The sequence below is a fragment of the Passer domesticus genome, chromosome 9 (assembly GCF_036417665.1).
Source record: "Passer domesticus isolate bPasDom1 chromosome 9, bPasDom1.hap1, whole genome shotgun sequence".
Lineage (NCBI taxonomy): Eukaryota > Metazoa > Chordata > Aves > Passeriformes > Passeridae > Passer > Passer domesticus.
In genome coordinates this window covers 29,078,424-29,144,286 of record NC_087482.1, presented here as the reverse complement: position 1 = coordinate 29,144,286, position 65,863 = coordinate 29,078,424, and the positions used below count along the sequence as shown (strand labels likewise).

Genomic DNA, 65,863 nt, shown 5'->3' with positions numbered 1-65,863 from the left:
AAGGTATTTAGCACAGACCTCTTTCCTGCCGGTAGAAATGTCAAGAGCTAACAGGGTTTTCTCACAGACCTGCAAATCTCAGGGGCCCTGTGCTGACCGTTCTCACCTTCACTTCCGGCAGCGAACCCATGGACTAGAAAGAAAAGATGGCGCTACGTGCTGCTGTAGGAGGTGCCACTTGAGGCCCGATGTCGATGGCGGGAGCGGCTGCTCCTGCGGGACGTCCCCGACGGTGTCCCCCTGCGCCTTGGACTCTCAGCACGCGCTGCTGTCCTCCTGCTGCTGTCCTGGCCACTCCTGGACTGCACAGGTGGATCTGAGGCCCGGCGCTGCAGGCGGGAGCGGCGGTGTCTGGGGGACATCCCTGACAATGCCTCCCTTTGCCTGGGCCTCTCAGCCCTCGGCCCTGTCCTGCTGCTGCTGTCACGCCGACAACTGGACCGGACACGTTGACTCTGGGCCCGACCCTGCTTCCGGGAGCGGCGGCGTCTGGGAGATGTCCGTGGAGCCATCTCCCTTAGCCCGGATCTCTCAGCTCTCGCTCCTATCCTGCTGCTGCTGCTGTCACGCCTGGACCGGACACGTGGACTCTGGGCCCGACCCTGCTGCCGGCAGCGGCTGTGTCTGGGGGATGTCTGTGGAAGAGTCACCTTTTGCCTGGGTCTCTCACCCCTCAGCCGTGTCCTGCTGCTGCTGCTGTCACGCCGACTCCTGGACCGGACACGTGGACTCTGAGCTCCCACTTGCTGCCGGGAGCGGCTGTGTGTGGAGGATGTCTGTGGAGGTGTCGCCCTTTGCCGCGGCCTCTCAGCCCTTGATGTTGTCCTGCTGCTCCTGTCACAGCGACTCCTCGATCGGACGGGCTGATTTGGGTCCTGACCTTGCGGGCCAGAGCTGTTTCGCCTGCGGTCAGGCCCAGCACGTCTGGAATGGAGCCTGTCCTCAGGGTCCGGGGAGCTGCTGTATGTTGGCCTTGATCTGCTGGGGCTGCTGGTGTCCAGCAAGGAAGATGGCAGTGACTGCTGTGATGCTGGCTGTTGCTGGCTGTTTTGGCTGCTGGTCTCTGGAGATGGAGACGGGGAAGCCAGCCCCGATGGCACCGGCGTGCCGGAGCTGGGCCTGATGTCCTGGGATTCTGAGGAGCCATGAGCAGATTCCTGTCCTGACTGTCTGGCCAGGCTGGGGCCACTGAGCTCTGGCTCATCCCTGGAGGCTGTAAGGGCAAGCAGGAATGTCAAAGGCCCCCCAGGCCCAAGGCAGGCCAGGCCAGAGCAGTACCCCTATGCCTTCAGGAGCACATGGGCTCTGCCAAGGCCAGCCTGGGCACTGCCCCCAGCCCAGGGACACCGGGGGCTTTGACTCATACACGTTCCAAGACCAGCACAGCTGTCACACTCCCATATGTATGTCTTTTTTCTCAGGCCAGAGCAGCGCCTGTGGGTGCCCTCAGCAGCACAGGAGGAGCACAGGAGCAATTGCCAGGGCCTGGGGAGGCAAAGAGGCTTATGGCACTGAGGACAAAGTGTCCCAGCATGTGGTTGTCTGGCTAAGCTCTTGCAAGTTCTTGCCTCTTTGAGCCCTTGCCGAGATATGGTTTCCCTGCAGAGCCCCGGGTGCAGCTTCCCAACTTACCCCTCATGCTCTGCCTCCTCCCTGCCTCCAGGGTAAAGGCATTCCCTGGCATTGCACATGCTGTGCCTCTCTCCTAGATAAGCAAAGGCATCGTTGTCCTCCCATGTTGGCTGTCTGATGCAGAAAGGAAAACCTGATGAGTTTCTGCTGCCCTCTCCTCATGGAGGTCCAGGGTGTCCCTGCTTTTCCTCCAGCGCTTTTCCAAGTTGTGTGTGAAGCTGAAGCCCAGAGTCATGGGACAGGGCAGGGCCAGGACTGCTGGGGCACGGCCTGGCACAACACAGCATTTGCAGCCTCCTGTCTTGTGAGCCAGGCAGAAGGACACCAACCTGAAGGGGACTCTGATCCCCATGAAGAACATTTCAACAGCGAATTCCCCGCTGTCTCTGCAGAGGGGGCACTGGAAGAATAAAGCACCAGCGCGCATGGCCTGTCCCTGCAGGGCAAACACATGCAGTGTGAGCCAGGCCCTGGTGCTGCTGAGCACCTGCTGTGCCCCAGGACTGAGGGGAGGGATCCGACCTGGATGCAGTCCCTGTGGAACCAGGCTCTTTTACACGTTGGGCACACCATGGTTTCAAAGGTCTTTCTATCCTCCACAGGCTCCATGCAGATGAGGCAATCGGTGCCCGGCTCTGGAGTCGCCTGCACCTCCTGCTCTGGACGGTGCTCGGGGCAGTAGGAGCTGGGGGAAAAATAGATGAGCACAGTGAGAAGTGCTGGATCCCTGGCCAGTGGTGGCCAGAAGCGGAGAGGAGGTACCTGTATGGAGTGATGTACTGATTGACGCAGCCACCCTCCTTGGCGCAGGGCAGGTGGAACCATCTCTCGCAGTCCTCCTTGCAGCACATGATGGTTGCCCCGCTCTGGCCACAGACGCAGCAGCGCTGGAAAGAGCCAAGCAGCCCCATCAGCAGCAGCCTCGGGGCCTCCCCTGGCAGCCCCGCGGCTCCGGGCAGGGCGCAGGATGCGGCCACTGCTGGGTCCCAGCCCACAGAGCCGCCTGGGGGAGGAGGGAGGAGGCTCCTGTGCCAGAGCCTCTGTGCCAGAGCTGCTGGGAGCCAGACTTTGTCCCAGTACCGGCTGTTGGGCCGGCCTTGCTTTGCTGCAGCCTGGGCTAAGCTATGGCAAACCTCGCCTGGCACAAATCTCCCTGCTCTTGTCAGGCTCTCACCTTCTGTGCCGCCCGCCACACTGCAATTTGGATATCTCGAGGCAGAAAGCCCATGAGTCCAACAGGATGGTCCTCTTGGCGAAAAAGCAGAGTGGCGAAAAACTGCAGCAAAGGGGAGGAGCTGATGAGGAGAGAGTGGCAGGAACTGCCCATTGCAGTGGTGGAGGGAGCACCCGCAGCCACGCACCAGGCAAAAGACGTGGGCACAGAGCCTGCACTTCTCCACTTTGTCACCACAGGCGTCCGGGTCAGCCTCCACACGGCGACACAGCATGCATGCTGCAGGGGACAGAGCCAGTGGCAGCTGGCATGAGCACCTCTGCGGGGCTCTTAGCCTGCAGCAGCATCGGCCCCAAGGGCTGCTCTGTCCCTGCCTGCCTGCCTGCCTGCCTGAGGGGCAGGGCTGGAGGCCTTGCAGAGCAGGGGCCATTGCGGGCACGGCTGTCCCAGGAGCTGCCCCCTGGCCCAGCTGGGACCCACACAGGGAGGAGGGAGGCTTCCAGCCCCGGCATGGCTGAGCAGCTCCTGCCTCCCCCTGCCTCTGCTCCGGGCCCCACACTGCCTGCCACAGGAGTCCCTGGGCCAGGCTGTGCTAGGCCTGCTTTGCCCTCACCTGGCTCCCTGTCACCAGGGCCTTCCTGCTTCCTGTCAGACATGGCACGTGTCAGGTGTCAGTCGCTGTCCAGGAGTGCCAAGGTCTGCTCTAGCTTTTGGTCCTCTCTGTCTGCTGGAGAAAGCAGAGTGTGTGGGGAGTTGGCAGAACAGGCCCAGAGCCACGAGGGCACTACTCCCTGCTCAGCCCTGCGTGAGCCCTCCTCCTGTCCGCCTTCTCCTCCTGACAATCACGTCAAGGAACACCGCAGTTCTCCTCTGGATGTTCCTCATCTGATTCTGGGAAGGGAGAGGCAGGTGAGCCTGCAGCACAGGCCCAGAGCCCCAAGGTGTGGGGCCCCTGTGGTTCCTGGGCAGCCACGTCCATGCCCTACCTTCTCCTGCCGTTGTCAGGTCACACTGACACACGGCCTGAGCGCGGCCTACCCATTTGGGGCCGTGCTCGCACGGGTCACAATGGCTACTCTGACATCAGCATCGTGCACTCACAATTGGGGCAGCCATGGCCTCAGGTCCCTGGCAACCACTTGTGGCAGCCCCCTTGGGAACCGAGGCTCTGAGATGGCTCCGAGCCTTTGGTCAGCAGGGAACCAGGGCAGGGACTCCTGCAGCAAGTGCAGGGTCAAATGCCAGGCCCTGGGGCAGCCATCGAGGGTGGGACTGTAGGCAGGAAGCTGCTGTTCAGACACTGCCACTGCAGGGCTCTGGCCCTGGCCATGGGAAATGTCTGCTCCTGCCCCTAGCAGTCAGTTGCCCACAGAGCATGTGCAGAGTCTCCGGCACTGCAGAGATTCGAACCCTCCTCTAGGTGATCCAACTTTTTCCTGCACCTGTCTGGAGAAGACTAAGATGAACATGATTTGATGCTGCTGCTGATCACCACTGGGAACAGGAGCTAAACCTGGAGACCACCACAGCTGCCTCCACACCTCACTTATCCCGTCATCCATCAATTAACAACTTTGACATTGCTTATAAATGGAAAAGTTATCATTAACCTCTTTAGAAGCGTCAGTGTTTATACTGGCTCAGTGGAAACACAGAAAACTCCATGAGAATTTTCAGTGCACATCTGACAGGAGAGCTTGCAACAGTCCTCGACTCGGAAGTCAAATGCAGGAGGATGCCTTTCCTCCAGTAAAGGAAGACTCCCAGTTTGGTCCATGCTTTCCTTCTAGCAAAAATATTTTTAAAAAATCAAGAAGAGAAGCACAAACAATTCTTGTCGATTTTTCTCATTCATGTCTCTGCAAACATGCTCCTGGAAATCCAGGTCCGTGACTTCTAGAACAATCAGCGGCATCCCGGGGAAACAGGGCAAGGGTTGACAAGCAGGGACACCCTGCACCTGCCTGATGCTGGGGCAGCAGGAGTTCATGCACTTTCCCGTCTCCATGGGAGAGCCACCTTGGGCGGAAGGCGATGCCTTCAGTGATCTAGGAGGGAGGCAGAGCCGGTGCAATGCCAGGGAATGCCTTTAGCCAGTGAAAGAGACGCTCCAAAGTTTCCCTCATTTTGCCTCACGACCGTCGCCAGAACGGAGACCGGGACCGCTGAAGACCCTGACTGGAGGTCTGGCCTGGCTGAGGTGGATGCTTGCCAAGGGATTGTTTGCAGCTGGGTCTGCACTGCAGCCATAGTTTCCTGCTTCCAGCAGGGCCTGCCAAGGAGCGACTCGCCCCCTATGCTTGCGCCTGCTTGGCAGCAATGGCCCATGAATTTCCCCACCTGTCAGCCAAATGAACTTTCAGGGGTAACTTTGGTGGTCCCCCATGGAAAACCTTTCATCTGTTTCACTATCACTGTGACAAAGGGAGATTGAAGCCCCCTCCCAAGGACTGAGACTGACACCCCTATTATCCTAAATGTGGCGGGAGGGGCTGGCCTGGTCAAAGCAAGATGCTTGCCCAGGTGTGGTTGTTGGCCCAAGAAAACAATGGCTCTCGTTCACTTCTGAGAACATGGACTTTCTGCACCCGTTCTCAGTACCCGTTCTCCCTCAACGATTTCAATAGACTTAGGCTTTATTGTATCTGTTTCTCCTCGGCAATTTCAAGACCTGTTTCTCCCCCTTGGCAAAGGACTATAATAGATCCCTGAGTTAACCAGGACATTGAGATCCTCCCTGACCGGAAAAGGCAAATTTCCCATTGACTGCACCACCAGGCTTTTGTCTCTACATTTGGTAGTTATACCTCCTTTCTCTGTCCCTCTCTCTCTCTTTATCTTTTATCTCTTTTCTAATCCCTATATTGCATTTGCTGTGGTCATTCAATAAAAGGTGAATTTGTTTTGACCAATACTGAAATCCCCTCCGTGTTGTTTTTGCACTCTGAGATCAGTTAATGAACCATCACGACCCCCCACTCGCTCCAGCGGATCCTGACACCCAGGAGGGAGGGAGGAGGCAGAGGGTAGAGTTGGGAAGCTGCATCCAGGGCTCTGCAGGGACCCTGGCAAGGGCTCCAAGTAGAAGGAGCCAGAAGAGCTTGGCCGGACAATCCCGAGCCATGGGCACTTTGTCCTCAGCGCCAGGAACCTGTTGGCTTCTCTAGGCCCTGGGCACTGCTCCGGTGCAGCTCCTGCGAGTTACACACAGACACAGAGCTGCCTGCTCTGTCTCAACCCTCTTCAGTACTGGACTCCAGGACACAGTAACACGTTGTCTTCAGTACACGATCCAATTATTAAAAGTCCTGCAGAGAAGCAGCTCACATTCAAAGCATACAGGCAAAAACCCCCAAACCCTGGTGCAAACCTTGAATTGACTCTAGAACCGTGTTCCTCCTCAGAAACACCGGCTAACGCTTTAGGCCAATGCTTTTTCCTGCTAGATCTTTGAAAGGATTTCAAAAGTTTTGTTGTTTGGCAACTTCTTCAAGCAACAAACAGGAAACATTTCTGATTTCTAAAAGAAGATTTATTGGTTTGTTTTCACTTTCCTTTTGGAATCCTTACGCTTCACCTGGCATTCCAGAAAATCATGAAAATCCAACATAATAGTAGGGGAATTTCCTAAATTCACTGTTTGTCGCAAAGACTTCCTTTGCATACACACGAAGAACGGGTCCTGTACCATAAGGAGAGGCGGTGCTTTCCCTGACTGGACATCACAAGATGACGTTATACACTCCACTATGCTGAAACATTTCTGTTGCCTGGTAATTACAAAGCCTCAAGCTCTTCTAGAGGCTTTCCCTGGTGCAACTTCATGAGGTCCCTCTCTGCTCAACTCTCGAGCCTGTCCAGCTCTCACGGAAGGGCAGCACAGCCTTGTGGAGCATCAGCCCCTGCTCCCGATTCTGTCCCATCAGCAAACGTGCTGAGGGAGCGCTCCGTACCTTCTGCCAGGTCACTGGGGAATAAGGCAAACAAGGCTGGCCCCAGCACGGCCCCCTGAGCTCACAGCTACCTGAGTTTGCAGCTCCACTGCGCACTTCTCTACCCCACTGTCCCTGAGCTGCCTCAGGAGTGCCACAAGGGAGGCAGGGACAAAGGCTTGCTGAAGTCCTGGCTGACAAGGGCCACCACTCAGCACTAGGACACTGCATCCTCCCCCAGCACTGAGGCCTGCTGAGGACTGAGCTCTCCGTTTCAACACACCCTGTAAATCAGACAGGCGGGGAGATTGCAGGCCGGTAACTGCATGAACACAGCAGTACCTTGCATCAGAGTTACCTAATCAGTCTCAAGAAAGGCACAGCCTTTGAGCCTGTCTTAAGACTATATATTCTACAAAATATAACAAGCAATTGTTCTGGAGGCCTGTGCAGGTTTTGGGGACTGTGTGTTTTCCCTTTTGTTGTTGTTTGCTTTGTTTCTAAATAACAAATTCACTGGATTCAGAAGAGAAAGCCCCAGATTCTTGAGGACCAAGAACCACAGGCACATACAAGCCAAACTCAACATTCCGGATGGTAACACCCGAAAGAAAGGCAGGAAAAAGTTCAAGATGCTACACGTACCTGAAAGGATCCAAACTGTCTAGGTAACCTGTCAAGTGACTAAGTTTTTGATAAGCTCTAAAAGTCCAGATTCCTATTAGCCAAATATCTGAAAGAAAAGTAAGCCAGAAATCTGCTTGACCTCTATTTTACCAGGACTTGCTCATGGGATTCTACCACTATTTTGGCCACAAGTAAGGGTGGCAAATTTTGCTTGAAAACATTCATAACTAGTCCAGGAAAGGTTCAGAAGGGAAAGAAATCCAAAAGGGGGTGAAGAAATTCTGTCCTACCTCTAAGGCGTTCATGATCGTCGGAGAAGAAGCAAACTCTAGCACTTTCTGTGTGTGGTAAAGAAAGAAACCCAGACAAGTACAAAGGGATTTTAGCATCCTAAATTGTACTTTGAAATTCCATGCGCATGACTTGAAACTGTAGTGCTTCAGAGACATTGTATACATTGAAAAACTTTATTCCCTAGTACCCAAATAGAGCTTTTGATTTTACAAAAGCCACTTTGAAAGTGAAAACTGACTGTGTCTTTGGCTTTTGGCCAAACTCCGTTTGGAGTTGGTCAAACCCAAATGACCCGGAAAATTTCTTGTGCTCTACTTCTCCTTTTCCACATTCAACTTCACAGCAAACAGGCTGCTGGGCGTTTTGACTCTGTGCAGCACAAATGGTTTTCCAAGATGACTTTCAGCGGCGTGCAATGTCAGTTTCCCACTTGCTGAGGGCTGCTGTTAATATTGCCACAGCATTCAGCTACTACCGCCAAGGAGACAACAAAGAGCAATGGAACTTGCATTTCTCAGTCCTTTTCAATTTCTGACATCTGGGGCTCCTCTTCACCCTCAGAACTGCTGTCTTGGACACGTCGATCCTCTTGCCACGTGACTTGTACCGGTTTTGTTGTTCCAAGTACGTAAGGCTCTGCGATAACAGCAGCAATAGAGAAAAAAAGCCAAAACCAGATTATTCCTCTGCTGGGCAGGAAAGATTCCTCCTTTCAAGAGAAATACACTGGAAAAGACAGATTTCAGAAGGACAGAATCGTCTCCTGCCAGAGTTTGTGAGCTGTATCTGTGCTTCAGGATTTTCCACTTAGTTCTCGGCATCCCTTATGTATTTTTCAACATTTATCATTGCATTCAGAAGACACTGAATACCTTCTGAATTCAGTACAAGTGTGGAGGGCTTCTTGCTTTGTGCTGTTGCATTGTGTTTTTTTAGGATTTTGGGTAAGTTCACAACATTTCTTTCTCTCCTGCACGAGTGGGACTCGATTTAATGTTGTTACATCTTCATTTCATAAAGCCTCATTTTATCTAGGATTGGGACACCCCAATGATGATGTGTCCTTCACTTTCCCTTTTCTAAAGGTCCAAGAATAGAATTCAGTAACAAACAGAATGCTCATGGTCCTTGAAGTCAGCTCCAGGATTGTGCTCCTCCCTCTACATTAACACACATTTCCTTTAAAATCTTGTCAGGTTCTAGGAAACTTAATATGACTGGTATGTTACCATTTTCCCTCTTTGAGGAATTCAGGGCATGACAACAAGCTTTTCTACCACTCTGCAAAGTACCCAATGCCTTCTCAAAGCATGCCTTCCTGAATTCCTGAAACACAAGCATCAGGTACCTCTCATGAATCTGCCTCAGCCTTGGCAAGCTGAAATGAAGCTCAAAATGCTGCTGCCTAATTCCTGACTTCTGCTGCTGAAAATCCCCTGGATCCTGACCTTCATTACACTCTATTGCCCTACAGTGCCTGCCAGAAGCTGTTCCTTAGCAATGGCACTGTTCAAAGGGTTCTGCTCTTACCTTCTTTGATGCCCAACTCGTCTGTGACTCCAGAGAAGGAAAACTTGAAAGCACTCCACTCCTGAGCTGCGTCCTTCTCAGGCAAAGGTCCCAAATGGTCATCTGGGCCAGAGTCCTGTGTGTCCTCTTTGTCCCAGGGTATTTCCACACTCTTTTCTGCTTTGTTCTTTGAAAGTCTAATCAAGTCTTTCAAATCAGCAGCAACATTGGAATTGTTTTCTTCAGACACTTGAGACAGTGTCTCACTCTCTTCTTTCTTCTTTCTTTTGGTCTTCCTGAAAGGAGATTGCTCAAATCTTGCAACCCAGCACATGTCCTTTCCAAAGACAGCTTCTGCAAGAGCCTCCTTGCTCTGAACGTCTCCCTAACCGGATCCAAGCCCATTAAGGAGTGGTTCACTTTCAAGGCTAAGCAGTGGGGAAACATCTGAGGCTGGAGTCTAAAGGCAGGAGCAAGAGTCCTTTTCCATTAGCCACATCGTTAAGGGACTTGTCACTGAATACAGGGTTACACAGAAATCAAGGTATTTAGCACAGACCTCTTTCCTGCCGGTAGAAATGTCAAGAGCTAACAGGGTTTTCTCACAGACCTGCAAATCTCAGGGGCCCTGTGCTGACCGTTCTCACCTTCACTTCCGGCAGCGAACCCATGGACTAGAAAGAAAAGATGGCGCTACGTGCTGCTGTAGGAGGTGCCACTTGAGGCCCGATGTCGATGGCGGGAGCGGCTGCTCCTGCGGGACGTCCCCGACGGTGTCCCCCTGCGCCTTGGACTCTCAGCACGCGCTGCTGTCCTCCTGCTGCTGTCCTGGCCACTCCTGGACTGCACAGGTGGATCTGAGGCCCGGCGCTGCAGGCGGGAGCGGCGGTGTCTGGGGGACATCCCTGACAATGCCTCCCTTTGCCTGGGCCTCTCAGCCCTCGGCCCTGTCCTGCTGCTGCTGTCACGCCGACAACTGGACCGGACACGTTGACTCTGGGCCCGACCCTGCTTCCGGGAGCGGCGGCGTCTGGGAGATGTCCGTGGAGCCATCTCCCTTAGCCCGGATCTCTCAGCTCTCGCTCCTATCCTGCTGCTGCTGCTGTCACGCCTGGACCGGACACGTGGACTCTGGGCCCGACCCTGCTGCCGGCAGTGGCTGTGTCTGGGGGATGTCTGTGGAAGAGTCACCTTTTGCCTGGGTCTCTCACCCCTCAGCCGTGTCCTGCTGCTGCTGCTGTCACGCCGACTCCTGGACCGGACACGTGGACTCTGAGCTCCCACTTGCTGCTGGGAGTGGCTGTGTCTGGAGGATGTCTGTGGAGGTGTCGCCCTTTGCCGCGGCCTCTCAGCCCTTGATGTTGTCCTGCTGCTCCTGTCACAGCGACTCCTCGATCGGACGGGCTGATTTGGGTCCTGACCTTGCGGGCCAGAGCTGTTTCGCCTGCGGTCAGGCCCAGCACGTCTGGAATGGAGCCTGTCCTCAGGGTCCGGGGAGCTGCTGTATGTTGGCCTTGATCTGCTGGGGCTGCTGGTGTCCAGCAAGGAAGATGGCAGTGACTGCTGTGATGCTGGCTGTTGCTGGCTGTTTTGGCTGCTGGTCTCTGGAGATGGAGACGGGGAAGCCAGCCCCGATGGCACCGGCGTGCCGGAGCTGGGCCTGATGTCCTGGGATTCTGAGGAGCCATGAGCAGATTCCTGTCCTGACTGTCTGGCCAGGCTGGGGCCACTGAGCTCTGGCTCATCCCTGGAGGCTGTAAGGGCAAGCAGGAATGTCAAAGGCCCCCCAGGCCCAAGGCAGGCCAGGCCAGAGCAGTACCCCTATGCCTTCAGGAGCACATGGGCTCTGCCAAGGCCAGCCTGGGCACTGCCCCCAGCCCAGGGACACCGGGGGCTTTGACTCATACACGTTCCAAGACCAGCACAGCTGTCACACTCCCATATGTATGTCTTTTTTCTCAGGCCAGAGCAGCGCCTGTGGGTGCCCTCAGCAGCACAGGAGGAGCACAGGAGCAATTGCCAGGGCCTGGGGAGGCAAAGAGGCTTATGGCACTGAGGACAAAGTGTCCCAGCATGTGGTTGTCTGGCTAAGCTCTTGCAAGTTCTTGCCTCTTTGAGCCCTTGCCGAGATATGGTTTCCCTGCAGAGCCCCGGGTGCAGCTTCCCAACTTACCCCTCATGCTCTGCCTCCTCCCTGCCTCCAGGGTAAAGGCATTCCCTGGCATTGCACATGCTGTGCCTCTCTCCTAGATAAGCAAAGGCATCGTTGTCCTCCCATGTTGGCTGTCTGATGCAGAAAGGAAAACCTGATGAGTTTCTGCTGCCCTCTCCTCATGGAGGTCCAGGGTGTCCCTGCTTTTCCTCCAGCGCTTTTCCAAGTTGTGTGTGAAGCTGAAGCCCAGAGTCATGGGACAGGGCAGGGCCAGGACTGCTGGGGCACGGCCTGGCACAACACAGCATTTGCAGCCTCCTGTCTTGTGAGCCAGGCAGAAGGACACCAACCTGAAGGGGACTCTGATCCCCATGAAGAACATTTCAACAGCGAATTCCCCGCTGTCTCTGCAGAGGGGGCACTGGAAGAATAAAGCACCAGCGCGCATGGCCTGTCCCTGCAGGGCAAACACATGCAGTGTGAGCCAGGCCCTGGTGCTGCTGAGCACCTGCTGTGCCCCAGGACTGAGGGGAGGGATCCGACCTGGATGCAGTCCCTGTGGAACCAGGCTCTTTTACACGTTGGGCACACCATGGTTTCAAAGGTCTTTCTATCCTCCACAGGCTCCATGCAGATGAGGCAATCGGTGCCCGGCTCTGGAGTCGCCTGCACCTCCTGCTCTGGACGGTGCTCGGGGCAGTAGGAGCTGGGGGAAAAATAGATGAGCACAGTGAGAAGTGCTGGATCCCTGGCCAGTGGTGGCCAGAAGCGGAGAGGAGGTACCTGTATGGAGTGATGTACTGATTGACGCAGCCACCCTCCTTGGCGCAGGGCAGGTGGAACCATCTCTCGCAGTCCTCCTTGCAGCACATGATGGTTGCCCCGCTCTGGCCACAGACGCAGCAGCGCTGGAAAGAGCCAAGCAGCCCCATCAGCAGCAGCCTCGGGGCCTCCCCTGGCAGCCCCGCGGCTCCGGGCAGGGCGCAGGATGCGGCCACTGCTGGGTCCCAGCCCACAGAGCCGCCTGGGGGAGGAGGGAGGAGGCTCCTGTGCCAGAGCCTCTGTGCCAGAGCTGCTGGGAGCCAGACTTTGTCCCAGTACCGGCTGTTGGGCCGGCCTTGCTTTGCTGCAGCCTGGGCTAAGCTATGGCAAACCTCGCCTGGCACAAATCTCCCTGCTCTTGTCAGGCTCTCACCTTCTGTGCCGCCCGCCACACTGCAATTTGGATATCTCGAGGCAGAAAGCCCATGAGTCCAACAGGATGGTCCTCTTGGCGAAAAAGCAGAGTGGCGAAAAACTGCAGCAAAGGGGAGGAGCTGATGAGGAGAGAGTGGCAGGAACTGCCCATTGCAGTGGTGGAGGGAGCACCCGCAGCCACGCACCAGGCAAAAGACGTGGGCACAGAGCCTGCACTTCTCCACTTTGTCACCACAGGCGTCCGGGTCAGCCTCCACACGGCGACACAGCATGCATGCTGCAGGGGACAGAGCCAGTGGCAGCTGGCATGAGCACCTCTGCGGGGCTCTTAGCCTGCAGCAGCATCGGCCCCAAGGGCTGCTCTGTCCCTGCCTGCCTGCCTGCCTGCCTGAGGGGCAGGGCTGGAGGCCTTGCAGAGCAGGGGCCATTGCGGGCACGGCTGTCCCAGGAGCTGCCCCCTGGCCCAGCTGGGACCCACACGGGGAGGAGGGAGGCTTCCAGCCCCGGCATGGCTGAGCAGCTCCTGCCTCCCCCTGCCTCTGCTCCGGGCCCCACACTGCCTGCCACAGGAGTCCCTGGGCCAGGCTGTGCTAGGCCTGCTTTGCCCTCACCTGGCTCCCTGTCACCAGGGCCTTCCTGCTTCCTGTCAGACATGGCACGTGTCAGGTGTCAGTCGCTGTCCAGGAGTGCCAAGGTCTGCTCTAGCTTTTGGTCCTCTCTGTCTGCTGGAGAAAGCAGAGTGTGTGGGGAGTTGGCAGAACAGGCCCAGAGCCACGAGGGCACTACTCCCTGCTCAGCCCTGCGTGAGCCCTCCTCCTGTCCGCCTTCTCCTCCTGACAATCACGTCAAGGAACACCGCAGTTCTCCTCTGGATGTTCCTCATCTGATTCTGGGAAGGGAGAGGCAGGTGAGCCTGCAGCACAGGCCCAGAGCCCCAAGGTGTGGGGCCCCTGTGGTTCCTGGGCAGCCACGTCCATGCCCTACCTTCTCCTGCCGTTGTCAGGTCACACTGACACACGGCCTGAGCGCGGCCTACCCATTTGGGGCCGTGCTCGCACGGGTCACAATGGCTACTCTGACATCAGCATCGTGCACTCACAATTGGGGCAGCCATGGCCTCAGGTCCCTGGCAACCACTTGTGGCAGCCCCCTTGGGAACCGAGGCTCTGAGATGGCTCCGAGCCTTTGGTCAGCAGGGAACCAGGGCAGGGACTCCTGCAGCAAGTGCAGGGTCAAATGCCAGGCCCTGGGGCAGCCATCGAGGGTGGGACTGTAGGCAGGAAGCTGCTGTTCAGACACTGCCACTGCAGGGCTCTGGCCCTGGCCATGGGAAATGTCTGCTCCTGCCCCTAGCAGTCAGTTGCCCACAGAGCATGTGCAGAGTCTCCGGCACTGCAGAGATTCGAACCCTCCTCTAGGTGATCCAACTTTTTCCTGCACCTGTCTGGAGAAGACTAAGATGAACATGATTTGATGCTGCTGCTGATCACCACTGGGAACAGGAGCTAAACCTGGAGACCACCACAGCTGCCTCCACACCTCACTTATCCCGTCATCCATCAATTAACAACTTTGACATTGCTTATAAATGGAAAAGTTATCATTAACCTCTTTAGAAGCGTCAGTGTTTATACTGGCTCAGTGGAAACACAGAAAACTCCATGAGAATTTTCAGTGCACATCTGACAGGAGAGCTTGCAACAGTCCTCGACTCGGAAGTCAAATGCAGGAGGATGCCTTTCCTCCAGTAAAGGAAGACTCCCAGTTTGGTCCATGCTTTCCTTCTAGCAAAAATATTTTTAAAAAATCAAGAAGAGAAGCACAAACAATTCTTGTCGATTTTTCTCATTCATGTCTCTGCAAACATGCTCCTGGAAATCCAGGTCCGTGACTTCTAGAACAATCAGCGGCATCCCGGGGAAACAGGGCAAGGGTTGACAAGCAGGGACACCCTGCACCTGCCTGATGCTGGGGCAGCAGGAGTTCATGCACTTTCCCGTCTCCATGGGAGAGCCACCTTGGGCGGAAGGCGATGCCTTCAGTGATCTAGGAGGGAGGCAGAGCCGGTGCAATGCCAGGGAATGCCTTTAGCCAGTGAAAGAGACGCTCCAAAGTTTCCCTCATTTTGCCTCACGACCGTCGCCAGAACGGAGACCGGGACCGCTGAAGACCCTGACTGGAGGTCTGGCCTGGCTGAGGTGGATGCTTGCCAAGGGATTGTTTGCAGCTGGGTCTGCACTGCAGCCATAGTTTCCTGCTTCCAGCAGGGCCTGCCAAGGAGCGACTCGCCCCCTATGCTTGCGCCTGCTTGGCAGCAATGGCCCATGAATTTCCCCATCTGTCGGCCAAATGAACTTTCAGGGGTAACTTTGGTGGTCCCCCATGGAAAACCTTTCATCTGTTTCACTATCACTGTGACAAAGGGAGATTGAAGCCCCCTCCCAAGGACTGAGACTGACACCCCTATTATCCTAAACGTGGCGGGAGGGGCTGGCCTGGTCAAAGCAAGATGCTTGCCCAGGTGTGGTTGTTGGCCCAAGAAAACAATGGCTCTCGTTCACTTCTGAGAACATGGACTTTCTGCACCCGTTCTCAGTACCCGTTCTCCCTCAACGATTTCAATAGACTTAGGCTTTATTGTATCTGTTTCTCCTCGGCAATTTCAAGACCTGTTTCTCCCCCCAGGCAAAGGACTATAATAGATCCCTGAGTTAACCAGGACATTGAGATCCTCCCTGACCGGAAAAGGCAAATTTCCCATTGACTGCACCACCAGGCTTTTGTCTCTACATTTGGTAGTTATACCTCCTTTCTCTGTCCCTCTCTCTCTCTTTATCTTTTATCTCTTTTCTAATCCCTATATTGCATTTGCTGTGGTCATTCAATAAAAGGTGAATTTGTTTTGACCAATACTGAAATCCCCTCCGTGTTGTTTTTGCACTCTGAGATCAGTTAATGAACCATCACGACCCCCCACTCGCTCCAGCGGATCCTGACACCCAGGAGGGAGGGAGGAGGCAGAGGGTAGAGTTGGGAAGCTGCATCCAGGGCTCTGCAGGGACCCTGGCAAGGGCTCCAAGTAGAAGGAGCCAGAAGAGCTTGGCCGGACAATCCCGAGCCATGGGCACTTTGTCCTCAGCGCCAGGAACCTGTTGGCTTCTCTAGGCCCTGGGCACTGCTCCGGTGCAGCTCCTGCGAGTTACACACAGACACAGAGCTGCCTGCTCTGTCTCAACCCTCTTCAGTACTGGACTCCAGGACACAGTAACACGTTGTCTTCAGTACACGATCCAATTATTAAAAGTCCTGCAGAGAAGCAGCTCACATTCAAAGCATACAGGCAAAAACCCCCAAACCCTGGTGCAAACCTTGAATTGACTCTAGAACCGTGTTCCTCCTCAGAAACACCGGCTAACGCTTTAGGCCAATGCTTTTTCCTGCTAGATCTTTGAAAGGATTTCAAAAGTTTTGTTGTTTGGCAACTTCTTCAAGCAACAAACAGGAAACATTTCTGATTTCTAAAAGAAGATTTATTGGTTTGTTTTCACTTTCCTTTTGGAATCCTTACGCTTCACCTGGCATTCCAGAAAATCATGAAAATCCAACATAATAGTAGGGGAATTTCCTAAATTCACTGTTTGTCGCAAAGACTTCCTTTGCATACACACGAAGAACGGGTCCTGTACCATAAGGAGAGGCGGTGCTTTCCCTGACTGGACATCACAAGATGACGTTATACACTCCACTATGCTGAAACATTTCTGTTGCCTGGTAATTACAAAGCCTCAAGCTCTTCTAGAGGCTTTCCCTGGTGCAAGTTCATGAGGTCCCTCTCTGCTCAACTCTCGAGCCTGTCCAGCTCTCACGGAAGGGCAGCACAGCCTTGTGGAGCATCAGCCCCTGCTCCCGATTCTGTCCCATCAGCAAACGTGCTGAGGGAGCGCTCCGTACCTTCTGCCAGGTCACTGGGGAATAAGGCAAACAAGGCTGGCCCCAGCACGGCCCCCTGAGCTCACAGCTACCTGAGTTTGCAGCTCCACTGCGCACTTCTCTACCCCACTGTCCCTGAGCTGCCTCAGGAGTGCCACAAGGGAGGCAGGGACAAAGGCTTGCTGAAGTCCTGGCTGACAAGGGCCACCACTCAGCACTAGGACACTGCATCCTCCCCCAGCACTGAGGCCTGCTGAGGACTGAGCTCTCCGTTTCAACACACCCTGTAAATCAGACAGGCGGGGAGATTGCAGGCCGGTAACTGCATGAACACAGCAGTACCTTGCATCAGAGTTACCTAATCAGTCTCAAGAAAGGCACAGCCTTTGAGCCTGTCTTAAGACTATATATTCTACAAAATATAACAAGCAATTGTTCTGGAGGCCTGTGCAGGTTTTGGGGACTGTGTGTTTTCCCTTTTGTTGTTGTTTGCTTTGTTTCTAAATAACAAATTCACTGGATTCAGAAGAGAAAGCCCCAGATTCTTGAGGACCAAGAACCACAGGCACATACAAGCCAAACTCAACATTCCGGATGGTAACACCCGAAAGAAAGGCAGGAAAAAGTTCAAGATGCTACACGTACCTGAAAGGATCCAAACTGTCTAGGTAACCTGTCAAGTGACTAAGTTTTTGATAAGCTCTAAAAGTCCAGATTCCTATTAGCCAAATATCTGAAAGAAAAGTAAGCCAGAAATCTGCTTGACCTCTATTTTACCAGGACTTGCTCATGGGATTCTACCACTATTTTGGCCACAAGTAAGGGTGGCAAATTTTGCTTGAAAACATTCATAACTAGTCCAGGAAAGGTTCAGAAGGGAAAGAAATCCAAAAGGGGGTGAAGAAATTCTGTCCTACCTCTAAGGCGTTCATGATCGTCGGAGAAGAAGCAAACTCTAGCACTTTCTGTGTGTGGTAAAGAAAGAAACCCAGACAAGTACAAAGGGATTTTAGCATCCTAAATTGTACTTTGAAATTCCATGCGCATGACTTGAAACTGTAGTGCTTCAGAGACATTGTATACATTGAAAAACTTTATTCCCTAGTACCCAAATAGAGCTTTTGATTTTACAAAAGCCACTTTGAAAGTGAAAACTGACTGTGTCTTTGGCTTTTGGCCAAACTCCGTTTGGAGTTGGTCAAACCCAAATGACCCGGAAAATTTCTTGTGCTCTACTTCTCCTTTTCCACATTCAACTTCACAGCAAACAGGCTGCTGGGCGTTTTGACTCTGTGCAGCACAAATGGTTTTCCAAGATGACTTTCAGCGGCGTGCAATGTCAGTTTCCCACTTGCTGAGGGCTGCTGTTAATATTGCCACAGCATTCAGCTACTACCGCCAAGGAGACAACAAAGAGCAATGGAACTTGCATTTCTCAGTCCTTTTCAATTTCTGACATCTGGGGCTCCTCTTCACCCTCAGAACTGCTGTCTTGGACACGTCGATCCTCTTGCCACGTGACTTGTACCGGTTTTGTTGTTCCAAGTACGTAAGGCTCTGCGATAACAGCAGCAATAGAGAAAAAAAGCCAAAACCAGATTATTCCTCTGCTGGGCAGGAAAGATTCCTCCTTTCAAGAGAAATACACTGGAAAAGACAGATTTCAGAAGGACAGAATCGTCTCCTGCCAGAGTTTGTGAGCTGTATCTGTGCTTCAGGATTTTCCACTTAGTTCTCGGCATCCCTTATGTATTTTTCAACATTTATCATTGCATTCAGAAGACACTGAATACCTTCTGAATTCAGTACAAGTGTGGAGGGCTTCTTGCTTTGTGCTGTTGCATTGTGTTTTTTAGGATTTTGGGTAAGTTCACAACATTTCTTTCTCTCCTGCACGAGTGGGACTCGATTTAATGTTGTTACATCTTCATTTCATAAAGCCTCATTTTATCTAGGATTGGGACACCCCAATGATGATGTGTCCTTCACTTTCCCTTTTCTAAAGGTCCAAGAATAGAATTCAGTAACAAACAGAATGCTCATGGTCCTTGAAGTCAGCTCCAGGATTGTGCTCCTCCCTCTACATTAACACACATTTCCTTTAAAATCTTGTCAGGTTCTAGGAAACTTAATATGACTGGTATGTTACCATTTTCCCTCTTTGAGGAATTCAGGGCATGACAACAAGCTTTTCTACCACTCTGCAAAGTACCCAATGCCTTCTCAAAGCATGCCTTCCTGAATTCCTGAAACACAAGCATCAGGTACCTCTCATGAATCTGCCTCAGCCTTGGCAAGCTGAAATGAAGCTCAAAATGCTGCTGCCTAATTCCTGACTTCTGCTGCTGAAAATCCCCTGGATCCTGACCTTCATTACACTCTATTGCCCTACAGTGCCTGCCAGAAGCTGTTCCTTAGCAATGGCACTGTTCAAAGGGTTCTGCTCTTACCTTCTTTGATGCCCAACTCGTCTGTGACTCCAGAGAAGGAAAACTTGAAAGCCCTCCACTCCTGAGCTGCGTCCTTCTCAGGCAAAGGTCCCAAATGGTCATCTGGGCCAGAGTCCTGTGTGTCCTCTTTGTCCCAGGGTATTTCCACACTCTTTTCTGCTTTGTTCTTTGAAAGTCTAATCAAGTCTTTCAAATCAGCAGCAACATTGGAATTGTTTTCTTCAGACACTTGAGACAGTGTCTCACTCTCTTCTTTCTTCTTTCTTTTGGTCTTCCTGAAAGGAGATTGCTCAAATCTTGCAACCCAGCACATGTCCTTTCCAAAGACAGCTTCTGCAAGAGCCTCCTTGCTCTGAACGTCTCCCTAACCGGATCCAAGCCCATTAAGGAGTGGTTCACTTTCAAGGCTAAGCAGTGGGGAAACATCTGAGGCTGGAGTCTAAAGGCAGGAGCAAGAGTCCTTTTCCATTAGCCACATCGTTAAGGGACTTGTCACTGAATACAGGGTTACACAGAAATCAAGGTATTTAGCACAGACCTCTTTCCTGCCGGTAGAAATGTCAAGAGCTAACAGGGTTTTCTCACAGACCTGCAAATCTCAGGGGCCCTGTGCTGACCGTTCTCACCTTCACTTCCGGCAGCGAACCCATGGACTAGAAAGAAAAGATGGCGCTACGTGCTGCTGTAGGAGGTGCCACTTGAGGCCCGATGTCGATGGCGGGAGCGGCTGCTCCTGCGGGACGTCCCCGACGGTGTCCCCCTGCGCCTTGGACTCTCAGCACGCGCTGCTGTCCTCCTGCTGCTGTCCTGGCCACTCCTGGACTGCACAGGTGGATCTGAGGCCCGGCGCTGCAGGCGGGAGCGGCGGTGTCTGGGGGACATCCCTGACAATGCCTCCCTTTGCCTGGGCCTCTCAGCCCTCGGCCCTGTCCTGCTGCTGCTGTCACGCCGACAACTGGACCGGACACGTTGACTCTGGGCCCGACCCTGCTTCCGGGAGCGGCGGCGTCTGGGAGATGTCCGTGGAGCCATCTCCCTTAGCCCGGATCTCTCAGCTCTCACTCCTATCCTGCTGCTGCTGCTGTCACGCCTGGACCGGACACGTGGACTCTGGGCCCGACCCTGCTGCCGGCAGCGGCTGTGTCTGGGGGATGTCTGTGGAAGAGTCACCTTTTGCCTGGGTCTCTCACCCCTCAGCCGTGTCCTGCTGCTGCTGCTGTCACGCCGACTCCTGGACCGGACACGTGGACTCTGAGCTCCCACTTGCTGCCGGGAGCGGCTGTGTGTGGAGGATGTCTGTGGAGGTGTCGCCCTTTGCCGCGGCCTCTCAGCCCTTGATGTTGTCCTGCTGCTCCTGTCACAGCGACTCCTCGATCGGACGGGCTGATTTGGGTCCTGACCTTGCGGGCCAGAGCTGTTTCGCCTGCGGTCAGGCCCAGCACGTCTGGAATGGAGCCTGTCCTCAGGGTCCGGGGAGCTGCTGTATGTTGGCCTTGATCTGCTGGGGCTGCTGGTGTCCAGCAAGGAAGATGGCAGTGACTGCTGTGATGCTGGCTGTTGCTGGCTGTTTTGGCTGCTGGTCTCTGGAGATGGAGACGGGGAAGCCAGCCCCGATGGCACCGGCGTGCCGGAGCTGGGCCTGATGTCCTGGGATTCTGAGGAGCCATGAGCAGATTCCTGTCCTGACTGTCTGGCCAGGCTGGGGCCACTGAGCTCTGGCTCATCCCTGGAGGCTGTAAGGGCAAGCAGGAATGTCAAAGGCCCCCCAGGCCCAAGGCAGGCCAGGCCAGAGCAGTACCCCTATGCCTTCAGGAGCACATGGGCTCTGCCAAGGCCAGCCTGGGCACTGCCCCCAGCCCAGGGACACCGGGGGCTTTGACTCATACACGTTCCAAGACCAGCACAGCTGTCACACTCCCATATGTATGTCTTTTTTCTCAGGCCAGAGCAGCGCCTGTGGGTGCCCTCAGCAGCACAGGAGGAGCACAGGAGCAATTGCCAGGGCCTGGGGAGGCAAAGAGGCTTATGGCACTGAGGACAAAGTGTCCCAGCATGTGGTTGTCTGGCTAAGCTCTTGCAAGTTCTTGCCTCTTTGAGCCCTTGCCGAGATATGGTTTCCCTGCAGAGCCCCGGGTGCAGCTTCCCAACTTACCCCTCATGCTCTGCCTCCTCCCTGCCTCCAGGGTAAAGGCATTCCCTGGCATTGCACATGCTGTGCCTCTCTCCTAGATAAGCAAAGGCATCGTTGTCCTCCCATGTTGGCTGTCTGATGCAGAAAGGAAAACCTGATGAGTTTCTGCTGCCCTCTCCTCATGGAGGTCCAGGGTGTCCCTGCTTTTCCTCCAGCGCTTTTCCAAGTTGTGTGTGAAGCTGAAGCCCAGAGTCATGGGACAGGGCAGGGCCAGGACTGCTGGGGCACGGCCTGGCACAACACAGCATTTGCAGCCTCCTGTCTTGTGAGCCAGGCAGAAGGACACCAACCTGAAGGGGACTCTGATCCCCATGAAGAACATTTCAACAGCGAATTCCCCGCTGTCTCTGCAGAGGGGGCACTGGAAGAATAAAGCACCAGCGCGCATGGCCTGTCCCTGCAGGGCAAACACATGCAGTGTGAGCCAGGCCCTGGTGCTGCTGAGCACCTGCTGTGCCCCAGGACTGAGGGGAGGGATCCGACCTGGATGCAGTCCCTGTGGAACCAGGCTCTTTTACACGTTGGGCACACCATGGTTTCAAAGGTCTTTCTATCCTCCACAGGCTCCATGCAGATGAGGCAATCGGTGCCCGGCTCTGGAGTCGCCTGCACCTCCTGCTCTGGACGGTGCTCGGGGCAGTAGGAGCTGGGGGAAAAATAGATGAGCACAGTGAGAAGTGCTGGATCCCTGGCCAGTGGTGGCCAGAAGCGGAGAGGAGGTACCTGTATGGAGTGATGTACTGATTGACGCAGCCACCCTCCTTGGCGCAGGGCAGGTGGAACCATCTCTCGCAGTCCTCCTTGCAGCACATGATGGTTGCCCCGCTCTGGCCACAGACGCAGCAGCGCTGGAAAGAGCCAAGCAGCCCCATCAGCAGCAGCCTCGGGGCCTCCCCTGGCAGCCCCGTGGCTCTGGGCAGGGCGCAGGATGCGGCCACTGCTGGGTCCCAGCCCACAGAGCCGCCTGGGGGAGGAGGGAGGAGGCTCCTGTGCCAGAGCCTCTGTGCCAGAGCTGCTGGGAGCCAGACTTTGTCCCAGTACCGGCTGTTGGGCCGGCCTTGCTTTGCTGCAGCCTGGGCTAAGCTATGGCAAACCTCGCCTGGCACAAATCTCCCTGCTCTTGTCAGGCTCTCACCTTCTGTGCCGCCCGCCACACTGCAATTTGGATATCTCGAGGCAGAAAGCCCATGAGTCCAACAGGATGGTCCTCTTGGCGAAAAAGCAGAGTGGCGAAAAACTGCAGCAAAGGGGAGGAGCTGATGAGGAGAGAGTGGCAGGAACTGCCCATTGCAGTGGTGGAGGGAGCACCCGCAGCCACGCACCAGGCAAAAGACGTGGGCACAGAGCCTGCACTTCTCCACTTTGTCACCACAGGCGTCCGGGTCAGCCTCCACACGGCGACACAGCATGCATGCTGCAGGGGACAGAGCCAGTGGCAGCTGGCATGAGCACCTCTGCGGGGCTCTTAGCCTGCAGCAGCATCGGCCCCAAGGGCTGCTCTGTCCCTGCCTGCCTGCCTGCCTGCCTGAGGGGCAGGGCTGGAGGCCTTGCAGAGCAGGGGCCATTGCGGGCACGGCTGTCCCAGGAGCTGCCCCCTGGCCCAGCTGGGACCCACACAGGGAGGAGGGAGGCTTCCAGCCCCGGCATGGCTGAGCAGCTCCTGCCTCCCCCTGCCTCTGCTCTGGGCCCCACACTGCCTGCCACAAGAGCCCCTGGGCCAGGCTGTGCTAGGCCTGCTTTGCCCTCACCTGGCTCCCTGTCACCAGGGCCTTCCTGCTTCCTGTCAGACATGGCACGTGTCAGGTGTCAGTCGCTGTCCAGGAGTGCCAAGGTCTGCTCTAGCTTTTGGTCCTCTCTGTCTGCTGGAGAAAGCAGAGTGTGTGGGGAGTTGGCAGAACAGGCCCAGAGCCACGAGGGCACTACTCCCTGCTCAGCCCTGCGTGAGCCCTCCTCCTGTCCGCCTTCTCCTCCTGACAATCACGTCAAGGAACACCGCAGTTCTCCTCTGGATGTTCCTCATCTGATTCTGGGAAGGGAGAGGCAGGTGAGCCTGCAGCACAGGCCCAGAGCCCCAAGGTGTGGGGCCCCTGTGGTTCCTGGGCAGCCACGTCCATGCCCTACCTTCTCCTGCCGTTGTCAGGTCACACTGACACACGGCCTGAGCGCGGCCTACCCATTTGGGGCCGTGCTCGCACGGGTCACAATGGCTACTCTGACATCAGCATCGTGCACTCACAATTGGGGCAGCCATGGCCTCAGGTCCCTGGCAACCACTTGTGGCAGCCCCCTTGGGAACCGAGGCTCTGAGATGGCTCCGAGCCTTTGGTCCGCGGGGAACCAGGGCAGGGACTCCTGCAGCAAGTGCAGGGTCAAATGCCAGGCCCTGGGGCAGCCATCGAGGGTGGGACTGTAGGCAGGAAGCTGCTGTTCAGGCACTGCCACTGCAGGGCTCTGGCCCTGGCCATGGGAAATCTCTGCTCCTGCCCCTGGCAGTCGGTTGCCCAGAGAGCCGGTGCAGAGTCTCCTGCACTCCAGAGATTCAGACCCTCCTCTGGGGGATCCAACTTTTTCCTGCACCTGTTTGGAGAAGACTAAGATGAACATGATTTGATGCTGCTGCTGATCACCACTGGGAACAGGAGCTAAACCTGGAGACCACCACAGCTGCCTCCACACCTCACTTATCCCGTCATCCATCAATTAACAACTTTGACATTGCTTATAAATGGAAAAGTTATCATTAACCTCTTTAGAAGCGTCAGTGTTTATACTGGCTCAGTGGAAACACAGAAAACTCCATGAGAATTTTCAGTGTACATCTGACAGGAGAGCTTGCAACAGTCCTCGACTCGGAAGTCAAATGCAGGAGGATGCCTTTCCTCCAGTAAAGGAAGACTCCCAGTTTGGTCCATGCTTTCCTTCTAGCAAAAATATTTTTAAAAAATCAAGAAGAGAAGCACAAACAATTCTTGTCGATTTTTCTCATTCATGTCTCTGCAAACATGCTCCTGGAAATCCAGGTCCGTGACTTCTAGAACAATCAGCGGCATCCCGGGGAAACAGGGCAAGGGTTGACAAGCAGGGACACCCTGCACCTGCCTGATGCTGGGGCAGCAGGAGTTCATGCACTTTCCCGTCTCCATGGGAGAGCCACCTTGGGCGGAAGGCGATGCCTTCAGTGATCTAGGAGGGAGGCAGAGCCGGTGCAATGCCAGGGAATGCCTTTAGCCAGTGAAAGAGACGCTCCAAAGTTTCCCTCATTTTGCCTCACGACCGTCGCCAGAACGGAGACCGGGACCGCTGAAGACCCTGACTGGAGGTCTGGCCTGGCTGAGGTGGATGCTTGCCAAGGGATTGTTTGCAGCTGGGTCTGCACTGCAGCCATAGTTTCCTGCTTCCAGCAGGGCCTGCCAAGGAGCGACTCGCCCCCTATGCTTGCGCCTGCTTGGCAGCAATGGCCCATGAATTTCCCCACCTGTCGGCCAAATGAACTTTCAGGGGTAACTTTGGTGGTCCCCCATGGAAAACCTTTCATCTGTTTCACTATCACTGTGACAAAGGGAGATTGAAGCCCCCTCCCAAGGACTGAGACTGACACCCCTATTATCCTAAATGTGGCGGGAGGGGCTGGCCTGGTCAAAGCAAGATGCTTGCCCAGGTGTGGTTGTTGGCCCAAGAAAACAATGGCTCTCGTTCACTTCTGAGAACATGGACTTTCTGCACCCGTTCTCAGTACCCGTTCTCCCTCAACGATTTCAATAGACTTAGGCTTTATTGTATCTGTTTCTCCTCGGCAATTTCAAGACCTGTTTCTCCCCCCAGGCAAAGGACTATAATAGATCCCTGAGTTAACCAGGACATTGAGATCCTCCCTGACCGGAAAAGGCAAATTTCCCATTGACTGCACCACCAGGCTTTTGTCTCTACATTTGGTAGTTATACCTCCTTTCTCTGTCCCTCTCTCTCTCTTTATCTTTTATCTCTTTTCTAATCCCTATATTGCATTTGCTGTGGTCATTCAATAAAAGGTGAATTTGTTTTGACCAATACTGAAATCCCCTCCGTGTTGTTTTTGCACTCTGAGATCAGTTAATGAACCATCACGACCCCCCACTCGCTCCAGCGGATCCTGACACCCAGGAGGGAGGGAGGAGGCAGAGGGTAGAGTTGGGAAGCTGCATCCAGGGCTCTGCAGGGACCCTGGCAAGGGCTCCAAGTAGAAGGAGCCAGAAGAGCTTGGCCGGACAATCCCGAGCCATGGGCACTTTGTCCTCAGCGCCAGGAACCTGTTGGCTTCTCTAGGCCCTGGGCACTGCTCCGGTGCAGCTCCTGCGAGTTACACACAGACACAGAGCTGCCTGCTCTGTCTCAACCCTCTTCAGTACTGGACTCCAGGACACAGTAACACGTTGTCTTCAGTACACGATCCAATTATTAAAAGTCCTGCAGAGAAGCAGCTCACATTCAAAGCATACAGGCAAAAACCCCCAAACCCTGGTGCAAACCTTGAATTGACTCTAGAACCGTGTTCCTCCTCAGAAACACCGGCTAACGCTTTAGGCCAATGCTTTTTCCTGCTAGATCTTTGAAAGGATTTCAAAAGTTTTGTTGTTTGGCAACTTCTTCAAGCAACAAACAGGAAACATTTCTGATTTCTAAAAGAAGATTTATTGGTTTGTTTTCACTTTCCTTTTGGAATCCTTACGCTTCACCTGGCATTCCAGAAAATCATGAAAATCCAACATAATAGTAGGGGAATTTCCTAAATTCACTGTTTGTCGCAAAGACTTCCTTTGCATACACACGAAGAACGGGTCCTGTACCATAAGGAGAGGCGGTGCTTTCCCTGACTGGACATCACAAGATGACGTTATACACTCCACTATGCTGAAACATTTCTGTTGCCTGGTAATTACAAAGCCTCAAGCTCTTCTAGAGGCTTTCCCTGGTGCAAGTTCATGAGGTCCCTCTCTGCTCAACTCTCGAGCCTGTCCAGCTCTCACGGAAGGGCAGCACAGCCTTGTGGAGCATCAGCCCCTGCTCCCGATTCTGTCCCATCAGCAAACGTGCTGAGGGAGCGCTCCGTACCTTCTGCCAGGTCACTGGGGAATAAGGCAAACAAGGCTGGCCCCAGCACGGCCCCCTGAGCTCACAGCTACCTGAGTTTGCAGCTCCACTGCGCACTTCTCTACCCCACTGTCCCTGAGCTGCCTCAGGAGTGCCACAAGGGAGGCAGGGACAAAGGCTTGCTGAAGTCCTGGCTGACAAGGGCCACCACTCAGCACTAGGACACTGCATCCTCCCCCAGCACTGAGGCCTGCTGAGGACTGAGCTCTCCGTTTCAACACACCCTGTAAATCAGACAGGCGGGGAGATTGCAGGCCGGTAACTGCATGAACACAGCAGTACCTTGCATCAGAGTTACCTAATCAGTCTCAAGAAAGGCACAGCCTTTGAGCCTGTCTTAAGACTATATATTCTACAAAATATAACAAGCAATTGTTCTGGAGGCCTGTGCAGGTTTTGGGGACTGTGTGTTTTCCCTTTTGTTGTTGTTTGCTTTGTTTCTAAATAACAAATTCACTGGATTCAGAAGAGAAAGCCCCAGATTCTTGAGGACCAAGAACCACAGGCACATACAAGCCAAACTCAACATTCCGGATGGTAACACCCGAAAGAAAGGCAGGAAAAAGTTCAAGATGCTACACGTACCTGAAAGGATCCAAACTGTCTAGGTAACCTGTCAAGTGACTAAGTTTTTGATAAGCTCTAAAAGTCCAGATTCCTATTAGCCAAATATCTGAAAGAAAAGTAAGCCAGAAATCTGCTTGACCTCTATTTTACCAGGACTTGCTCATGGGATTCTACCACTATTTTGGCCACAAGTAAGGGTGGCAAATTTTGCTTGAAAACATTCATAACTAGTCCAGGAAAGGTTCAGAAGGGAAAGAAATCCAAAAGGGGGTGAAGAAATTCTGTCCTACCTCTAAGGCGTTCATGATCGTCGGAGAAGAAGCAAACTCTAGCACTTTCTGTGTGTGGTAAAGAAAGAAACCCAGACAAGTACAAAGGGATTTTAGCATCCTAAATTGTACTTTGAAATTCCATGCGCATGACTTGAAACTGTAGTGCTTCAGAGACATTGTATACATTGAAAAACTTTATTCCCTAGTACCCAAATAGAGCTTTTGATTTTACAAAAGCCACTTTGAAAGTGAAAACTGACTGTGTCTTTGGCTTTTGGCCAAACTCCGTTTGGAGTTGGTCAAACCCAAATGACCCGGAAAATTTCTTGTGCTCTACTTCTCCTTTTCCACATTCAACTTCACAGCAAACAGGCTGCTGGGCGTTTTGACTCTGTGCAGCACAAATGGTTTTCCAAGATGACTTTCAGCGGCGTGCAATGTCAGTTTCCCACTTGCTGAGGGCTGCTGTTAATATTGCCACAGCATTCAGCTACTACCGCCAAGGAGACAACAAAGAGCAATGGAACTTGCATTTCTCAGTCCTTTTCAATTTCTGACATCTGGGGCTCCTCTTCACCCTCAGAACTGCTGTCTTGGACACGTCGATCCTCTTGCCACGTGACTTGTACCGGTTTTGTTGTTCCAAGTACGTAAGGCTCTGCGATAACAGCAGCAATAGAGAAAAAAAGCCAAAACCAGATTATTCCTCTGCTGGGCAGGAAAGATTCCTCCTTTCAAGAGAAATACACTGGAAAAGACAGATTTCAGAAGGACAGAATCGTCTCCTGCCAGAGTTTGTGAGCTGTATCTGTGCTTCAGGATTTTCCACTTAGTTCTCGGCATCCCTTATGTATTTTTCAACATTTATCATTGCATTCAGAAGACACTGAATACCTTCTGAATTCAGTACAAGTGTGGAGGGCTTCTTGCTTTGTGCTGTTGCATTGTGTTTTTTAGGATTTTGGGTAAGTTCACAACATTTCTTTCTCTCCTGCACGAGTGGGACTCGATTTAATGTTGTTACATCTTCATTTCATAAAGCCTCATTTTATCTAGGATTGGGACACCCCAATGATGATGTGTCCTTCACTTTCCCTTTTCTAAAGGTCCAAGAATAGAATTCAGTAACAAACAGAATGCTCATGGTCCTTGAAGTCAGCTCCAGGATTGTGCTCCTCCCTCTACATTAACACACATTTCCTTTAAAATCTTGTCAGGTTCTAGGAAACTTAATATGACTGGTATGTTACCATTTTCCCTCTTTGAGGAATTCAGGGCATGACAACAAGCTTTTCTACCACTCTGCAAAGTACCCAATGCCTTCTCAAAGCATGCCTTCCTGAATTCCTGAAACACAAGCATCAGGTACCTCTCATGAATCTGCCTCAGCCTTGGCAAGCTGAAATGAAGCTCAAAATGCTGCTGCCTAATTCCTGACTTCTGCTGCTGAAAATCCCCTGGATCCTGACCTTCATTACACTCTATTGCCCTACAGTGCCTGCCAGAAGCTGTTCCTTAGCAATGGCACTGTTCAAAGGGTTCTGCTCTTACCTTCTTTGATGCCCAACTCGTCTGTGACTCCAGAGAAGGAAAACTTGAAAGCCCTCCACTCCTGAGCTGCGTCCTTCTCAGGCAAAGGTCCCAAATGGTCATCTGGGCCAGAGTCCTGTGTGTCCTCTTTGTCCCAGGGTATTTCCACACTCTTTTCTGCTTTGTTCTTTGAAAGTCTAATCAAGTCTTTCAAATCAGCAGCAACATTGGAATTGTTTTCTTCAGACACTTGAGACAGTGTCTCACTCTCTTCTTTCTTCTTTCTTTTGGTCTTCCTGAAAGGAGATTGCTCAAATCTTGCAACCCAGCACATGTCCTTTCCAAAGACAGCTTCTGCAAGAGCCTCCTTGCTCTGAACGTCTCCCTAACCGGATCCAAGCCCATTAAGGAGTGGTTCACTTTCAAGGCTAAGCAGTGGGGAAACATCTGAGGCTGGAGTCTAAAGGCAGGAGCAAGAGTCCTTTTCCATTAGCCACATCGTTAAGGGACTTGTCACTGAATACAGGGTTACACAGAAATCAAGGTATTTAGCACAGACCTCTTTCCTGCCGGTAGAAATGTCAAGAGCTAACAGGGTTTTCTCACAGACCTGCAAATCTCAGGGGCCCTGTGCTGACCGTTCTCACCTTCACTTCCGGCAGCGAACCCATGGACTAGAAAGAAAAGATGGCGCTACGTGCTGCTGTAGGAGGTGCCACTTGAGGCCCGATGTCGATGGCGGGAGCGGCTGCTCCTGCGGGACGTCCCCGACGGTGTCCCCCTGCGCCTTGGACTCTCAGCACGCGCTGCTGTCCTCCTGCTGCTGTCCTGGCCACTCCTGGACTGCACAGGTGGATCTGAGGCCCGGCGCTGCAGGCGGGAGCGGCGGTGTCTGGGGGACATCCCTGACAATGCCTCCCTTTGCCTGGGCCTCTCAGCCCTCGGCCCTGTCCTGCTGCTGCTGTCACGCCGACAACTGGACCGGACACGTTGACTCTGGGCCCGACCCTGCTTCCGGGAGCGGCGGCGTCTGGGAGATGTCCGTGGAGCCATCTCCCTTAGCCCGGATCTCTCAGCTCTCGCTCCTATCCTGCTGCTGCTGCTGTCACGCCTGGACCGGACACGTGGACTCTGGGCCCGACCCTGCTGCCGGCAGCGGCTGTGTCTGGGGGATGTCTGTGGAAGAGTCACCTTTTGCCTGGGTCTCTCACCCCTCAGCCGTGTCCTGCTGCTGCTGCTGTCACGCCGACTCCTGGACCGGACACGTGGACTCTGAGCTCCCACTTGCTGCCGGGAGCGGCTGTGTGTGGAGGATGTCTGTGGAGGTGTCGCCCTTTGCCGCGGCCTCTCAGCCCTTGATGTTGTCCTGCTGCTCCTGTCACAGCGACTCCTCGATCGGACGGGCTGATTTGGGTCCTGACCTTGCGGGCCAGAGCTGTTTCGCCTGCGGTCAGGCCCAGCACGTCTGGAATGGAGCCTGTCCTCAGGGTCCGGGGAGCTGCTGTATGTTGGCCTTGATCTGCTGGGGCTGCTGGTGTCCAGCAAGGAAGATGGCAGTGACTGCTGTGATGCTGGCTGTTGCTGGCTGTTTTGGCTGCTGGTCTCTGGAGATGGAGACGGGGAAGCCAGCCCCGATGGCACCGGCGTGCCGGAGCTGGGCCTGATGTCCTGGGATTCTGAGGAGCCATGAGCAGATTCCTGTCCTGACTGTCTGGCCAGGCTGGGGCCACTGAGCTCTGGCTCATCCCTGGAGGCTGTAAGGGCAAGCAGGAATGTCAAAGGCCCCCCAGGCCCAAGGCAGGCCAGGCCAGAGCAGTACCCCCATGCCTTCAGGAGCACATGGGCTCTGCCAAGGCCAGCCTGGGCACTGCCCCCAGCCCAGGGACACCGGGGGCTTTGACTCATACACGTTCCAAGACCAGCACAGCTGTCACACTCCCATATGTATGTCTTTTTTCTCAGGCCAGAGCAGCGCCTGTGGGTGCCCTCAGCAGCACAGGAGGAGCACAGGAGCAATTGCCAGGGCCTGGGGAGGCAAAGAGGCTTATGGCACTGAGGACAAAGTGTCCCAGCATGTGGTTGTCTGGCTAAGCTCTTGCAAGTTCTTGCCTCTTTGAGCCCTTGCCGAGATATGGTTTCCCTGCAGAGCCCCGGGTGCAGCTTCCCAACTTACCCCTCATGCTCTGCCTCCTCCCTGCCTCCAGGGTAAAGGCATTCCCTGGCATTGCACATGCTGTGCCTCTCTCCTAGATAAGCAAAGGCATCGTTGTCCTCCCATGTTGGCTGTCTGATGCAGAAAGGAAAACCTGATGAGTTTCTGCTGCCCTCTCCTCATGGAGGTCCAGGGTGTCCCTGCTTTTCCTCCAGCGCTTTTCCAAGTTGTGTGTGAAGCTGAAGCCCAGAGTCATGGGACAGGGCAGGGCCAGGACTGCTGGGGCACGGCCTGGCACAACACAGCATTTGCAGCCTCCTGTCTTGTGAGCCAGGCAGAAGGACACCAACCTGAAGGGGACTCTGATCCCCATGAAGAACATTTCAACAGCGAATTCCCCGCTGTCTCTGCAGAGGGGGCACTGGAAGAATAAAGCACCAGCGCGCATGGCCTGTCCCTGCAGGGCAAACACATGCAGTGTGAGCCAGGCCCTGGTGCTGCTGAGCACCTGCTGTGCCCCAGGACTGAGGGGAGGGATCCGACCTGGATGCAGTCCCTGTGGAACCAGGCTCTTTTACACGTTGGGCACACCATGGTTTCAAAGGTCTTTCTATCCTCCACAGGCTCCATGCAGATGAGGCAATCGGTGCCCGGCTCTGGAGTCGCCTGCACCTCCTGCTCTGGACGGTGCTCGGGGCAGTAGGAGCTGGGGGAAAAATAGATGAGCACAGTGAGAAGTGCTGGATCCCTGGCCAGTGGTGGCCAGAAGCGGAGAGGAGGTACCTGTATGGAGTGATGTACTGATTGACGCAGCCACCCTCCTTGGCGCAGGGCAGGTGGAACCATCTCTCGCAGTCCTCCTTGCAGCACATGATGGTTGCCCCGCTCTGGCCACAGACGCAGCAGCGCTGGAAAGAGCCAAGCAGCCCCATCAGCAGCAGCCTCGGGGCCTCCCCTGGCAGCCCCGCGGCTCCGGGCAGGGCGCAGGATGCGGCCACTGCTGGGTCCCAGCCCACAGAGCCGCCTGGGGGAGGAGGGAGGAGGCTCCTGTGCCAGAGCCTCTGTGCCAGAGCTGCTGGGAGCCAGACTTTGTCCCAGTACCGGCTGTTGGGCCAGCCTTGCTTTGCTGCAGCCTGGGCTAAGCTATGGCAAACCTCGCCTGGCACAAATCTCCCTGCTCTTGTCAGGCTCTCACCTTCTGTGCCGCCCGCCACACTGCAATTTGGATATCTCGAGGCAGAAAGCCCATGAGTCCAACAGGATGGTCCTCTTGGCGAAAAAGCAGAGTGGCGAAAAACTGCAGCAAAGGGGAGGAGCTGATGAGGAGAGAGTGGCAGGAACTGCCCATTGCAGTGGTGGAGGGAGCACCCGCAGCCACGCACCAGGCAAAAGACGTGGGCACAGAGCCTGCACTTCTCCACTTTGTCACCACAGGCGTCCGGGTCAGCCTCCACACGGCGACACAGCATGCATGCTGCAGGGGACAGAGCCAGTGGCAGCTGGCATGAGCACCTCTGCGGGGCTCTTAGCCTGCAGCAGCATCGGCCCCAAGGGCTGCTCTGTCCCTGCCTGCCTGCCTGCCTGCCTGAGGGGCAGGGCTGGAGGCCTTGCAGAGCAGGGGCCATTGCGGGCACGGCTGTCCCAGGAGCTGCCCCCTGGCCCAGCTGGGACCCACACAGGGAGGAGGGAGGCTTCCAGCCCCGGCATGGCTGAGCAGCTCCTGCCTCCCCCTACCTCTGCTCCGGGCCCCACACTGCCTGCCACAAGAGCCCCTGGGCCAGGCTGTGCTAGGCCTGCTTTGCCCTCACCTGGCTCCCTGTCACCAGGGCCTTCCTGCTTCCTGTCAGACATGGCACGTGTCAGGTGTCAGTCGCTGTCCAGGAGTGCCAAGGTCTGCTCTAGCTTTTGGTCCTCTCTGTCTGCTGGAGAAAGCAGAGTGTGTGGGGAGTTGGCAGAACAGGCCCAGAGCCACGAGGGCACTACTCCCTGCTCAGCCCTGCGTGAGCCCTCCTCCTGTCCGCCTTCTCCTCCTGACAATCACGTCAAGGAACACCGCAGTTCTCCTCTGGATGTTCCTCATCTGATTCTGGGAAGGGAGAGGCAGGTGAGCCTGCAGCACAGGCCCAGAGCCCCAAGGTGTGGGGCCCCTGTGGTTCCTGGGCAGCCACGTCCATGCCCTACCTTCTCCTGCCGTTGTCAGGTCACACTGACACACGGCCTGAGCGCGGCCTACCCATTTGGGGCCGTGCTCGCACGGGTCACAATGGCTACTCTGACATCAGCATCGTGCACTCACAATTGGGGCAGCCATGGCCTCAGGTCCCTGGCAACCACTTGTGGCAGCCCCCTTGGGAACCGAGGCTCTGAGATGGCTCCGAGCCTTTGGTCCGCGGGGAACCAGGGCAGGGACTCCTGCAGCAAGTGCAGGGTCAAATGCCAGGCCCTGGGGCAGCCATCGAGGGTGGGACTGTAGGCAGGAAGCTGCTGTTCAGACACTGCCACTGCAGGGCTCTGGCCCTGGCCATGGGAAATCTCTGCTCCTGCCCCTGGCAGTCGGTTGCCCAGAGAGCCGGTGCAGAGTCTCCTGCACTCCAGAGATTCAGACCCTCCTCTGGGGGATCCAACTTTTTCCTGCACCTGTTTGGAGAAGACTAAGATGAACATGATTTGATGCTGCTGCTGATCACCACTGGGAACAGGAGCTAAACCTGGAGACCACCACAGCTGCCTCCACACCTCACTTATCCCGTCATCCATCAATTAACAACTTTGACATTGCTTATAAATGGAAAAGTTATCATTAACCTCTTTAGAAGCGTCAGTGTTTATACTGGCTCAGTGGAAACACAGAAAACTCCATGAGAATTTTCAGTGTACATCTGACAGGAGAGCTTGCAACAGTCCTCGACTCGGAAGTCAAATGCAGGAGCATGCCTTTCCTCCAGTAAAGGAAGACTCCCAGTTTGGTCCATGCTTTCCTTCTAGCAAAAATATTTTTAAAAAATCAAGAAGAGAAGCACAAACAATTCTTGTCGATTTTTCTCATTCATGTCTCTGCAAACATGCTCCTGGAAATCCAGGTCCGTGACTTCTAGAACAATCAGCGGCATCCCGGGGAAACAGGGCAAGGGTTGACAAGCAGGGACACCCTGCACCTGCCTGATGCTGGGGCAGCAGGAGTTCATGCACTTTCCCGTCTCCATGGGAGAGCCACCTTGGGCGGAAGGCGATGCCTTCAGTGATCTAGGAGGGAGGCAGAGCCGGTGCAATGCCAGGGAATGCCTTTAGCCAGTGAAAGAGACGCTCCAAAGTTTCCCTCATTTTGCCTCACGACCGTCGCCAGAACGGAGACCGGGACCGCTGAAGACCCTGACTGGAGGTCTGGCCTGGCTGAGGTGGATGCTTGCCAAGGGATTGTTTGCAGCTGGGTCTGCACTGCAGCCATAGTTTCCTGCTTCCAGCAGGGCCTGCCAAGGAGCGACTCGCCCCCTATGCTTGCGCCTGCTTGGCAGCAATGGCCCATGAATTTCCCCACCTGTCGGCCAAATGAACTTTCAGGGGTAACTTTGGTGGTCCCCCATGGAAAACCTTTCATCTGTTTCACTATCACTGTGACAAAGGGAGATTGAAGCCCCCTCCCAAGGACTGAGACTGACACCCCTATTATCCTAAATGTGGCGGGAGGGGCTGGCCTGGTCAAAGCAAGATGCTTGCCCAGGTGTGGTTGTTGGCCCAAGAAAACAATGGCTCTCGTTCACTTCTGAGAACATGGACTTTCTGCACCCGTTCTCAGTACCCGTTCTCCCTCAACGATTTCAATAGACTTAGGCTTTATTGTATCTGTTTCTCCTCGGCAATTTCAAGACCTGTTTCTCCCCCCAGGCAAAGGACTATAATAGATCCCTGAGTTAACCAGGACATTGAGATCCTCCCTGACCGGAAAAGGCAAATTTCCCATTGACTGCACCACCAGGCTTTTGTCTCTACATTTGGTAGTTATACCTCCTTTCTCTGTCCCTCTCTCTCTCTTTATCTTTTATCTCTTTTCTAATCCCTATATTGCATTTGCTGTGGTCATTCAATAAAAGGTGAATTTGTTTTGACCAATACTGAAATCCCCTCCGTGTTGTTTTTGCACTCTGAGATCAGTTAATGAACCATCACGACCCCCCACTCGCTCCAGCGGATCCTGACACCCAGGAGGGAGGGAGGAGGCAGAGGGTAGAGTTGGGAAGCTGCATCCAGGGCTCTGCAGGGACCCTGGCAAGGGCTCCAAGTAGAAGGAGCCAGAAGAGCTTGGCCGGACAATCCCGAGCCATGGGCACTTTGTCCTCAGCGCCAGGAACCTGTTGGCTTCTCTAGGCCCTGGGCACTGCTCCGGTGCAGCTCCTGCGAGTTACACACAGACACAGAGCTGCCTGCTCTGTCTCAACCCTCTTCAGTACTGGACTCCAGGACACAGTAACACGTTGTCTTCAGTACACGATCCAATTATTAAAAGTCCTGCAGAGAAGCAGCTCACATTCAAAGCATACAGGCAAAAACCCCCAAACCCTGGTGCAAACCTTGAATTGACTCTAGAACCGTGTTCCTCCTCAGAAACACCGGCTAACGCTTTAGGCCAATGCTTTTTCCTGCTAGATCTTTGAAAGGATTTCAAAAGTTTTGTTGTTTGGCAACTTCTTCAAGCAACAAACAGGAAACATTTCTGATTTCTAAAAGAAGATTTATTGGTTTGTTTTCACTTTCCTTTTGGAATCCTTACGCTTCACCTGGCATTCCAGAAAATCATGAAAATCCAACATAATAGTAGGGGAATTTCCTAAATTCACTGTTTGTCGCAAAGACTTCCTTTGCATACACACGAAGAACGGGTCCTGTACCATAAGGAGAGGCGGTGCTTTCCCTGACTGGACATCACAAGATGACGTTATACACTCCACTATGCTGAAACATTTCTGTTGCCTGGTAATTACAAAGCCTCAAGCTCTTCTAGAGGCTTTCCCTGGTGCAACTTCATGAGGTCCCTCTCTGCTCAACTCTCGAGCCTGTCCAGCTCTCACGGAAGGGCAGCACAGCCTTGTGGAGCATCAGCCCCTGCTCCCGATTCTGTCCCATCAGCAAACGTGCTGAGGGAGCGCTCCGTACCTTCTGCCAGGTCACTGGGGAATAAGGCAAACAAGGCTGGCCCCAGCACGGCCCCCTGAGCTCACAGCTACCTGAGTTTGCAGCTCCACTGCGCACTTCTCTACCCCACTGTCCCTGAGCTGCCTCAGGAGTGCCACAAGGGAGGCAGGGACAAAGGCTTGCTGAAGTCCTGGCTGACAAGGGCCACCACTCAGCACTAGGACACTGCATCCTCCCCCAGCACTGAGGCCTGCTGAGGACTGAGCTCTCCGTTTCAACACACCCTGTAAATCAGACAGGCGGGGAGATTGCAGGCCGGTAACTGCATGAACACAGCAGTACCTTGCATCAGAGTTACCTAATCAGTCTCAAGAAAGGCACAGCCTTTGAGCCTGTCTTAAGACTATATATTCTACAAAATATAACAAGCAATTGTTCTGGAGGCCTGTGCAGGTTTTGGGGACTGTGTGTTTTCCCTTTTGTTGTTGTTTGCTTTGTTTCTAAATAACAAATTCACTGGATTCAGAAGAGAAAGCCCCAGATTCTTGAGGACCAAGAACCACAGGCACATACAAGCCAAACTCAACATTCCGGATGGTAACACCCGAAAGAAAGGCAGGAAAAAGTTCAAGATGCTACACGTACCTGAAAGGATCCAAACTGTCTAGGTAACCTGTCAAGTGACTAAGTTTTTGATAAGCTCTAAAAGTCCAGATTCCTATTAGCCAAATATCTGAAAGAAAAGTAAGCCAGAAATCTGCTTGACCTCTATTTTACCAGGACTTGCTCATGGGATTCTACCACTATTTTGGCCACAAGTAAGGGTGGCAAATTTTGCTTGAAAACATTCATAACTAGTCCAGGAAAGGTTCAGAAGGGAAAGAAATCCAAAAGGGGGTGAAGAAATTCTGTCCTACCTCTAAGGCGTTCATGATCGTCGGAGAAGAAGCAAACTCTAGCACTTTCTGTGTGTGGTAAAGAAAGAAACCCAGACAAGTACAAAGGGATTTTAGCATCCTAAATTGTACTTTGAAATTCCATGCGCATGACTTGAAACTGTAGTGCTTCAGAGACATTGTATACATTGAAAAACTTTATTCCCTAGTACCCAAATAGAGCTTTTGATTTTACAAAAGCCACTTTGAAAGTGAAAACTGACTGTGTCTTTGGCTTTTGGCCAAACTCCGTTTGGAGTTGGTCAAACCCAAATGACCCGGAAAATTTCTTGTGCTCTACTTCTCCTTTTCCACATTCAACTTCACAGCAAACAGGCTGCTGGGCGTTTTGACTCTGTGCAGCACAAATGGTTTTCCAAGATGACTTTCAGCGGCGTGCAATGTCAGTTTCCCACTTGCTGAGGGCTGCTGTTAATATTGCCACAGCATTCAGCTACTACCGCCAAGGAGACAACAAAGAGCAATGGAACTTGCATTTCTCAGTCCTTTTCAATTTCTGACATCTGGGGCTCCTCTTCACCCTCAGAACTGCTGTCTTGGACACGTCGATCCTCTTGCCACGTGACTTGTACCGGTTTTGTTGTTCCAAGTACGTAAGGCTCTGCGATAACAGCAGCAATAGAGAAAAAAAGCCAAAACCAGATTATTCCTCTGCTGGGCAGGAAAGATTCCTCCTTTCAAGAGAAATACACTGGAAAAGACAGATTTCAGAAGGACAGAATCGTCTCCTGCCAGAGTTTGTGAGCTGTATCTGTGCTTCAGGATTTTCCACTTAGTTCTCGGCATCCCTTATGTATTTTTCAACATTTATCATTGCATTCAGAAGACACTGAATACCTTCTGAATTCAGTACAAGTGTGGAGGGCTTCTTGCTTTGTGCTGTTGCATTGTGTTTTTTTAGGATTTTGGGTAAGTTCACAACATTTCTTTCTCTCCTGCACGAGTGGGACTCGATTTAATGTTGTTACATCTTCATTTCATAAAGCCTCATTTTATCTAGGATTGGGACACCCCAATGATGATGTGTCCTTCACTTTCCCTTTTCTAAAGGTCCAAGAATAGAATTCAGTAACAAACAGAATGCTCATGGTCCTTGAAGTCAGCTCCAGGATTGTGCTCCTCCCTCTACATTAACACACATTTCCTTTAAAATCTTGTCAGGTTCTAGGAAACTTAATATGACTGGTATGTTACCATTTTCCCTCTTTGAGGAATTCAGGGCATGACAACAAGCTTTTCTACCACTCTGCAAAGTACCCAATGCCTTCTCAAAGCATGCCTTCCTGAATTCCTGAAACACAAGCATCAGGTACCTCTCATGAATCTGCCTCAGCCTTGGCAAGCTGAAATGAAGCTCAAAATGCTGCTGCCTAATTCCTGACTTCTGCTGCTGAAAATCCCCTGGATCCTGACCTTCATTACACTCTATTGCCCTACAGTGCCTGCCAGAAGCTGTTCCTTAGCAATGGCACTGTTCAAAGGGTTCTGCTCTTACCTTCTTTGATGCCCAACTCGTCTGTGACTCCAGAGAAGGAAAACTTGAAAGCCCTCCACTCCTGAGCTGCGTCCTTCTCAGGCAAAGGTCCCAAATGGTCATCTGGGCCAGAGTCCTGTGTGTCCTCTTTGTCCCAGGGTATTTCCACACTCTTTTCTGCTTTGTTCTTTGAAAGTCTAATCAAGTCTTTCAAATCAGCAGCAACATTGGAATTGTTTTCTTCAGACACTTGAGACAGTGTCTCACTCTCTTCTTTCTTCTTTCTTTTGGTCTTCCTGAAAGGAGATTGCTCAAATCTTGCAACCCAGCACATGTCCTTTCCAAAGACAGCTTCTGCAAGAGCCTCCTTGCTCTGAAAGTCTCCCTAACCGGATCCAAGCCCATTAAGGAGTGGTTCACTTTCAAGGCTAAGCAGTGGGGAAACATCTGAGGCTGGAGTCTAAAGGCAGGAGCAAGAGTCCTTTTCCATTAGCCACATCGTTAAGGGACTTGTCACTGAATACAGGGTTACACAGAAATCAAGGTATTTAGCACAGACCTCTTTCCTGCCGGTAGAAATGTCAAGAGCTAACAGGGTTTTCTCACAGACCTGCAAATCTCAGGGGCCCTGTGCTGACCGTTCTCACCTTCACTTCCGGCAGCGAACCCATGGACTAGAAAGAAAAGATGGCGCTACGTGCTGCTGTAGGAGGTGCCACTTGAGGCCCGATGTCGATGGCGGGAGCGGCTGCTCCTGCGGGACGTCCCCGACGGTGTCCCCCTGCGCCTTGGACTCTCAGCACGCGCTGCTGTCCTCCTGCTGCTGTCCTGGCCACTCCTGGACTGCACAGGTGGATCTGAGGCCCGGCGCTGCAGGCGGGAGCGGCGGTGTCTGGGGGACATCCCTGACAATGCCTCCCTTTGCCTGGGCCTCTCAGCCCTCGGCCCTGTCCTGCTGCTGCTGTCACGCCGACAACTGGACCGGACACGTTGACTCTGGGCCCGACCCTGCTTCCGGGAGCGGCGGCGTCTGGGAGATGTCCGTGGAGCCATCTCCCTTAGCCCGGATCTCTCAGCTCTCGCTCCTATCCTGCTGCTGCTGCTGTCACGCCTGGACCGGACACGTGGACTCTGGGCCCGACCCTGCTGCCGGCAGCGGCTGTGTCTGGGGGATGTCTGTGGAAGAGTCACCTTTTGCCTGGGTCTCTCACCCCTCAGCCGTGTCCTGCTGCTGCTGCTGTCACGCCGACTCCTGGACCGGACACGTGGACTCTGAGCTCCCACTTGCTGCCGGGAGCGGCTGTGTGTGGAGGATGTCTGTGGAGGTGTCGCCCTTTGCCGCGGCCTCTCAGCCCTTGATGTTGTCCTGCTGCTCCTGTCACAGCGACTCCTCGATCGGACGGGCTGATTTGGGTCCTGACCTTGCGGGCCAGAGCTGTTTCGCCTGCGGTCAGGCCCAGCACGTCTGGAATGGAGCCTGTCCTCAGGGTCCGGGGAGCTGCTGTATGTTGGCCTTGATCTGCTGGGGCTGCTGGTGTCCAGCAAGGAAGATGGCAGTGACTGCTGTGATGCTGGCTGTTGCTGGCTGTTTTGGCTGCTGGTCTCTGGAGATGGAGACGGGGAAGCCAGCCCCGATGGCACCGGCGTGCCGGAGCTGGGCCTGATGTCCTGGGATTCTGAGGAGCCATGAGCAGATTCCTGTCCTGACTGTCTGGCCAGGCTGGGGCCACTGAGCTCTGGCTCATCCCTGGAGGCTGTAAGGGCAAGCAGGAATGTCAAAGGCCCCCCAGGCCCAAGGCAGGCCAGGCCAGAGCAGTACCCCTATGCCTTCAGGAGCACATGGGCTCTGCCAAGGCCAGCCTGGGCACTGCCCCCAGCCCAGGGACACCGGGGGCTTTGACTCATACACGTTCCAAGACCAGCACAGCTGTCACACTCCCATATGTATGTCTTTTTTCTCAGGCCAGAGCAGCGCCTGTGGGTGCCCTCAGCAGCACAGGAGGAGCACAGGAGCAATTGCCAGGGCCTGGGGAGGCAAAGAGGCTTATGGCACTGAGGACAAAGTGTCCCAGCATGTGGTTGTCTGGCTAAGCTCTTGCAAGTTCTTGCCTCTTTGAGCCCTTGCCGAGATATGGTTTCCCTGCAGAGCCCCGGGTGCAGCTTCCCAACTTACCCCTCATGCTCTGCCTCCTCCCTGCCTCCAGGGTAAAGGCATTCCCTGGCATTGCACATGCTGTGCCTCTCTCCTAGATAAGCAAAGGCATCGTTGTCCTCCCATGTTGGCTGTCTGATGCAGAAAGGAAAACCTGATGAGTTTCTGCTGCCCTCTCCTCATGGAGGTCCAGGGTGTCCCTGCTTTTCCTCCAGCGCTTTTCCAAGTTGTGTGTGAAGCTGAAGCCCAGAGTCATGGGACAGGGCAGGGCCAGGACTGCTGGGGCACGGCCTGGCACAACACAGCATTTGCAGCCTCCTGTCTTGTGAGCCAGGCAGAAGGACACCAACCTGAATGGGACTCTGATCCCCATGAAGAACATTTCAACAGCGAATTCCCCGCTGTCTCTGCAGAGGGGGCACTGGAAGAATAAAGCACCAGCGCGCATGGCCTGTCCCTGCAGGGCAAACACATGCAGTGTGAGCCAGGCCCTGGTGCTGCTGAGCACCTGCTGCGCCCCAGGACTGAGGGGAGGGATCCGACCTGGATGCAGTCCCTGTGGAACCAGGCTCTTTTACACGTTGGGCACACCATGGTTTCAAAGGTCTTTCTATCCTCCACAGGCTCCATGCAGATGAGGCAATCGGTGCCCGGCTCTGGAGTCGCCTGCACCTCCTGCTCTGGACGGTGCTCGGGGCAGTAGGAGCTGGGGGAAAAATAGATGAGCACAGTGAGAAGTGCTGGATCCCTGGCCAGTGGTGGCCAGAAGCGGAGAGGAGGTACCTGTATGGAGTGATGTACTGATTGACGCAGCCACCCTCCTTGGCGCAGGGCAGGTGGAACCATCTCTCGCAGTCCTCCTTGCAGCACATGATGGTTGCCCCGCTCTGGCCACAGACGCAGCAGCGCTGGAAAGAGCCAAGCAGCCCCATCAGCAGCAGCCTCGGGGCCTCCCCTGGCAGCCCCGCGGCTCCGGGCAGGGCGCAGGATGCGGCCACTGCTGGGTCCCAGCCCACAGAGCCGCCTGGGGGAGGAGGGAGGAGGCTCCTGTGCCAGAGCCTCTGTGCCAGAGCTGCTGGGAGCCAGACTTTGTCCCAGTACCGGCTGTTGGGCCGGCCTTGCTTTGCTGCAGCCTGGGCTAAGTTATGGCAAATCTCGCCTGGCACAAATCTCCCTGCTCTTGTCAGGCTCTCACCTTCTGTGCCGCCCGCCACACTGCAATTTGGATATCTCGAGGCAGAAAGCCCATGAGTCCAACAGGATGGTCCTCTTGGCGAAAAAGCAGAGTGGCGAAAAACTGCAGCAAAGGGGAGGAGCTGATGAGGAGAGAGTGGCAGGAACTGCCCATTGCAGTGGTGGAGGGAGCACCCGCAGCCACGCACCAGGCAAAAGACGTGGGCACAGAGCCTGCACTTCTCCACTTTGTCACCACAGGCGTCCGGGTCAGCCTCCACACGGCGACACAGCATGCATGCTGCAGGGGACAGAGCCAGTGGCAGCTGGCATGAGCACCTCTGCGGGGCTCTTAGCCTGCAGCAGCATCGGCCCCAAGGGCTGCTCTGTCCCTGCCTGCCTGCCTGCCTGCCTGAGGGGCAGGGCTGGAGGCCTTGCAGAGCAGGGGCCATTGCGGGCACGGCTGTCCCAGGAGCTGCCCCCTGGCCCAGCTGGGACCCACACAGGGAGGAGGGAGGCTTCCAGCCCCGGCATGGCTGAGCAGCTCCTGCCTCCCCCTGCCTCTGCTCCGGGCCCCACACTGCCTGCCACAGGAGTCCCTGGGCCAGGCTGTGCTAGGCCTGCTTTGCCCTCACCTGGCTCCCTGTCACCAGGGCCTTCCTGCTTCCTGTCAGACATGGCACATGTCAGGTGTCAGTCGCTGTCCAGGAGTGCCAAGGTCTGCTCTAGCTTTTGGTCCTCTCTGTCTGCTGGAGAAAGCAGAGTGTGTGGGGAGTTGGCAGAACAGGCCCAGAGCCACGAGGGCACTACTCCCTGCTCAGCCCTGCGTGAGCCCTCCTCCTGTCCGCCTTCTCCTCCTGACAATCACGTCAAGGAACACCGCAGTTCTCCTCTGGATGTTCCTCATCTGATTCTGGGAAGGGAGAGGCAGGTGAGCCTGCAGCACAGGCCCAGAGCCCCAAGGTGTGGGGCCCCTGTGGTTCCTGGGCAGCCACGTCCCTGCCCTACCTTCTCCTGCCGTTGTCAGGTCGCAATGACACACGGTCTGAGCCCAGCCTTCCCTTTTGGAGCCATGCTGGCACGGGTCACAATGGCCACTCTGACATCAGCATCGTGCACCCATAATTGGAGCAGCCATGGCCTCAGGTCCCTGGCAACCACTTGTGGCAGCCCCCTTGGGAACCGAGGCTCTGAGATGGCTCCGAGCCTTTGGTCAGCAGGGAACCAGGGCCGGGACTCCTGCAGCAAGTGCAGGGTCAAATGCCAGGCCCTGGGGCAGCCATCGAGGGTGGGACTGTAGGCAGGAAGCTGCTGTTCAGACACTGCCACTGCAGGGCTCTGGCCCTGGCCATGGGAAATGTCTGCTCCTGCCCCTAACAGTCAGTTGCCCACAGAGCATGTGCAGAGTCTCCTGCACTGCAGAGATTCGAACCCTCCTCTAGGTGATCCAACTTTTTCCTGCATCTGTCTGGAGAAGACTAAGATGAACATGATTTGATGCTGCTGCTGATCACCACTGGGAACAGGAGCTAAACCTGGAGACCACCACAGCTGCCTCCACACCTCACTTATCCCGTCATCCATCAATTAACAACTTTGACATTGCTTATAAATGGAAAAGTTATCATTAACCTCTTTAGAAGCGTCAGTGTTTATACTGGCTCAGTGGAAACACAGAAAACTCCATGAGAATTTTCAGTGCACATCTGACAGGAGAGCTTGCAACAGTCCTCGACTCGGAAGTCAAATGCAGGAGGATGCCTTTCCTCCAGTAAAGGAAGACTCCCAGTTTGGTCCATGCTTTCCTTCTAGCAAAAATATTTTTAAAAAATCAAGAAGAGAAGCACAAACAATTCTTGTCGATTTTTCTCATTCATGTCTCTGCAAACATGCTCCTGGAAATCCAGGTCCGTGACTTCTAGAACAATCAGCGGCATCCTGGGGAAACAGGGCAAGGGTTGACAAGCAGGGACACCCTGCACCTGCCTGATGCTGGGGCAGCAGGAGTTCATGCACTTTCCCGTCTCCATGGGAGAGCCACCTTGGGCGGAAGGCGATGCCTTCAGTGATCTAGGAGGGAGGCAGAGCCGGTGCAATGCCAGGGAATGCCTTTAGCCAGTGAAAGAGACGCTCCAAAGTTTCCCTCATTTTGCCTCACGACCGTCGCCAGAACGGAGACCGGGACCGCTGAAGACCCTGACTGGAGGTCTGGCCTGGCTGAGGTGGATGCTTGCCAAGGGATTGTTTGCAGCTGGGTCTGCACTGCAGCCATAGTTTCCTGCTTCCAGCAGGGCCTGCCAAGGAGCGACTCGCCCCCTATGCTTGCGCCTGCTTGGCAGCAATGGCCCATGAATTTCCCCACCTGTCGGCCAAATGAACTTTCAGGGGTAACTTTGGTGGTCCCCCATGGAAAACCTTTCATCTGTTTCACTATCACTGTGACAAAGGGAGATTGAAGCCCCCTCCCAAGGACTGAGACTGACACCCCTATTATCCTAAATGTGGCGGGAGGGGCTGGCCTGGTCAAAGCAAGATGCTTGCCCAGGTGTGGTTGTTGGCCCAAGAAAACAATGGCTCTCGTTCACTTCTGAGAACATGGACTTTCTGCACCCGTTCCCAGTACCCGTTCTCCCTCAACGATTTCAATAGACTTAGGCTTTATTGTATCTGTTTCTCCTCGGCAATTTCAAGACCTGTTTCTCCCCCTAGGCAAAGGACTATAATAGATCCCTGAGTTAACCAGGACATTGAGATCCTCCCTGACCGGAAAAGGCAAATTTCCCATTGACTGCACCACCAGGCTTTTGTCTCTACATTTGGTAGTTATACCTCCTTTCTCTGTCCCTCTCTCTCTCTTTATCTTTTATCTCTTTTCTAATCCCTATATTGCATTTGCTGTGGTCATTCAATAAAAGGTGAATTTGTTTTGACCAATACTGAAATCCCCTCCGTGTTGTTTTTGCACTCTGAGATCAGTTAATGAACCATCACGACCCCCCACTCGCTCCAGCGGATCCTGACACCCAGGAGGGAGGGAGGAGGCAGAGGGTAGAGTTGGGAAGCTGCATCCAGGGCTCTGCAGGGACCCTGGCAAGGGCTCCAAGTAGAAGGAGCCAGAAGAGCTTGGCCGGACAATCCCGAGCCATGGGCACTTTGTCCTCAGCGCCAGGAACCTGTTGGCTTCTCTAGGCCCTGGGCACTGCTCCGGTGCAGCTCCTGCGAGTTACACACAGACACAGAGCTGCCTGCTCTGTCTCAACCCTCTTCAGTACTGGACTCCAGGACACAGTAACACGTTGTCTTCAGTACACGATCTAATTATTAAAAGTCCTGCAGAGAAGCAGCTCACATTCAAAGCATACAGGCAAAAACCCCCAAACCCTGGTGCAAACCTTGAATTGACTCTAGAACCGTGTTCCTCCTCAGAAACACCGGCTAACGCTTTAGGCCAATGCTTTTTCCTGCTAGATCTTTGAAAGGATTTCAAAAGTTTTGTTGTTTGGCAACTTCTTCAAGCAACAAACAGGAAACATTTCTGATTTCTAAAAGAAGATTTATTGGTTTGTTTTCACTTTCCTTTTGGAATCCTTACGCTTCACCTGGCATTCCAGAAAATCATGAAAATCCAACATAATAGTAGGGGAATTTCCTAAATTCACTGTTTGTCGCAAAGACTTCCTTTGCATACACACGAAGAACGGGTCCTGTACCATAAGGAGAGGCGGTGCTTTCCCTGACTGGACATCACAAGATGACGTTATACACTCCACTATGCTGAAACATTTCTGTTGCCTGGTAATTACAAAGCCTCAAGCTCTTCTAGAGGCTTTCCCTGGTGCAAGTTCATGAGGTCCCTCTCTGCTCAACTCTCGAGCCTGTCCAGCTCTCACGGAAGGGCAGCACAGCCTTGTGGAGCATCAGCCCCTGCTCCCGATTCTGTCCCATCAGCAAACGTGCTGAGGGAGCGCTCCGTACCTTCTGCCAGGTCACTGGGGAATAAGGCAAACAAGGCTGGCCCCAGCACGGCCCCCTGAGCTCACAGCTACCTGAGTTTGCAGCTCCACTGCGCACTTCTCTACCCCACTGTCCCTGAGCTGCCTCAGGAGTGCCACAAGGGAGGCAGGGACAAAGGCTTGCTGAAGTCCTGGCTGACAAGGGCCACCACTCAGCACTAGGACACTGCATCCTCCCCCAGCACTGAGGCCTGCTGAGGACTGAGCTCTCCGTTTCAACACACCCTGTAAATCAGACAGGCGGGGAGATTGCAGGCCGGTAACTGCATGAACACAGCAGTACCTTGCATCAGAGTTATCTAATCAGTCTCAAGAAAGGCACAGCCTTTGAGCCTGTCTTAAGACTATATATTCTACAAAATATAACAAGCAATTGTTCTGGAGGCCTGTGCAGGTTTTGGGGACTGTGTGTTTTCCCTTTTGTTGTTGTTTGCTTTGTTTCTAAATAACAAATTCACTGGATTCAGAAGAGAAAGCCCCAGATTCTTGAGGACCAAGAACCACAGGCACATACAAGCCAAACTCAACATTCCGGATGGTAACACCCGAAAGAAAGGCAGGAAAAAGTTCAAGATGCTACACGTACCTGAAAGGATCCAAACTGTCTAGGTAACCTGTCAAGTGACTAAGTTTTTGATAAGCTCTAAAAGTCCAGATTCCTATTAGCCAAATATCTGAAAGAAAAGTAAGCCAGAAATCTGCTTGACCTCTATTTTACCAGGACTTGCTCATGGGATTCTACCACTATTTTGGCCACAAGTAAGGGTGGCAAATTTTGCTTGAAAACATTCATAACTAGTCCAGGAAAGGTTCAGAAGGGAAAGAAATCCAAAAGGGGGTGAAGAAATTCTGTCCTACCTCTAAGGCGTTCATGATCGTCGGAGAAGAAGCAAACTCTAGCACTTTCTGTGTGTGGTAAAGAAAGAAACCCAGACAAGTACAAAGGGATTTTAGCATCCTAAATTGTACTTTGAAATTCCATGCGCATGACTTGAAACTGTAGTGCTTCAGAGACATTGTATACATTGAAAAACTTTATTCCCTAGTACCCAAATAGAGCTTTTGATTTTACAAAAGCCACTTTGAAAGTGAAAACTGACTGTGTCTTTGGCTTTTGGCCAAACTCCGTTTGGAGTTGGTCAAACCCAAATGACCCGGAAAATTTCTTGTGCTCTACTTCTCCTTTTCCACATTCAACTTCACAGCAAACAGGCTGCTGGGCGTTTTGACTCTGTGCAGCACAAATGGTTTTCCAAGATGACTTTCAGCGGCGTGCAATGTCAGTTTCCCACTTGCTGAGGGCTGCTGTTAATATTGCCACAGCATTCAGCTACTACCGCCAAGGAGACAACAAAGAGCAATGGAACTTGCATTTCTCAGTCCTTTTCAATTTCTGACATCTGGGGCTCCTCTTCACCCTCAGAACTGCTGTCTTGGACACGTCGATCCTCTTGCCACGTGACTTGTACCGGTTTTGTTGTTCCAAGTACGTAAGGCTCTGCGATAACAGCAGCAATAGAGAAAAAAAGCCAAAACCAGATTATTCCTCTGCTGGGCAGGAAAGATTCCTCCTTTCAAGAGAAATACACTGGAAAAGACAGATTTCAGAAGGACAGAATCGTCTCCTGCCAGAGTTTGTGAGCTGTATCTGTGCTTCAGGATTTTCCACTTAGTTCTCGGCATCCCTTATGTATTTTTCAACATTTATCATTGCATTCAGAAGACACTGAATACCTTCTGAATTCAGTACAAGTGTGGAGGGCTTCTTGCTTTGTGCTGTTGCATTGTGTTTTTTAGGATTTTGGGTAAGTTCACAACATTTCTTTCTCTCCTGCACGAGTGGGACTCGATTTAATGTTGTTACATCTTCATTTCATAAAGCCTCATTTTATCTAGGATTGGGACACCCCAATGATGATGTGTCCTTCACTTTCCCTTTTCTAAAGGTCCAAGAATAGAATTCAGTAACAAACAGAATGCTCATGGTCCTTGAAGTCAGCTCCAGGATTGTGCTCCTCCCTCTACATTAACACACATTTCCTTTAAAATCTTGTCAGGTTCTAGGAAACTTAATATGACTGGTATGTTACCATTTTCCCTCTTTGAGGAATTCAGGGCATGACAACAAGCTTTTCTACCACTCTGCAAAGTACCCAATGCCTTCTCAAAGCATGCCTTCCTGAATTCCTGAAACACAAGCATCAGGTACCTCTCATGAATCTGCCTCAGCCTTGGCAAGCTGAAATGAAGCTCAAAATGCTGCTGCCTAATTCCTGACTTCTGCTGCTGAAAATCCCCTGGATCCTGACCTTCATTACACTCTATTGCCCTACAGTGCCTGCCAGAAGCTGTTCCTTAGCAATGGCACTGTTCAAAGGGTTCTGCTCTTACCTTCTTTGATGCCCAACTCGTCTGTGACTCCAGAGAAGGAAAACTTGAAAGCCCTCCACTCCTGAGCTGCGTCCTTCTCAGGCAAAGGTCCCAAATGGTCATCTGGGCCAGAGTCCTGTGTGTCCTCTTTGTCCCAGGGTATTTCCACACTCTTTTCTGCTTTGTTCTTTGAAAGTCTAATCAAGTCTTTCAAATCAGCAGCAACATTGGAATTGTTTTCTTCAGACACTTGAGACAGTGTCTCACTCTCTTCTTTCTTCTTTCTTTTGGTCTTCCTGAAAGGAGATTGCTCAAATCTTGCAACCCAGCACATGTCCTTTCCAAAGACAGCTTCTGCAAGAGCCTCCTTGCTCTGAACGTCTCCCTAACCGGATCCAAGCCCATTAAGGAGTGGTTCACTTTCAAGGCTAAGCAGTGGGGAAACATCTGAGGCTGGAGTCTAAAGGCAGGAGCAAGAGTCCTTTTCCATTAGCCACATCGTTAAGGGACTTGTCACTGAATACAGGGTTACACAGAAATCAAGGTATTTAGCACAGACCTCTTTCCTGCCGGTAGAAATGTCAAGAGCTAACAGGGTTTTCTCACAGACCTGCAAATCTCAGGGGCCCTGTGCTGACCGTTCTCACCTTCACTTCCGGCAGCGAACCCATGGACTAGAAAGAAAAGATGGCGCTACGTGCTGCTGTAGGAGGTGCCACTTGAGGCCCGATGTCGATGGCGGGAGCGGCTGCTCCTGCGGGACGTCCCCGACGGTGTCCCCCTGCGCCTTGGACTCTCAGCACGCGCTGCTGTCCTCCTGCTGCTGTCCTGGCCACTCCTGGACTGCACAGGTGGATCTGAGGCCCGGCGCTGCAGGCGGGAGCGGCGGTGTCTGGGGGACATCCCTGACAATGCCTCCCTTTGCCTGGGCCTCTCAGCCCTCGGCCCTGTCCTGCTGCTGCTGTCACGCCGACAACTGGACCGGACACGTTGACTCTGGGCCCGACCCTGCTTCCGGGAGCGGCGGCGTCTGGGAGATGTCCGTGGAGCCATCTCCCTTAGCCCGGATCTCTCAGCTCTCGCTCCTATCCTGCTGCTGCTGCTGTCACGCCTGGACCGGACACGTGGACTCTGGGCCCGACCCTGCTGCCGGCAGCGGCTGTGTCTGGGGGATGTCTGTGGAAGAGTCACCTTTTGCCTGGGTCTCTCACCCCTCAGCCGTGTCCTGCTGCTGCTGCTGTCACGCCGACTCCTGGACCGGACACGTGGACTCTGAGCTCCCACTTGCTGCCGGGAGCGGCTGTGTCTGGAGGATGTCTGTGGAGGTGTCGCCCTTTGCCGCGGCCTCTCAGCCCTTGATGTTGTCCTGCTGCTCCTGTCACAGCGACTCCTCGATCGGACGGGCTGATTTGGGTCCTGACCTTGCGGGCCAGAGCTGTTTCGCCTGCGGTCAGGCCCAGCACGTCTGGAATGGAGCCTGTCCTCAGGGTCCGGGGAGCTGCTGTATGTTGGCCTTGATCTGCTGGGGCTGCTGGTGTCCAGCAAGGAAGATGGCAGTGACTGCTGTGATGCTGGCTGTTGCTGGCTGTTTTGGCTGCTGGTCTCTGGAGATGGAGACGGGGAAGCCAGCCCCGATGGCACCGGCGTGCCGGAGCTGGGCCTGATGTCCTGGGATTCTGAGGAGCCATGAGCAGATTCCTGTCCTGACTGTCTGGCCAGGCTGGGGCCACTGAGCTCTGGCTCATCCCTGGAGGCTGTAAGGGCAAGCAGGAATGTCAAAGGCCCCCCAGGCCCAAGGCAGGCCAGGCCAGAGCAGTACCCCTATGCCTTCAGGAGCACATGGGCTCTGCCAAGGCCAGCCTGGGCACTGCCCCCAGCCCAGGGACACCGGGGGCTTTGACTCATACACGTTCCAAGACCAGCACAGCTGTCACACTCCCATATGTATGTCTTTTTTCTCAGGCCAGAGCAGCGCCTGTGGGTGCCCTCAGCAGCACAGGAGGAGCACAGGAGCAATTGCCAGGGCCTGGGGAGGCAAAGAGGCTTATGGCACTGAGGACAAAGTGTCCCAGCATGTGGTTGTCTGGCTAAGCTCTTGCAAGTTCTTGCCTCTTTGAGCCCTTGCCGAGATATGGTTTCCCTGCAGAGCCCCGGGTGCAGCTTCCCAACTTACCCCTCATGCTCTGCCTCCTCCCTGCCTCCAGGGTAAAGGCATTCCCTGGCATTGCACATGCTGTGCCTCTCTCCTAGATAAGCAAAGGCATCGTTGTCCTCCCATGTTGGCTGTCTGATGCAGAAAGGAAAACCTGATGAGTTTCTGCTGCCCTCTCCTCATGGAGGTCCAGGGTGTCCCTGCTTTTCCTCCAGCGCTTTTCCAAGTTGTGGGTGAAGCTGAAGCCCAGAGTCATGGGACAGGGCAGGGCCAGGACTGCTGGGGCACGGCCTGGCACAACACAGCATTTGCAGCCTCCTGTCTTGTGAGCCAGGCAGAAGGACACCAACCTGAAGGGGACTCTGATCCCCATGAAGAACATTTCAACAGCGAATTCCCCGCTGTCTCTGCAGAGGGGGCACTGGAAGAATAAAGCACCAGCGCGCATGGCCTGTCCCTGCAGGGCAAACACATGCAGTGTGAGCCAGGCCCTGGTGCTGCTGAGCACCTGCTGTGCCCCAGGACTGAGGGGAGGGATCCGACCTGGATGCAGTCCCTGTGGAACCAGGCTCTTTTACACGTTGGGCACACCATGGTTTCAAAGGTCTTTCTATCCTCCACAGGCTCCATGCAGATGAGGCAATCGGTGCCCGGCTCTGGAGTCGCCTGCACCTCCTGCTCTGGACGGTGCTCGGGGCAGTAGGAGCTGGGGGAAAAATAGATGAGCACAGTGAGAAGTGCTGGATCCCTGGCCAGTGGTGGCCAGAAGCGGAGAGGAGGTACCTGTATGGAGTGATGTACTGATTGACGCAGCCACCCTCCTTGGCGCAGGGCAGGTGGAACCATCTCTCGCAGTCCTCCTTGCAGCACATGATGGTTGCCCCGCTCTGGCCACAGACGCAGCAGCGCTGGAAAGAGCCAAGCAGCCCCATCAGCAGCAGCCTCGGGGCCTCCCCTGGCAGCCCCGCGGCTCCGGGCAGGGCGCAGGATGCGGCCACTGCTGGGTCCCAGCCCACAGAGCCGCCTGGGGGAGGAGGGAGGAGGCTCCTGTGCCAGAGCCTCTGTGCCAGAGCTGCTGGGAGCCAGACTTTGTCCCAGTACCGGCTGTTGGGCCGGCCTTGCTTTGCTGCAGCCTGGGCTAAGCTATGGCAAACCTCGCCTGGCACAAATCTCCCTGCTCTTGTCAGGCTCTCACCTTCTGTGCCGCCCGCCACACTGCAATTTGGATATCTCGAGGCAGAAAGCCCATGAGTCCAACAGGATGGTCCTCTTGGCGAAAAAGCAGAGTGGCGAAAAACTGCAGCAAAGGGGAGGAGCTGATGAGGAGAGAGTGGCAGGAACTGCCCATTGCAGTGGTGGAGGGAGCACCCGCAGCCACGCACCAGGCAAAAGACGTGGGCACAGAGCCTGCACTTCTCCACTTTGTCACCACAGGCGTCCGGGTCAGCCTCCACACGGCGACACAGCATGCATGCTGCAGGGGACAGAGCCAGTGGCAGCTGGCATGAGCACCTCTGCGGGGCTCTTAGCCTGCAGCAGCATCGGCCCCAAGGGCTGCTCTGTCCCTGCCTGCCTGCCTGCCTGCCTGAGGGGCAGGGCTGGAGGCCTTGCAGAGCAGGGGCCATTGCGGGCACGGCTGTCCCAGGAGCTGCCCCCTGGCCCAGCTGGGACCCACACAGGGAGGAGGGAGGCTTCCAGCCCCGGCATGGCTGAGCAGCTCCTGCCTCCCCCTGCCTCTGCTCCGGGCCCCACACTGCCTGCCACAGGAGTCCCTGGGCCAGGCTGTGCTAGGCCTGCTTTGCCCTCACCTGGCTCCCTGTCACCAGGGCCTTCCTGCTTCCTGTCAGACATGGCACGTGTCAGGTGTCAGTCGCTGTCCAGGAGTGCCAAGGTCTGCTCTAGCTTTTGGTCCTCTCTGTCTGCTGGAGAAAGCAGAGTGTGTGGGGAGTTGGCAGAACAGGCCCAGAGCCACGAGGGCACTACTCCCTGCTCAGCCCTGCGTGAGCCCTCCTCCTGTCCGCCTTCTCCTCCTGACAATCACGTCAAGGAACACCGCAGTTCTCCTCTGGATGTTCCTCATCTGATTCTGGGAAGGGAGAGGCAGGTGAGCCTGCAGCACAGGCCCAGAGCCCCAAGGTGTGGGGCCCCTGTGGTTCCTGGGCAGCCACGTCCATGCCCTACCTTCTCCTGCCGTTGTCAGGTCACACTGACACACGGCCTGAGCGCGGCCTACCCATTTGGGGCCGTGCTCGCACGGGTCACAATGGCTACTCTGACATCAGCATCGTGCACTCACAATTGGGGCAGCCATGGCCTCAGGTCCCTGGCAACCACTTGTGGCAGCCCCCTTGGGAACCGAGGCTCTGAGATGGCTCCGAGCCTTTGGTCAGCAGGGAACCAGGGCAGGGACTCCTGCAGCAAGTGCAGGGTCAAATGCCAGGCCCTGGGGCAGCCATCGAGGGTGGGACTGTAGGCAGGAAGCTGCTGTTCAGACACTGCCACTGCAGGGCTCTGGCCCTGGCCATGGGAAATGTCTGCTCCTGCCCCTAGCAGTCAGTTGCCCACAGAGCATGTGCAGAGTCTCCGGCACTGCAGAGATTCAAACCCTCCTCTAGGTGATCCAACTTTTTCCTGCACCTGTCTGGAGAAGACTAAGATGAACATGATTTGATGCTGCTGCTGATCACCACTGGGAACAGGAGCTAAACCTGGAGACCACCACAGCTGCCTCCACACCTCACTTATCCCGTCATCCATCAATTAACAACTTTGACATTGCTTATAAATGGAAAAGTTATCATTAACCTCTTTAGAAGCGTCAGTGTTTATACTGGCTCAGTGGAAACACAGAAAACTCCATGAGAATTTTCAGTGCACATCTGACAGGAGAGCTTGCAACAGTCCTCGACTCGGAAGTCAAATGCAGGAGGATGCCTTTCCTCCAGTAAAGGAAGACTCCCAGTTTGGTCCATGCTTTCCTTCTAGCAAAAATATTTTTAAAAAATCAAGAAGAGAAGCACAAACAATTCTTGTCGATTTTTCTCATTCATGTCTCTGCAAACATGCTCCTGGAAATCCAGGTCCGTGACTTCTAGAACAATCAGCGGCATCCTGGGGAAACAGGGCAAGGGTTGACAAGCAGGGACACCCTGCACCTGCCTGATGCTGGGGCAGCAGGAGTTCATGCACTTTCCCGTCTCCATGGGAGAGCCACCTTGGGCGGAAGGCGATGCCTTCAGTGATCTAGGAGGGAGGCAGAGCCGGTGCAATGCCAGGGAATGCCTTTAGCCAGTGAAAGAGACGCTCCAAAGTTTCCCTCATTTTGCCTCACGACCGTCGCCAGAACGGAGACCGGGACCGCTGAAGACCCTGACTGGAGGTCTGGCCTGGCTGAGGTGGATGCTTGCCAAGGGATTGTTTGCAGCTGGGTCTGCACTGCAGCCATAGTTTCCTGCTTCCAGCAGGGCCTGCCAAGGAGCGACTCGCCCCCTATGCTTGCGCCTGCTTGGCAGCAATGGCCCATGAATTTCCCCACCTGTCAGCCAAATGAACTTTCAGGGGTAACTTTGGTGGTCCCCCATGGAAAACCTTTCATCTGTTTCACTATCACTGTGACAAAGGGAGATTGAAGCCCCCTCCCAAGGACTGAGACTGACACCCCTATTATCCTAAATGTGGCGGGAGGGGCTGGCCTGGTCAAAGCAAGATGCTTGCCCAGGTGTGGTTGTTGGCCCAAGAAAACAATGGCTCTCGTTCACTTCTGAGAACATGGACTTTCTGCACCCGTTCCCAGTACCCGTTCTCCCTCAACGATTTCAATAGACTTAGGCTTTATTGTATCTGTTTCTCCTCGGCAATTTCAAGACCTGTTTCTCCCCCTAGGCAAAGGACTATAATAGATCCCTGAGTTAACCAGGACATTGAGATCCTCCCTGACCGGAAAAGGCAAATTTCCCATTGACTGCACCACCAGGCTTTTGTCTCTACATTTGGTAGTTATACCTCCTTTCTCTGTCCCTCTCTCTCTCTTTATCTTTTATCTCTTTTCTAATCCCTATATTGCATTTGCTGTGGTCATTCAATAAAAGGTGAATTTGTTTTGACCAATACTGAAATCCCCTCCGTGTTGTTTTTGCACTCTGAGATCAGTTAATGAACCATCACGACCCCCCACTCGCTCCAGCGGATCCTGACACCCAGGAGGGAGGGAGGAGGCAGAGGGTAGAGTTGGGAAGCTGCATCCAGGGCTCTGCAGGGACCCTGGCAAGGGCTCCAAGTAGAAGGAGCCAGAAGAGCTTGGCCGGACAATCCCGAGCCATGGGCACTTTGTCCTCAGCGCCAGGAACCTGTTGGCTTCTCTAGGCCCTGGGCACTGCTCCGGTGCAGCTCCTGCGAGTTACACACAGACACAGAGCTGCCTGCTCTGTCTCAACCCTCTTCAGTACTGGACTCCAGGACACAGTAACACGTTGTCTTCAGTACACGATCTAATTATTAAAAGTCCTGCAGAGAAGCAGCTCACATTCAAAGCATACAGGCAAAAACCCCCAAACCCTGGTGCAAACCTTGAATTGACTCTAGAACCGTGTTCCTCCTCAGAAACACCGGCTAACGCTTTAGGCCAATGCTTTTTCCTGCTAGATCTTTGAAAGGATTTCAAAAGTTTTGTTGTTTGGCAACTTCTTCAAGCAACAAACAGGAAACATTTCTGATTTCTAAAAGAAGATTTATTGGTTTGTTTTCACTTTCCTTTTGGAATCCTTACGCTTCACCTGGCATTCCAGAAAATCATGAAAATCCAACATAATAGTAGGGGAATTTCCTAAATTCACTGTTTGTCGCAAAGACTTCCTTTGCATACACACGAAGAACGGGTCCTGTACCATAAGGAGAGGCGGTGCTTTCCCTGACTGGACATCACAAGATGACGTTATACACTCCACTATGCTGAAACATTTCTGTTGCCTGGTAATTACAAAGCCTCAAGCTCTTCTAGAGGCTTTCCCTGGTGCAAGTTCATGAGCTCCCTCTCTGCTCAACTCTCGAGCCTGTCCAGCTCTCACGGAAGGGCAGCACAGCCTTGTGGAGCATCAGCCCCTGCTCCCGATTCTGTCCCATCAGCAAACGTGCTGAGGGAGCGCTCCGTACCTTCTGCCAGGTCACTGGGGAATAAGGCAAACAAGGCTGGCCCCAGCACGGCCCCCTGAGCTCACAGCTACCTGAGTTTGCAGCTCCACTGCGCACTTCTCTACCCCACTGTCCCTGAGCTGCCTCAGGAGTGCCACAAGGGAGGCAGGGACAAAGGCTTGCTGAAGTCCTGGCTGACAAGGGCCACCACTCAGCACTAGGACACTGCATCCTCCCCCAGCACTGAGGCCTGCTGAGGACTGAGCTCTCCGTTTCAACACACCCTGTAAATCAGACAGGCGGGGAGATTGCAGGCCGGTAACTGCATGAACACAGCAGTACCTTGCATCAGAGTTATCTAATCAGTCTCAAGAAAGGCACAGCCTTTGAGCCTGTCTTAAGACTATATATTCTACAAAATATAACAAGCAATTGTTCTGGAGGCCTGTGCAGGTTTTGGGGACTGTGTGTTTTCCCTTTTGTTGTTGTTTGCTTTGTTTCTAAATAACAAATTCACTGGATTCAGAAGAGAAAGCCCCAGATTCTTGAGGACCAAGAACCACAGGCACATACAAGCCAAACTCAACATTCCGGATGGTAACACCCGAAAGAAAGGCAGGAAAAAGTTCAAGATGCTACACGTACCTGAAAGGATCCAAACTGTCTAGGTAACCTGTCAAGTGACTAAGTTTTTGATAAGCTCTAAAAGTCCAGATTCCTATTAGCCAAATATCTGAAAGAAAAGTAAGCCAGAAATCTGCTTGACCTCTATTTTACCAGGACTTGCTCATGGGATTCTACCACTATTTTGGCCACAAGTAAGGGTGGCAAATTTTGCTTGAAAACATTCATAACTAGTCCAGGAAAGGTTCAGAAGGGAAAGAAATCCAAAAGGGGGTGAAGAAATTCTGTCCTACCTCTAAGGCGTTCATGATCGTCGGAGAAGAAGCAAACTCTAGCACTTTCTGTGTGTGGTAAAGAAAGAAACCCAGACAAGTACAAAGGGATTTTAGCATCCTAAATTGTACTTTGAAATTCCATGCGCATGACTTGAAACTGTAGTGCTTCAGAGACATTGTATACATTGAAAAACTTTATTCCCTAGTACCCAAATAGAGCTTTTGATTTTACAAAAGCCACTTTGAAAGTGAAAACTGACTGTGTCTTTGGCTTTTGGCCAAACTCCGTTTGGAGTTGGTCAAACCCAAATGACCCGGAAAATTTCTTGTGCTCTACTTCTCCTTTTCCACATTCAACTTCACAGCAAACAGGCTGCTGGGCGTTTTGACTCTGTGCAGCACAAATGGTTTTCCAAGATGACTTTCAGCGGCGTGCAATGTCAGTTTCCCACTTGCTGAGGGCTGCTGTTAATATTGCCACAGCATTCAGCTACTACCGCCAAGGAGACAACAAAGAGCAATGGAACTTGCATTTCTCAGTCCTTTTCAATTTCTGACATCTGGGGCTCCTCTTCACCCTCAGAACTGCTGTCTTGGACACGTCGATCCTCTTGCCACGTGACTTGTACCGGTTTTGTTGTTCCAAGTACGTAAGGCTCTGCGATAACAGCAGCAATAGAGAAAAAAAGCCAAAACCAGATTATTCCTCTGCTGGGCAGGAAAGATTCCTCCTTTCAAGAGAAATACACTGGAAAAGACAGATTTCAGAAGGACAGAATCGTCTCCTGCCAGAGTTTGTGAGCTGTATCTGTGCTTCAGGATTTTCCACTTAGTTCTCGGCATCCCTTATGTATTTTTCAACATTTATCATTGCATTCAGAAGACACTGAATACCTTCTGAATTCAGTACAAGTGTGGAGGGCTTCTTGCTTTGTGCTGTTGCATTGTGTTTTTTAGGATTTTGGGTAAGTTCACAACATTTCTTTCTCTCCTGCACGAGTGGGACTCGATTTAATGTTGTTACATCTTCATTTCATAAAGCCTCATTTTATCTAGGATTGGGACACCCCAATGATGATGTGTCCTTCACTTTCCCTTTTCTAAAGGTCCAAGAATAGAATTCAGTAACAAACAGAATGCTCATGGTCCTTGAAGTCAGCTCCAGGATTGTGCTCCTCCCTCTACATTAACACACATTTCCTTTAAAATCTTGTCAGGTTCTAGGAAACTTAATATGACTGGTATGTTACCATTTTCCCTCTTTGAGGAATTCAGGGCATGACAACAAGCTTTTCTACCACTCTGCAAAGTACCCAATGCCTTCTCAAAGCATGCCTTCCTGAATTCCTGAAACACAAGCATCAGGTACCTCTCATGAATCTGCCTCAGCCTTGGCAAGCTGAAATGAAGCTCAAAATGCTGCTGCCTAATTCCTGACTTCTGCTGCTGAAAATCCCCTGGATCCTGACCTTCATTACACTCTATTGCCCTACAGTGCCTGCCAGAAGCTGTTCCTTAGCAATGGCACTGTTCAAAGGGTTCTGCTCTTACCTTCTTTGATGCCCAACTCGTCTGTGACTCCAGAGAAGGAAAACTTGAAAGCCCTCCACTCCTGAGCTGCGTCCTTCTCAGGCAAAGGTCCCAAATGGTCATCTGGGCCAGAGTCCTGTGTGTCCTCTTTGTCCCAGGGTATTTCCACACTCTTTTCTGCTTTGTTCTTTGAAAGTCTAATCAAGTCTTTCAAATCAGCAGCAACATTGGAATTGTTTTCTTCAGACACTTGAGACAGTGTCTCACTCTCTTCTTTCTTCTTTCTTTTGGTCTTCCTGAAAGGAGATTGCTCAAATCTTGCAACCCAGCACATGTCCTTTCCAAAGACAGCTTCTGCAAGAGCCTCCTTGCTCTGAACGTCTCCCTAACCGGATCCAAGCCCATTAAGGAGTGGTTCACTTTCAAGGCTAAGCAGTGGGGAAACATCTGAGGCTGGAGTCTAAAGGCAGGAGCAAGAGTCCTTTTCCATTAGCCACATCGTTAAGGGACTTGTCACTGAATACAGGGTTACACAGAAATCAAGGTATTTAGCACAGACCTCTTTCCTGCCGGTAGAAATGTCAAGAGCTAACAGGGTTTTCTCACAGACCTGCAAATCTCAGGGGCCCTGTGCTGACCGTTCTCACCTTCACTTCCGGCAGCGAACCCATGGACTAGAAAGAAAAGATGGCGCTACGTGCTGCTGTAGGAGGTGCCACTTGAGGCCCGATGTCGATGGCGGGAGCGGCTGCTCCTGCGGGACGTCCCCGACGGTGTCCCCCTGCGCCTTGGACTCTCAGCACGCGCTGCTGTCCTCCTGCTGCTGTCCTGGCCACTCCTGGACTGCACAGGTGGATCTGAGGCCCGGCGCTGCAGGCGGGAGCGGCGGTGTCTGGGGGACATCCCTGACAATGCCTCCCTTTGCCTGGGCCTCTCAGCCCTCGGCCCTGTCCTGCTGCTGCTGTCACGCCGACAACTGGACCGGACACGTTGACTCTGGGCCCGACCCTGCTTCCGGGAGCGGCGGCGTCTGGGAGATGTCCGTGGAGCCATCTCCCTTAGCCCGGATCTCTCAGCTCTCGCTCCTATCCTGCTGCTGCTGCTGTCACGCCTGGACCGGACACGTGGACTCTGGGCCCGACCCTGCTGCCGGCAGCGGCTGTGTCTGGGGGATGTCTGTGGAAGAGTCACCTTTTGCCTGGGTCTCTCACCCCTCAGCCGTGTCCTGCTGCTGCTGCTGTCACGCCGACTCCTGGACCGGACACGTGGACTCTGAGCTCCCACTTGCTGCCGGGAGCGGCTGTGTCTGGAGGATGTCTGTGGAGGTGTCGCCCTTTGCCGCGGCCTCTCAGCCCTTGATGTTGTCCTGCTGCTCCTGTCACAGCGACTCCTCGATCGGACGGGCTGATTTGGGTCCTGACCTTGCGGGCCAGAGCTGTTTCGCCTGCGGTCAGGCCCAGCACGTCTGGAATGGAGCCTGTCCTCAGGGTCCGGGGAGCTGCTGTATGTTGGCCTTGATCTGCTGGGGCTGCTGGTGTCCAGCAAGGAAGATGGCAGTGACTGCTGTGATGCTGGCTGTTGCTGGCTGTTTTGGCTGCTGGTCTCTGGAGATGGAGACGGGGAAGCCAGCCCCGATGGCACCGGCGTGCCGGAGCTGGGCCTGATGTCCTGGGATTCTGAGGAGCCATGAGCAGATTCCTGTCCTGACTGTCTGGCCAGGCTGGGGCCACTGAGCTCTGGCTCATCCCTGGAGGCTGTAAGGGCAAGCAGGAATGTCAAAGGCCCCCCAGGCCCAAGGCAGGCCAGGCCAGAGCAGTACCCCCATGCCTTCAGGAGCACATGGGCTCTGCCAAGGCCAGCCTGGGCACTGCCCCCAGCCCAGGGACACCGGGGGCTTTGACTCATACACGTTCCAAGACCAGCACAGCTGTCACACTCCCATATGTATGTCTTTTTTCTCAGGCCAGAGCAGCGCCTGTGGGTGCCCTCAGCAGCACAGGAGGAGCACAGGAGCAATTGCCAGGGCCTGGGGAGGCAAAGAGGCTTATGGCACTGAGGACAAAGTGTCCCAGCATGTGGTTGTCTGGCTAAGCTCTTGCAAGTTCTTGCCTCTTTGAGCCCTTGCCGAGATATGGTTTCCCTGCAGAGCCCCGGGTGCAGCTTCCCAACTTACCCCTCATGCTCTGCCTCCTCCCTGCCTCCAGGGTAAAGGCATTCCCTGGCATTGCACATGCTGTGCCTCTCTCCTAGATAAGCAAAGGCATCGTTGTCCTCCCATGTTGGCTGTCTGATGCAGAAAGGAAAACCTGATGAGTTTCTGCTGCCCTCTCCTCATGGAGGTCCAGGGTGTCCCTGCTTTTCCTCCAGCGCTTTTCCAAGTTGTGTGTGAAGCTGAAGCCCAGAGTCATGGGACAGGGCAGGGCCAGGACTGCTGGGGCACGGCCTGGCACAACACAGCATTTGCAGCCTCCTGTCTTGTGAGCCAGGCAGAAGGACACCAACCTGAAGGGGACTCTGATCCCCATGAAGAACATTTCAACAGCGAATTCCCCGCTGTCTCTGCAGAGGGGGCACTGGAAGAATAAAGCACCAGCGCGCATGGCCTGTCCCTGCAGGGCAAACACATGCAGTGTGAGCCAGGCCCTGGTGCTGCTGAGCACCTGCTGCGCCCCAGGACTGAGGGGAGGGATCCGACCTGGATGCAGTCCCTGTGGAACCAGGCTCTTTTACACGTTGGGCACACCATGGTTTCAAAGGTCTTTCTATCCTCCACAGGCTCCATGCAGATGAGGCAATCGGTGCCCGGCTCTGGAGTCGCCTGCACCTCCTGCTCTGGACGGTGCTCGGGGCAGTAGGAGCTGGGGGAAAAATAGATGAGCACAGTGAGAAGTGCTGGATCCCTGGCCAGTGGTGGCCAGAAGCGGAGAGGAGGTACCTGTATGGAGTGATGTACTGATTGACGCAGCCACCCTCCTTGGCGCAGGGCAGGTGGAACCATCTCTCGCAGTCCTCCTTGCAGCACATGATGGTTGCCCCGCTCTGGCCACAGACGCAGCAGCGCTGGAAAGAGCCAAGCAGCCCCATCAGCAGCAGCCTCGGGGCCTCCCCTGGCAGCCCCGCGGCTCCGGGCAGGGCGCAGGATGCGGCCACTGCTGGGTCCCAGCCCACAGAGCCGCCTGGGGGAGGAGGGAGGAGGCTCCTGTGCCAGAGCCTCTGTGCCAGAGCTGCTGGGAGCCAGACTTTGTCCCAGTACCGGCTGTTGGGCCGGCCTTGCTTTGCTGCAGCCTGGGCTAAGCTATGGCAAACCTCGCCTGGCACAAATCTCCCTGCTCTTGTCAGGCTCTCACCTTCTGTGCCGCCCGCCACACTGCAATTTGGATATCTCGAGGCAGAAAGCCCATGAGTCCAACAGGATGGTCCTCTTGGCGAAAAAGCAGAGTGGCGAAAAACTGCAGCAAAGGGGAGGAGCTGATGAGGAGAGAGTGGCAGGAACTGCCCATTGCAGTGGTGGAGGGAGCACCCGCAGCCACGCACCAGGCAAAAGACGTGGGCACAGAGCCTGCACTTCTCCACTTTGTCACCACAGGCGTCCGGGTCAGCCTCCACACGGCGACACAGCATGCATGCTGCAGGGGACAGAGCCAGTGGCAGCTGGCATGAGCACCTCTGCGGGGCTCTTAGCCTGCAGCAGCATCGGCCCCAAGGGCTGCTCTGTCCCTGCCTGCCTGCCTGCCTGCCTGAGGGGCAGGGCTGGAGGCCTTGCAGAGCAGGGGCCATTGCGGGCACGGCTGTCCCAGGAGCTGCCCCCTGGCCCAGCTGGGACCCACACAGGGAGGAGGGAGGCTTCCAGCCCCGGCATGGCTGAGCAGCTCCTGCCTCCCCCTGCCTCTGCTCCGGGCCCCACACTGCCTGCCACAAGAGCCCCTGGGCCAGGCTGTGCTAGGCCTGCTTTGCCCTCACCTGGCTCCCTGTCACCAGGGCCTTCCTGCTTCCTGTCAGACATGGCACGTGTCAGGTGTCAGTCGCTGTCCAGGAGTGCCAAGGTCTGCTCTAGCTTTTGGTCCTCTCTGTCTGCTGGAGAAAGCAGAGTGTGTGGGGAGTTGGCAGAACAGGCCCAGAGCCACGAGGGCACTACTCCCTGCTCAGCCCTGCGTGAGCCCTCCTCCTGTCCGCCTTCTCCTCCTGACAATCACGTCAAGGAACACCGCAGTTCTCCTCTGGATGTTCCTCATCTGATTCTGGGAAGGGAGAGGCAGGTGAGCCTGCAGCACAGGCCCAGAGCCCCAAGGTGTGGGGCCCCTGTGGTTCCTGGGCAGCCACGTCCATGCCCTACCTTCTCCTGCCGTTGTCAGGTCACACTGACACACGGCCTGAGCGCGGCCTACCCATTTGGGGCCGTGCTCGCACGGGTCACAATGGCTACTCTGACATCAGCATCGTGCACTCACAATTGGGGCAGCCATGGCCTCAGGTCCCTGGCAACCACTTGTGGCAGCCCCCTTGGGAACCGAGGCTCTGAGATGGCTCCGAGCCTTTGGTCAGCAGGGAACCAGGGCAGGGACTCCTGCAGCAAGTGCAGGGTCAAATGCCAGGCCCTGGGGCAGCCATCGAGGGTGGGACTGTAGGCAGGAAGCTGCTGTTCAGACACTGCCACTGCAGGGCTCTGGCCCTGGCCATGGGAAATGTCTGCTCCTGCCCCTAGCAGTCAGTTGCCCACAGAGCATGTGCAGAGTCTCCGGCACTGCAGAGATTCAAACCCTCCTCTAGGTGATCCAACTTTTTCCTGCACCTGTCTGGAGAAGACTAAGATGAACATGATTTGATGCTGCTGCTGATCACCACTGGGAACAGGAGCTAAACCTGGAGACCACCACAGCTGCCTCCACACCTCACTTATCCCGTCATCCATCAATTAACAACTTTGACATTGCTTATAAATGGAAAAGTTATCATTAACCTCTTTAGAAGCGTCAGTGTTTATACTGGCTCAGTGGAAACACAGAAAACTCCATGAGAATTTTCAGTGTACATCTGACAGGAGAGCTTGCAACAGTCCTCGACTCGGAAGTCAAATGCAGGAGCATGCCTTTCCTCCAGTAAAGGAAGACTCCCAGTTTGGTCCATGCTTTCCTTCTAGCAAAAATATTTTTAAAAAATCAAGAAGAGAAGCACAAACAATTCTTGTCGATTTTTCTCATTCATGTCTCTGCAAACATGCTCCTGGAAATCCAGGTCCGTGACTTCTAGAACAATCAGCGGCATCCCGGGGAAACAGGGCAAGGGTTGACAAGCAGGGACACCCTGCACCTGCCTGATGCTGGGGCAGCAGGAGTTCATGCACTTTCCCGTCTCCATGGGAGAGCCACCTTGGGCGGAAGGCGATGCCTTCAGTGATCTAGGAAGGAGGCAGAGCCGGTGCAATGCCAGGGAATGCCTTTAGCCAGTGAAAGAGACGCTCCAAAGTTTCCCTCATTTTGCCTCACGACCGTCGCCAGAACGGAGACCGGGACCGCTGAAGACCCTGACTGGAGGTCTGGCCTGGCTGAGGTGGATGCTTGCCAAGGGATTGTTTGCAGCTGGGTCTGCACTGCAGCCATAGTTTCCTGCTTCCAGCAGGGCCTGCCAAGGAGCGACTCGCCCCCTATGCTTGCGCCTGCTTGGCAGCAATGGCCCATGAATTTCCCCACCTGTCGGCCAAATGAACTTTCAGGGGTAACTTTGGTGGTCCCCCATGGAAAACCTTTCATCTGTTTCACTATCACTGTGACAAAGGGAGATTGAAGCCCCCTCCCAAGGACTGAGACTGACACCCCTATTATCCTAAATGTGGCGGGAGGGGCTGGCCTGGTCAAAGCAAGATGCTTGCCCAGGTGTGGTTGTTGGCCCAAGAAAACAATGGCTCTCGTTCACTTCTGAGAACATGGACTTTCTGCACCCGTTCTCAGTACCCGTTCTCCCTCAACGATTTCAATAGACTTAGGCTTTATTGTATCTGTTTCTCCTCGGCAATTTCAAGACCTGTTTCTCCCCCTAGGCAAAGGACTATAATAGATCCCTGAGTTAACCAGGACATTGGGATCCTCCCTGACCGGAAAAGGCAAATTTCCCATTGACTGCACCACCAGGCTTTTGTCTCTACATTTGGTAGTTATACCTCCTTTCTCTGTCCCTCTCTCTCTCTTTATCTTTTATCTCTTTTCTAATCCCTATATTGCATTTGCTGTGGTCATTCAATAAAAGGTGAATTTGTTTTGACCAATACTGAAATCCCCTCCGTGTTGTTTTTGCACTCTGAGATCAGTTAATGAACCATCACGACCCCCCACTCGCTCCAGCGGATCCTGACACCCAGGAGGGAGGGAGGAGGCAGAGGGTAGAGTTGGGAAGCTGCATCCAGGGCTCTGCAGGGACCCTGGCAAGGGCTCCAAGTAGAAGGAGCCAGAAGAGCTTGGCCGGACAATCCCGAGCCATGGGCACTTTGTCCTCAGCGCCAGGAACCTGTTGGCTTCTCTAGGCCCTGGGCACTGCTCCGGTGCAGCTCCTGCGAGTTACACACAGACACAGAGCTGCCTGCTCTGTCTCAACCCTCTTCAGTACTGGACTCCAGGACACAGTAACACGTTGTCTTCAGTACACGATCTAATTATTAAAAGTCCTGCAGAGAAGCAGCTCACATTCAAAGCATACAGGCAAAAACCCCCAAACCCTGGTGCAAACCTTGAATTGACTCTAGAACCGTGTTCCTCCTCAGAAACACCGGCTAACGCTTTAGGCCAATGCTTTTTCCTGCTAGATCTTTGAAAGGATTTCAAAAGTTTTGTTGTTTGGCAACTTCTTCAAGCAACAAACAGGAAACATTTCTGATTTCTAAAAGAAGATTTATTGGTTTGTTTTCACTTTCCTTTTGGAATCCTTACGCTTCACCTGGCATTCCAGAAAATCATGAAAATCCAACATAATAGTAGGGGAATTTCCTAAATTCACTGTTTGTCGCAAAGACTTCCTTTGCATACACACGAAGAACGGGTCCTGTACCATAAGGAGAGGCGGTGCTTTCCCTGACTGGACATCACAAGATGACGTTATACACTCCACTATGCTGAAACATTTCTGTTGCCTGGTAATTACAAAGCCTCAAGCTCTTCTAGAGGCTTTCCCTGGTGCAAGTTCATGAGGTCCCTCTCTGCTCAACTCTCGAGCCTGTCCAGCTCTCACGGAAGGGCAGCACAGCCTTGTGGAGCATCAGCCCCTGCTCCCGATTCTGTCCCATCAGCAAACGTGCTGAGGGAGCGCTCCGTACCTTCTGCCAGGTCACTGGGGAATAAGGCAAACAAGGCTGGCCCCAGCACGGCCCCCTGAGCTCACAGCTACCTGAGTTTGCAGCTCCACTGCGCACTTCTCTACCCCACTGTCCCTGAGCTGCCTCAGGAGTGCCACAAGGGAGGCAGGGACAAAGGCTTGCTGAAGTCCTGGCTGACAAGGGCCACCACTCAGCACTAGGACACTGCATCCTCCCCCAGCACTGAGGCCTGCTGAGGACTGAGCTCTCCGTTTCAACACACCCTGTAAATCAGACAGGCGGGGAGATTGCAGGCCGGTAACTGCATGAACACAGCAGTACCTTGCATCAGAGTTATCTAATCAGTCTCAAGAAAGGCACAGCCTTTGAGCCTGTCTTAAGACTATATATTCTACAAAATATAACAAGCAATTGTTCTGGAGGCCTGTGCAGGTTTTGGGGACTGTGTGTTTTCCCTTTTGTTGTTGTTTGCTTTGTTTCTAAATAACAAATTCACTGGATTCAGAAGAGAAAGCCCCAGATTCTTGAGGACCAAGAACCACAGGCACATACAAGCCAAACTCAACATTCCGGATGGTAACACCCGAAAGAAAGGCAGGAAAAAGTTCAAGATGCTACACGTACCTGAAAGGATCCAAACTGTCTAGGTAACCTGTCAAGTGACTAAGTTTTTGATAAGCTCTAAAAGTCCAGATTCCTATTAGCCAAATATCTGAAAGAAAAGTAAGCCAGAAATCTGCTTGACCTCTATTTTACCAGGACTTGCTCATGGGATTCTACCACTATTTTGGCCACAAGTAAGGGTGGCAAATTTTGCTTGAAAACATTCATAACTAGTCCAGGAAAGGTTCAGA

At 53.8% G+C, this 65,863-nt stretch overlaps 7 protein-coding genes across 7 annotated transcripts; all 7 read right to left on the bottom strand.

The window, feature by feature from the left end:
- Positions 1-699: 699 nt before the first annotated feature.
- On the bottom strand, positions 700-2,487 carry LOC135308364 (PHD finger protein 7-like). The gene is made up of 7 exons (XM_064433304.1): positions 2,395-2,487; positions 2,155-2,317; positions 1,962-2,068; positions 1,633-1,746; positions 1,367-1,485; positions 881-1,213; positions 700-746 (listed from the first exon to the last, which is right to left on the bottom strand). The coding sequence occupies exons 1-7, from the start codon at positions 2,481-2,483 to the stop codon at positions 700-702; spliced, it is 972 nt and encodes a 323-aa protein (XP_064289374.1). The 5' UTR covers positions 2,484-2,487.
- A 7,786-nt stretch (positions 2,488-10,273) lies between these two features.
- On the bottom strand, positions 10,274-12,196 carry LOC135308363 (PHD finger protein 7-like). The gene is made up of 7 exons (XM_064433303.1): positions 12,104-12,196; positions 11,864-12,026; positions 11,671-11,777; positions 11,342-11,455; positions 11,076-11,194; positions 10,590-10,922; positions 10,274-10,344 (listed from the first exon to the last, which is right to left on the bottom strand). The coding sequence occupies exons 1-7, from the start codon at positions 12,190-12,192 to the stop codon at positions 10,274-10,276; spliced, it is 996 nt and encodes a 331-aa protein (XP_064289373.1). The 5' UTR covers positions 12,193-12,196.
- A 7,920-nt stretch (positions 12,197-20,116) lies between these two features.
- LOC135308362 (PHD finger protein 7-like) lies at positions 20,117-21,904 on the bottom strand. The gene is made up of 7 exons (XM_064433302.1): positions 21,812-21,904; positions 21,572-21,734; positions 21,379-21,485; positions 21,050-21,163; positions 20,784-20,902; positions 20,298-20,630; positions 20,117-20,163 (listed from the first exon to the last, which is right to left on the bottom strand). Exons 1-7 carry the CDS (start codon positions 21,898-21,900, stop codon positions 20,117-20,119), a joined length of 972 nt encoding a protein of 323 aa, XP_064289372.1. The 5' UTR covers positions 21,901-21,904.
- Positions 21,905-29,824: 7,920 nt separating this feature from the next.
- Positions 29,825-31,612, bottom strand: LOC135308361 (PHD finger protein 7-like). Its single transcript, XM_064433301.1, has 7 exons — positions 31,520-31,612; positions 31,280-31,442; positions 31,087-31,193; positions 30,758-30,871; positions 30,492-30,610; positions 30,006-30,338; positions 29,825-29,871 (listed from the first exon to the last, which is right to left on the bottom strand). Exons 1-7 carry the CDS (start codon positions 31,606-31,608, stop codon positions 29,825-29,827), a joined length of 972 nt encoding a protein of 323 aa, XP_064289371.1. The 5' UTR covers positions 31,609-31,612.
- Positions 31,613-39,533: 7,921 nt separating this feature from the next.
- On the bottom strand, positions 39,534-42,296 carry LOC135308360 (PHD finger protein 7-like). Its single transcript, XM_064433300.1, has 10 exons — positions 42,254-42,296; positions 41,828-41,919; positions 41,641-41,742; positions 41,229-41,353; positions 40,989-41,151; positions 40,796-40,902; positions 40,467-40,580; positions 40,201-40,319; positions 39,715-40,047; positions 39,534-39,580 (listed from the first exon to the last, which is right to left on the bottom strand). The coding sequence occupies exons 1-10, from the start codon at positions 42,294-42,296 to the stop codon at positions 39,534-39,536; spliced, it is 1,245 nt and encodes a 414-aa protein (XP_064289370.1).
- A 6,810-nt stretch (positions 42,297-49,106) lies between these two features.
- Positions 49,107-51,029, bottom strand: LOC135308359 (PHD finger protein 7-like). Its single transcript, XM_064433298.1, has 7 exons — positions 50,937-51,029; positions 50,697-50,859; positions 50,504-50,610; positions 50,175-50,288; positions 49,909-50,027; positions 49,423-49,755; positions 49,107-49,177 (listed from the first exon to the last, which is right to left on the bottom strand). Exons 1-7 carry the CDS (start codon positions 51,023-51,025, stop codon positions 49,107-49,109), a joined length of 996 nt encoding a protein of 331 aa, XP_064289368.1. The 5' UTR covers positions 51,026-51,029.
- A 7,785-nt stretch (positions 51,030-58,814) lies between these two features.
- On the bottom strand, positions 58,815-60,737 carry LOC135308358 (PHD finger protein 7-like). Its single transcript, XM_064433297.1, has 7 exons — positions 60,645-60,737; positions 60,405-60,567; positions 60,212-60,318; positions 59,883-59,996; positions 59,617-59,735; positions 59,131-59,463; positions 58,815-58,885 (listed from the first exon to the last, which is right to left on the bottom strand). Exons 1-7 carry the CDS (start codon positions 60,731-60,733, stop codon positions 58,815-58,817), a joined length of 996 nt encoding a protein of 331 aa, XP_064289367.1. The 5' UTR covers positions 60,734-60,737.
- Between the last annotated feature and the right edge of the window lie 5,126 nt (positions 60,738-65,863).

What these genes read in the sequence shown, in the direction of transcription:
- LOC135308364 (XM_064433304.1), bottom strand. Translation starts at nt 2,483, where the DNA reads ATGTGCTGCAAGGAGGACTGCGAGAGATGGTTCCACCTGCCCTGCGCC. An exon ending in CTGTGCTGGTCTTGGAACGT is followed by an intron (nt 1,214 to 1,366) that starts GTATGAGTCAAA and finishes TTGCCCTTACAG; the next exon opens with CCTCCAGGGATGAGCCAGAG. An exon ending in AAACAGCTCTGGCCCGCAAG is followed by an intron (nt 747 to 880) that starts GTCAGGACCCAA and finishes CGCTCCCGGCAG; the next exon opens with CAAGTGGGAGCTCAGAGTCC.
- LOC135308363 (XM_064433303.1), bottom strand. Translation starts at nt 12,192, where the DNA reads ATGTGCTGCAAGGAGGACTGCGAGAGATGGTTCCACCTGCCCTGCGCC. An exon ending in GGGATCAGAGTCCCCTTCAG is followed by an intron (nt 11,456 to 11,670) that starts GTTGGTGTCCTT and finishes TTTCTGCATCAG; the next exon opens with ACAGCCAACATGGGAGGACA. An exon ending in GAGGAGGCAGAGCATGAGGG is followed by an intron (nt 11,195 to 11,341) that starts GTAAGTTGGGAA and finishes TTGCCTCCCCAG; the next exon opens with GCCCTGGCAATTGCTCCTGT.
- LOC135308361 (XM_064433301.1), bottom strand. Translation starts at nt 31,608, where the DNA reads ATGTGCTGCAAGGAGGACTGCGAGAGATGGTTCCACCTGCCCTGCGCC. An exon ending in GGGATCAGAGTCCCCTTCAG is followed by an intron (nt 30,872 to 31,086) that starts GTTGGTGTCCTT and finishes TTTCTGCATCAG; the next exon opens with ACAGCCAACATGGGAGGACA. An exon ending in CTGTGCTGGTCTTGGAACGT is followed by an intron (nt 30,339 to 30,491) that starts GTATGAGTCAAA and finishes TTGCCCTTACAG; the next exon opens with CCTCCAGGGATGAGCCAGAG.
- LOC135308360 (XM_064433300.1), bottom strand. Translation starts at nt 42,296, where the DNA reads ATGTCTGACAGGAAGCAGGAAGGCCCTGGTGACAGGGAGCCAG. An exon ending in GGGATCAGAGTCCCATTCAG is followed by an intron (nt 40,581 to 40,795) that starts GTTGGTGTCCTT and finishes TTTCTGCATCAG; the next exon opens with ACAGCCAACATGGGAGGACA. An exon ending in CTGTGCTGGTCTTGGAACGT is followed by an intron (nt 40,048 to 40,200) that starts GTATGAGTCAAA and finishes TTGCCCTTACAG; the next exon opens with CCTCCAGGGATGAGCCAGAG.
- LOC135308362 (XM_064433302.1), bottom strand. Translation starts at nt 21,900, where the DNA reads ATGTGCTGCAAGGAGGACTGCGAGAGATGGTTCCACCTGCCCTGCGCC. An exon ending in TCCACAGGGACTGCATCCAG is followed by an intron (nt 21,486 to 21,571) that starts GTCGGATCCCTC and finishes TTTGCCCTGCAG; the next exon opens with GGACAGGCCATGCGCGCTGG. An exon ending in CTGTGCTGGTCTTGGAACGT is followed by an intron (nt 20,631 to 20,783) that starts GTATGAGTCAAA and finishes TTGCCCTTACAG; the next exon opens with CCTCCAGGGATGAGCCAGAG.
- LOC135308359 (XM_064433298.1), bottom strand. Translation starts at nt 51,025, where the DNA reads ATGTGCTGCAAGGAGGACTGCGAGAGATGGTTCCACCTGCCCTGCGCC. An exon ending in CAGTACATCACTCCATACAG is followed by an intron (nt 50,860 to 50,936) that starts GTACCTCCTCTC and finishes TTTTTCCCCCAG; the next exon opens with CTCCTACTGCCCCGAGCACC. An exon ending in GAGGAGGCAGAGCATGAGGG is followed by an intron (nt 50,028 to 50,174) that starts GTAAGTTGGGAA and finishes TTGCCTCCCCAG; the next exon opens with GCCCTGGCAATTGCTCCTGT.
- LOC135308358 (XM_064433297.1), bottom strand. Translation starts at nt 60,733, where the DNA reads ATGTGCTGCAAGGAGGACTGCGAGAGATGGTTCCACCTGCCCTGCGCC. An exon ending in CAGTACATCACTCCATACAG is followed by an intron (nt 60,568 to 60,644) that starts GTACCTCCTCTC and finishes TTTTTCCCCCAG; the next exon opens with CTCCTACTGCCCCGAGCACC. An exon ending in CTGTGCTGGTCTTGGAACGT is followed by an intron (nt 59,464 to 59,616) that starts GTATGAGTCAAA and finishes TTGCCCTTACAG; the next exon opens with CCTCCAGGGATGAGCCAGAG.